The 72089-nt window shown below is 36.1% G+C and overlaps 1 protein-coding gene and 1 long non-coding RNA gene across 66 annotated transcripts in view; both read right to left on the reverse strand.

The window, feature by feature from the left end:
• Positions 1-20306: 20306 nt before the first annotated feature.
• On the reverse strand, positions 20307-32567 carry LOC128125941 (uncharacterized). 50 transcript variants are annotated; one of them, XR_008223308.1, is made up of 25 exons: positions 32392-32564; positions 32145-32329; positions 31996-32045; positions 31633-31675; positions 31451-31544; positions 31178-31382; positions 30976-31099; positions 30754-30821; positions 30535-30588; positions 30268-30374; positions 30127-30198; positions 29931-30048; positions 29461-29522; positions 28961-29034; positions 28315-28560; positions 28148-28224; positions 25285-25438; positions 25060-25205; positions 24579-24634; positions 24122-24256; positions 23938-24020; positions 23784-23863; positions 22158-23708; positions 21083-21174; positions 20786-21003 (listed from the first exon to the last, which is right to left on the reverse strand). It is a non-coding gene; the product is annotated as an uncharacterized LOC128125941 (long non-coding RNA). The 50 variants fall into 50 exon arrangements; XR_008223313.1 differs by having other exon boundaries at positions 22158-22813; positions 23529-23584; positions 23652-23708; positions 31178-31675; positions 32392-32562; XR_008223306.1 differs by having other exon boundaries at positions 22158-22834; positions 23529-23584; positions 23652-23708; positions 31178-31675; positions 32392-32562.
• A 20194-nt stretch (positions 32568-52761) lies between these two features.
• Positions 52762-72089, reverse strand: part of LOC111904950 (protein FAR-RED ELONGATED HYPOCOTYL 3-like) — a 21694-nt gene continuing 2366 nt past the window's right edge. The window contains exons 5-19 of one of the 16 annotated variants that reach the window (XR_008223276.1): positions 70910-71535; positions 70722-70814; positions 70586-70644; positions 70050-70167; positions 69880-69958; positions 69319-69366; positions 65523-65594; positions 64605-64755; positions 64386-64524; positions 63377-63459; positions 60052-63296; positions 55163-59218; positions 54841-55099; positions 53562-54764; positions 52762-53492 (exon numbers count right to left, since the gene is read on the reverse strand). Coding sequence is in view for 1 of the 16 variants with exons in the window: in XM_052763563.1 (XP_052619523.1) it covers positions 54117-54764; positions 54841-55099; positions 55163-55224 (969 nt within the window). In the remaining 15 variants the exon portion in view is untranslated. Of the gene's footprint in view, positions 54765-54840; positions 55100-55162; positions 59219-60051; positions 63297-63376; positions 63460-64385; positions 64525-64604; positions 67038-67531; positions 69394-69879; positions 69959-70049; positions 70168-70585; positions 70645-70721; positions 70815-70909; positions 71536-72089 lie in introns of those variants that run through there. The other 15 variants (XR_008223274.1, XR_008223279.1, XR_008223278.1 and 12 more) reach the window with 15 other exon arrangements.

Here is a 72089-nt window from a genome sequence, read left to right on the forward strand (position 1 = left end):
TAGCGTATGTGGTGGATACGCGGGTCAGGGATCAGGTTTCAGTATCATAGGTTCTAGTGGTCAGGGAGTTTACTGACGTGTTCCCGGAGGAGTTACCCGGAATGCCTCCAGAGAGACAGTTCGAGTTTAGGATCGACCTAGTGTCAGTTGTGGCCCCTATCGCCAAGGCGTCGTACCGGTTGGCACCACCAGAGATACATGAGTTGTCATCACAGCTGCAGGGTGTCACACCCCCGAACCGAAGAAACGGCGGAAACGTCCGGGGGTTGGGTGACTTCATCTTGTAATACAATATAACAACCATCATTGATTACATCAAGTATTGTATCATAATTTTACATGCCAAAATATTCAATGTATGATGATAACAAAATACGAAAAAAGTCCGTGTGTTCTCGATGACCAAATCTGATTAACAATTCTCTGAGAATACAAGTTAATTTGAAGACGTCAACATATATAATGTTGGTGAGTTCATAAGCATGTTGTAGGAAAAGTCTTGTATCACTTTGTAAACACCAGAAAATCCGATATCTTTTGTAAAATGGTTTGAAAGTTTTGTATCAAATCTTGTGTTAAAGCATGTGTGTTTTTGTTTTGCAATGTATAAAAAGAGTATTCCAGAAAATCCTATTTTTTCTGTTGTAAGCAGAAGGTACTGTATAATTGTATGTTTTCCCAGAAATCCGATATTTTCTGTTTATAAAAGTGTTGTGGTCTTAAAACCCTAAGACCGGATACCAGTGTATGTATGTATGTTTTTGTATCATCAAAACTGTATATGTATTCCTTAAATTTTACAATGGAGTTAATTTCTATGTGAGTCGTTATAACCATACTTGATAATGACTGATCCGCCTGTCATGACGTTTTTTAGGCGCCGACTTGTTTAAGATAAAGTTTGTCACTCTAGACTAGCCTAGTCTAACTTTAGCGAACAACTCGAGTGTGGGGTGTCAACCCTGTATAGATCAATACAGAAACTCCCGCTCTCCCTCCAGGAGACTCTGGTTATAACTACAAGCTTACGGCTGTACACTAGATAGGTACGAATAAATGAAATGTCTCACAAGAACCTTAACTGAATTTACGCGAATATTGTATTACATTATGTAACACAGTAAATAATGTTTTCGTGTATGTTTTCAGTTTACTAGGCCCAACAAGCATGTAAATGGACCACAAATGCCCAATAAACATGTAATGAATATTCGAGGCCCAATAAGCATGTAAATGGACCACTAAGGCCCAATAAACATGTAAGGTATGTTCCAGGCCCAATAAGCATGTAAATAGACCACTAAGGCCCAATAAGCATGTAAGGTATATTCTAGGCCCAATAAGCATGTAAATGGACCACTAAGGCCCAATAAACGTGAAAATGACGTGTTTAGTCTGTTTGTTATTACGTTGGTTGTTTAAGCTCAATTGTTTACCAAAATGACATAAAAGACCCACTTTTTGTAATGATGACATTTTTGGCCTATTAAACCGAAAATTTACACTTTAGGCACATTTTTGGTAAAAATGGCACTTTAGGTCCATTAAGACCATAAGTTTACATTTAAGGGATTAGTTTAAATAAAATAACATTTTTAGCCCACTTTTGTTAGAATTAACATTTTCGGCCCAATTTTGATGAAAATTGACATTTGCGGCCCAAATGTATAGAAATTTAACCTTTTCTAAGTTTAAAAAAATTTAAATTTTCAACCCATTTAACCGAAAATTTACATTTTTGGCTTAAATTTGTTTAAAATGAAAATTTAACCCACAAAGGTCAAAAGTTTACAAATTTAGCCCATGAAACCTTAAAGGCCCAACTTTAAGCCCATTTTGTGAAAATTAACACTTTTGGACCTTTTAAAACCATACATATCTTTAAGACCCATTATTATATAAAAATGACTCTTTTGGTCCTTGAAAAACCGTGATTGTCCTAAAGGCTTTACCTTTTTGTTTATTTGTCAAAAATGGCCCCTTAAACGGTTTTGGATTGTTTTCTAGTGTATCATAACATGTTTTAAACTTTCAATTTTCATAGTAAGTTGCATGTAATGATTTAGTTTGCAAATATCACCAAGTTTTGTTAGCAATTTCGAGTTTCAAGAGGTTTTAGCACATAATCACAACATATAACATGGAAAAACATACATATACATACATAAACACATAGATCTAACACAAAGCAACTTGTATCCTCCCCCAAAAACAATATAAAACTGAAAACAAGGGGTATGAACTCACTTGGGGGTGATGGATCAGTATTTAAAGAAGTAAAGAAGGTGTTTTCGGTCTAACAGGCTCCTTGAAGATGTGGGTAGTTCAAGAATGAATGTGCTTTGATGAAGAGTTCTAGATGCACACAAATAAACCCATGAAAATTTGGAAGGATGAAAAGAGGTTTCTTAAGTTAAAGATGGAGAATGTTTGAAGAAATTTGAGTGAAGAGAGGTGGCTTCGGCCGATAATTAAGAAGGAAGAAGGGATGGAATGGGAAATGATGTTGTATGGAAGTATGAGATGGTCTAGATACATGATGTGCTAAAATGCAGATGAGTACCCAACTCGTCATGAAACTTCTTCCAAAACCTGGAAGTGAACCGAACATCCCTGTCAGAAATCACGGAGACTGGCACTCCGTGCCGAGCCACCACCTCTCGAATATTGATATCAGTCAGATTCTCGGCCTATATGCTCTCCTGGATCGGAATAAAATAGGCACTCTTGGTCAACCGATCCACGATGACCCATATGGAGTCCACTCCCAGCGCGGTCCTGGGAAGCTTGGTGATGAAATCCATAGTAATATCTTCCCACTTCCACAGGGGAATATCCAATGGCTGCATCTTGCCATGTGGCCTCTGGTGCTCGGCCTTGACCTTCCTGCAGGTCAGGCACCGCTCCACATACCATGCAACATCCCGCTTCATGCAAGACCACCAATAATCAAGAGGAAGATCCCTAAACATCTTCGTCGCCCTGGGATGAATGGAGAATTGGGATTTGTGCGCCTTCTTCATCAGAACCTGGGGCACGCCTCCGTGGTATGGAACCCACACCCTGCAGTGTAGCGTCAATAATCCCCTACTGTCATAGTCGAAGGAGGAAACCTGACCCACTATACGCTCACTCTTCTGATGTCCCTCCTTCATAGCCTCCTGGCGGGCCTTTCGGATCTGCTCCAATAATGGGGTCACTACTGTCATCCGCATGCAGATATTTCTGATCGGTGTTGCCTAGCGGCTAAGTACATCGGCCACCACGTTGGCTTTCCCCGAGTGGTAAAGGATCTTGCAATCATAATCCTACACCACGTCCAACCATCGACGCTGCCTCATGTTCAAATTCGGTTGATCCATGAGATACCTCAGGCTCTTGTGGTCTGTGTAAATGGTACAACGAACCCCGTAGAGGTAATGACGCCAAATCTTGAGGGCAAAAACAACAACCACCAGCTCCAAATCATGTGTCGGATAATTCGCCTCGTGAGGCTTCAGCTGCCTCGAAGCATATGCAATAATGTGACCTCTCTACATAAAAATCGCGTCACAGTACACCACAAAATCCTCTACGCCCTCAGGCAGGGCTAGGATCGGCGCCTGGCACAATCTCTGCCTTAGAGTCTCGAATGCGGCCTGCTGCTTGGGCCCCCAACGGAAAACTACAGCCTTCTTCGTAAGCCGAGTCAAAGGCACGACTATCTTGTAGAAATCCTGGATGAATCTCCGATAGTAGTCGGCTAATCCTAGGAAACTCCGAATATCAGATAGAGACTTCGGAACCTCCCATCTCATCATGGCCTCTACTTTGGCCGGGTCGACCAGAATCCCGTTCTGATTGACAAGGTGCCCAAGAAACTGCACCTCGCGCAACCAGAACTCACACTTGGAGAACTTGGCGTACAAGCTCTCACTCCTCAGAGTATCCAAAACCTCTCGCAGGTGCTCTGCATGTTGCTCCTGCGTCTTGGAGTAAACCAAGATATCATCAAAAAATACTATCACGGACCGATCCAACATCGGTCTACATACGCGGTTCATGAGATCCATGAACGCGGCAGGAGCATTGGTGAGCCCGAAGGGCATCAACATGAACTCATAATGGCCATAGCAAGTCTGAAACGCAGTCTTCTGCACATCCTCCTATCTGACCCTCATCTAATGGTATCCTGAACGCAGATCAATCTTGGAGAACCAAGACGCTCCCTGTAGCTGGTCAAAAAGGTCATCAATCCTCGAAAGTGGGTAACGGTTCTTCACCGTTACCTTGTTCAGCTCCCGATAATCTATGCACATGCGATGCGACCCGTCCTTCTTCTTAACAAACAGGATCGGGGCTCTCCAAGGCGAACTACTCGGCCTGATAAATCCTTTGTCTAGTAGCTCCTGCAGCTGCGTAGACAATTCCTGCATCTCGGGAGTAGCCAACCGATACGATGCCTAGGCTATCGGAGTCACACTAGGGACTAGGTTGATCCCGAACTCCACTTGTCACTCCAGAGGTATCCCAGGAAGCTCCTTTGGGAACACATCTATGTAGTCCTCCACCACCAGAACGTCGCTCACCATCGCCTTACCCGCCTCCCGAGTATCCACAACATATGCGACATACCCAGTGCAGCCCTGCTACAGGTAGCGCCTTGCCCTTGTTGCTGAGCACATTGTGGGTCCACGTTGTGGCCTCTCACCATGGATCACCAACTCTCCCCCACCTGGGGTCCTGACTTGCACTAACTGTTGTGCGCAATCTATCACCGCCCCATCGGGGATCAACCAATCCATGCCTATAATCACCTTGTTCCTTCACAATGGAATAGGAACAAGGTCTACCAGGTAGCAGTGCTCGAATAATCTCAGCACACAATCTCGGAATACTACTGATGCTCGCACCGATCGATCATCAACAATCTCTACCTCTAAAGGGCAATCCAACATGCCCGAAGACTCAGAAAACCTCTTGTTGAGTGCAAGAGAAACAAAAGATCGAGTGCGGCGCGTGCCTCCTCGGTAGTCAACTGGAAGGCCCAGCTCCTCACCACTGGGGCCTCCGCCTTGCCCTACCGGCCATTAGTAATCTGCAGGGCCACTGGAGCTGGCGCCTTCACTAGCGTTGCTGCTGCCATCAAATAGGGGCAATTGGCCTTCTTGTGGCCCCTCTGGTTGCAGTGGAAACACATCAACTTCGACGTCTGAACAGTAGGTGCAGGGGCGGTACAATCCCTCCTGAAATGCCTCGTCTTGCCGCACTTGTAGCAGCCAGATGCTCCCAACCTACAAACTCCTTCATGAGACTTGCAGCATTTCCTGTAGTGGTTACGACTCTATTGTCCTTTCGGCCCAGCATATGATCCCTTGGGCTTCTTCCCTGAAGCCCCAGTCACCTGCCCCTCCTCGTCCTTCCTCTTCCGGATGTGCTCCAGATCGATCTCCCTCTCCCTTGCCATGGCAATCATGGAATCCAGGGTAGGGCAAGCTGAAAAACTGACATATTCCTGAATGTCAGCTCGTAGCATGTCATGGTAGCAGGTCCTCCTCATGTCCTCATCTCCTGCATACTGGGGAACCAATAACGACCTCTCCCGGAACTTGGCAGTGATCTCTGCCACTGTATTAGTCGACTGTCTCATATCCAGGAACTCCCGGGCCAACTGTTGGAGTTCTACCGCAGGCGCAAACTCAACTTTGAACCGGGTCACAAAATTCGGCCATCTCATAGCCTCAATAGCCGAGGCTCCCAGAGAGTCACCAACCGACTCCCACTAATCCCTGGCCCGGTCCCTCAAACATCCCGCTGCATATCGCACCTTCGACCCCTCGGGGCAGAAGCTGGTCAACTGTGCAGACTCAATGTATGCAATCCATCGTCTGGCAGCAATGAGGTCCTTTTCCCCATGGAAATCCGGCGCACCACTGCCCCTGAAGTCCTTAAAGAACAGTGTGTGTGATCCTGACTGGCTGGTCGCCATGTCATTCCTGAACGCCTTGAGGCGATCCTCCATCAACTCGACAATCCCTTCCTTGATCGACCCAAAGATGACCGGGATCGCATCAAGGATGCGTCTAGTGATCTCAGACGCAATAAACTCACGTAGCCTCTCATCTACTGGTTCAGAACCTGAACCCAAACCCGATCCCTCTCCTGAACTGCCAACTGCTGGCCTCGGACGTAGTAACACCATTCTGAAATACATAATGACAATTGTCAGTGATACTGATACATTTAGAGGGATCACATCTATCACAAGTTCCCTGGTCTTGCCTCGGCCTTCCTCGATTCAAGTACGGATCCTCTGCTTCCAGTAGTACGGGCCCATACTACCTTCCACATCTATCCGTACTTTCCTCAAGAACTGCCTCGACTCCACCAAGTCACTACTTCTGCTACTGATCTTTGCTACTCTCATCCAAGGCTTGCCCTAGGGAGAATCTCGAACTCCACCCAAACCGGCCCTCAGCTGATGAAGGCCTCCTTGTGATGCCAATTAGCCATTACCTGAATACCATCGCATGTAATGAGGCTCAGATAATCCTTCGAGTAAAAGACTCGTCACTACAACGATTAGACTCAAACAAGAGTTGCACAATAGGGCCAAGTCCAACACTCTGGGATTATCCAACCCATATCACATGAGACATGACATATTCACCTAATGGCTAACTCCCATCATTCAGAGTCCCACAAATCACAAAGAAAGCAACATTCAGACAAAAAGGGAGCGATCTCAAGCAATCCTATCCTCATAACAGGAAACTTTACTAGCATACAATGCTGATCTCATACTACCAGGCATAACCTAAACAGGCCATCCTATTACTGTCTACTCAACACTAGCATGCAATTCTCATAAGTTGAAACACATAAAGCAGGCACATAAAGCATCATTCCTAGATCCTTAGTCATATTCTAGCATGTTATTCTACTGAAACTGATAAACATAACATAACTTGTATGGGTACTTTGGGGAATACTTACTTAAGCTTGGCTGGTCGCACACATAACACACTTCGTTCTTTTTCCAATACTCCTTTTAACTTGTCTTTTAGAAAACCATTTCCTTGTAAAAATCTTTTAATCCCTCGATTTGAGTCCAGTCACCCCCGAGGGTGTGTCCGAATCCCTCAAACCAGGGCTCTGATACCAACTTATAACATCCTAAATTTTGAGTCCAAAAATTTCATTTTAATTAACCAATTATAAAAACATTCATAAGAAAACTACGTAAAAATATATCATTTTGTAAATCCAGATATCATGTCTGAAAGCCCAAAACATATAATAACAACATGTCAGAGTACAATCCCAGAATATCTCAAATGCAGAAAATCAATGTGTGTGTATGATGTGTTGCTACCACGCTATCTCCTTCCCCTTCGCTGAAGAGGTACCTGAAACCAAAACTGTAAATTGTAAGCATGAAGCTTAGTGAGTTCCCCCATCGTACTACATACCATACAATCACATAACAAACACATACTGTCAGGCATATATGGGTGCCCGACCTACCCTTTCGGTCCTGTCGACCGGATACTGCCCAACATATCTGGGTGTTGGCCTACCCCTTCGGTCATTTCGACCGGATACTGCCTGGCATATCTAGGTGCTGGCCTACCCCTTCGGTCTTGTCGACTGGATACTGCCTAGCATATATGGGTGTTGGCCTCCTTTTCGGTCATGTCGACCGGATACTGCCTAGCATATATGGGTGCTGGCCTACCCCTTCAGTCCTGTCGACCGGATAGTGCCTAGCATATCTGGGTGTTGGCCTACCCCTTCGGTCCTGTCGATTGGATATTGGGGACTATTTCACCCCTCTACTACTACCACATAGCATGCATCACATAGTCAAATTCTATCTAGTATGACTGGGTATGACAACCCCTCTTTGGCCCTATCGACCGGAAATCTTGAGGACTATCTCCCCTACCGCTACTGGCATACAATCTCATATCATACTAGCACATAACATATCAAATGGTAGAAAACCTAGATGAATATCACAAAGACAATCATCTAACATACAACTCCTACTGGTGGGCCGACATTGTGGTCGTAGACCCACCGCTACTGGAAGGTAACTCACCTCGTACGAGTAGCTGCTGATAATCTGTGCGGGAAATCTCGGTCCGCTGTTGCTCCAGAAATCCTCCGGCTATAAACCCCACAAAACACTTAGTCAGAATCTGATATATACTCTTAGGGTAAAATGACTAATTTACCCCTGACCAAGTCCAAGTCAAAGTCAACTTCCAGTTGACCCGACTCGTCGAGTTGGGCCGCCAACTCGTCGAGTCCCTAACTCTTTACCCGACCTTATCCACGACTCTACTCGTCGAGTTCAACAATGGCTCGACGAGTTCCCCCTCCCTTATGAACATCGAATGAATCTTCATCCGACTCGCCGAGTCGGATGAACAACTCGTCGAGTTCCTTCATCTGATAAACAAGTCATGTGCTTGACTCACCGAGTTGTATGAACAACTCATCGAGTTCATCTTCAACTGCAAGGAGATTGCCTTGGACTCGCCGAGTCCGTTCTTGCACTCGTCGAGTCCAATGAAGTCCAGATCTAAGACTAAGTCCAATACGTTGGGTCACTCCCTTGGGCCCTCTAAAAACCCTTCTTGTGCTCAACTGGTTTCCTTCAAACCTTAGCAGAAAAGGGGAGTTTCGCCTCAAACTTGTCAAGTCCCAAGAACGACTCGTCGAGTCGGGCACGTCCAAGTCTTATTTTTTGATTTCTAGCGTACAACTCTTGACCAAACGGTAGATCTAAGCTCCTTCAATCATTCTAGCACGTAAAGTTACAAACTTTACGTGCATGCATGGGACTTTGAGCTCAAAAGGACATAAAATAAGCTCTTAAGATGCATGGGACCTTAAATGGGTGCAAAAGCAACCCCTAACTGCCTTGTGACTCCCTTAATGACTTGATTCTGAAGCCTAAACCCCAACCATGCTTGCAATCATGGTTGGTCACCAAAAATGTCTTATAAAAGCCCTAAATCTCCCCAGAAAAGGGATCTATCAAATGAAGGAGCAAGGTTACAACTTTATACCTCCAATGAACCGTGGAAGATGCAAAAACTCGAGTTCCCTTGGTCTTCACTTGTTTCCTCAAGTCTTTCCCTCCCTCCTTATGGTCACAACTAGCAAGATCCACCAAAAATGCTTTAGATCTTCTCAAAAACAGCTAGGGTTTGCTATGGTGGGTTTCTGGGAGCAATAGGGACGAAGTGGTGGTTGAAAGAGATGATTAAATAGGGTGCAAACCCTCGGATTAGGGTTTTTGTCCAGTCAGAGCCTACTCGTCGAGTCTAGTCGTCGAATCGATGAGTCCGCCACTTAAGTCCTGTGTCCAAACCCGCTCCTACTCGACGAGTTGGTCCTTCAACTCACCGAGTCCCAGGCAAAAAATGCAAAACACTTAGATAAAAATACATACCAAGAACCAGGTGCTACAATGTTATAGTTTAATGAATGTGGGTCCATTTAGGGCCCAAATAAGTTTTCTTAACCCAAAATAATCCAATTGAGATTTTATTGGCCCATTAGGCCCAATAAGAGGGTCCTGGTCTAATAAGAGTTTGAACCGGGATATTAGGGTTACAACCCAAGGTTGAGTGTATGAAATGTATTGAAGTACGTTTAGGGCTTCACGAGTGAGTTTTGATTCGAATGGTTGTTTTTGAATGAGTAATATGTATAACCTTAAACTTGAAGCTACAAGATACATCATGAGTTGATTACATATAGACAAAATTTCCTAGCCCAATTATGCTAGTGGTGACACAGGGACTGCTGGGCAAGCAGTTCATTCGTCCGAGTAGTTCTCCATGGGGAGCGTCGATTCTCTTCGTTAGGAAGAAGGATGATTCACACCGGATGTGCATTGACTACCGGGAGTTTAGAAAGTTGAAGGTGAATAACCGGTATCCACTCCCGAGGATAGATAATCTTTTTGATCATTTGCAAGGAGGATCTTGGTTCTCCAAGATAGATCTGAGGTCCGGGTACCATCAGGTCAAGGTTAGAGTGGAGGACGTGGAGAAGACCGCGTTCCGGACTCGTTATGGACATTACGAGTTCGTCGTGATACTGTTTGGGTTCACCAATGCTCCGACAATATTTATGGATCTGATGAATTGGGTCTGCAGACTGATGCTCGATCGCTTGGTCATCGTGTTCATAGACGACATCTTGGTGTACTCCAAGACCCGAGAGCAGCATGAGGAGCATCTACGAGAGCCATTAGGAGTTTTAAGATGTGAGCGGCTTTATGCCAAGTTCTCGAAGTGTGAGTTTTGGTTACGAGATGTTTAGTTGCTTGGACACCTCGTTAACCAGGAGGAGATTTTGGTCGATCCGGCCAAAATCGAGGCGGTTATGCAGTGGGAGGTTCCGAAATCTCCCTCGGATATCATGAGCTTCTTGGGATTGGCAGGGTACTACCAGATATTCATATAGGATTCTCCAAGATTGCAATACCCTTCATTCGTCTCACGAGGAAGAGGGTGGATTTCCGGTGGGGCCCAAAGCAGCAGAGGGCGTTTGAGACCCTCAAATAGCGACTATGTGAGGCTACAGTCTTGAATATCCTGGAAGAAGTTAAGGATTTTGTGGTATTTTGTGATGCATCAATCACAGGACTGTGAGCGATCCTCATGCAGGGAGGATGAGTGATAGCCTACGCATTGCGGCAGTTGAAGTTGCATGAGACGAGATACCATACTCATGATCTGGAGTTGGGAGAGGTGGTATTCGCTCTCAAGATTTGGAGACATTACCTATATGGGGTCTGTTGTACCATATACACGGACCACAAGAGCCTAAGACACATCATGGATCGGCCGAACCTAAACATGAGACATCGCAGGTGGCTGGATGTAGTCAAGGACTACGACTATGAGATCCTTTACCACCCAGGTAAAGTAAACATGGTTGCGGACGCTCTGAGCTGCAAGTCAGCTGGATCTTCTACCCCAGTAACATGTATGAGGATATCAGTGGATTCTCCACTTGTGAGCTTGATCCGGGAAGCTCAGGTAGAGGGTAAGAAATGTCTATTTGATTTATGTGGCGACATCTTTATCTACAAGTTTTTTAAAGATGAAAATTATGGTAAGAAGTTATTAGTGATTATAAATCAGGAGACTTTGAACTAATACACACCGGTTCAATATGTATTATGTAAAGAGTTCGAAATAGAGTCTACCACAAGTAATAACTTGTAAAATATCATCAACAATTTTGATAGATATTTTCTAAAGAAAAGATAATGCATGTCAATTTCATGGGTATATTAGTTGTATAAAGTTCGTAAAATTTGACCCTGAAGTAGGTCTACAACATACCAACTTAACGAGAAAACTTTGACAGCATACCGACCATTCGAAAATGAAATTTCGAGGTCTAACCATAGACATGAAAAATAACACTAGAGTCTATAATTAGGCTTAATGTATATCGAAAAGGGTGAGTAGGGTGTGCCCTACTCGCGAGAAGCATCGTTTTGTTTTATATTGGCTTCAGCCCTGGATGTGGCCAAATGGTGTTCTGTTTCCAACACACACCTTTCTAATGCGGCTTGGCGTTGCCGAAGTTCTCTAATCTCAGCTCGGTTGGTAGTTAGTTCTCTTTGCAGGCATCAGTGTGATTTCTGGTTAACTCTTGATATTCACTCAAGTGGTGGAGGCGAACCGTGTTGGCTACCGTAGTAGCACCAACCTCTACGACTCAGTGGACGGCTGATCTTGCTTGCTCGTCGTTACGAGCAACTTGACGTACAAACACAGGGATGGCTCTGTCTGTTAAGGCTCCCTCATCAAGGTTGTAGAAGCTTCGGTCCCATTATAGGGAATTTGTTAACCCTGTTCACGACTCCACCGCTCTAAGTTTACTACCCACTGTGGTGTTGGACCTTGGAAGTTATGTCGGGGATTGGGATTTTGGGCAACTTAAGGTGGATCATAGACTTCTGGTTCCGAGTTAGAGTCTTCCTGAATGTCCTCTTCCTCTAAGTCTACTTCTAGTTCCTATTCAAGCCATCCTACGTTCCCTTGGTTGGGAAAGTACGGATCCCCCATCAGATGAAATCCAACCATGTTATCTATGAGAGAATAGGGGTGAAAAAGTTATTAATAAATCTAGAGATGGTGTTATCATGTTATAAATACTCCCATAGTATTTAAATTTATGTTTGGTTCTCGAGTTCTTCTGGTTCATAGGTTAGGCAAGTTTTAGACTTGTTGCAACACCACGATTACTCCCAAACACATGTTATTCATATATTAAATAAATATAGTTGATCAGGCTATATTTATCCTATATACGATTACATAATTGTCCAGGTTTAACTACAGTGTCCAACATCTAAATACTTTTATGTAGTTCTCACTGCAATATTGTTACTTGTATGTATGCATGTTAGTATACTTCTTATAAAATACTTAGATTTTAAAAGTGTACTTTTAGTCAGAGCACTTCAGCCTCATTGTATTTATACTTGTATATCTTTTATGGTTTGATATACTTAGTTCGCTATAAACAATGCTCTGATACCAATCTGTCACACCCTAAACCGGAACGGCGGAAACGTTCAGGGGCGGATGACATCATGTATAATATCACAAAATTTGCATAATAGTAATCAAAGTACAACAGCCATGTATTGAAAAAGTATAAGTTTTACATATGTGTTCAAGTCATTGTATACATGATACCAAAAAGTTAAAAGACATGAGTCAATGAAGCCTCGTCTTCTCAAAAATTTATGAAAGTTATTGTACTCTGATATAGTATGTTGTAGTTTTAACCAATTTGAAACCACGAAAAGTGTGTTTCTTTGTACTGACTTGGTAATCTACATTTGTACTTGTAAAAATATTGTATTATAGTTTTATTATTTAATAAGACTATATGAAGATGTTTACTTATTCATACACTAATCGTATAGTTCAATACCAAATTGTGAGTTACTATAACCATGCTTGATGACCTAAGATGGCCTGAATACGACGTTCTTCAGGCGTCGCTATCGGTACGACATTTGTCACCACAGGCCTGCGGGCCTAGCTGTTGCAAGCAGCTCTGGTGCGGGATTGTCAGTCACGTATAGATCTATACACAAATGTCACGCTCTCCCTCCAGGAGACTCTGGTTATAAATTTCAGGACTTGGTTGGTACTTAGATAAGTACTTGAAGTGTGTCTCACAAATGCTATATTGACGTTTACGTATAGAATAATGAAAAGTTACTTTGTAATAGACAAACTGTAAACTTTTCTCATAAACTATATTGAATATATTTTATAGGTTTGTTATCCGTAAGTTATCCTGAATATATAAAGTAGTATACATGATCCACAAACTGTATCTTGTATGTTTATTATCCTTATTGAAATCTGATCTTTGAAAAGTAATATGTAAGTCCCATAAACTATACTCATTATAGTTTATATGTTTGTGTTTTTCTGAAATGAAAACTTTTGTATTGTAAATAATTCGGTAAGTTTAAATTGAAAATTTGTGATACGGTTATCCCGTGTAATTCAGTATTTATATCCAAATGGTATTAAAATAGTTTGCAAAAATTATATTTTTGTTTAGCAGGTTAAAAATGAATTTATACTTATACAAATATAATATTTATATAATTTTGATTACACCGATAGTCGAATAAATAATTCTACCCCAACCCACAACCAAACAAGGAACAGGAAATGGAGTCAAATTATCAATTCTAAGCCTGTTGAACCCTAAATATATAATTCATATAAGTATATAATTTTATTAAAGAAAACAATTAATAAATATTGAAAACATTTATATATCAACACAATTTCTTGTGTTACACTTGTATTCATCCTCTCCCCTAAAACAGTGAAAAATCATGAAAACGTAGGGGTATGAACTCACATTGTGTGTGAGTTTCTGGTTAGTTTCGATGGGGTTGCGATGATTCCCAATATAGAATATGTGTGATTAACCGTATCCTAATTATATTTTACACATAATTACATGCATAAATTAGATAACTAATGATTTAACAAGATAAATAATATTAGTTCATATGGATTTCTTACTAATAGTGAAGAAAATTCTAGGTATCGATTTGAATGTTTGAAGGCTAACTGGGTAACTGCTTGCAGATACGAAGAACTTTGATATGAGTTTTGAGAGCATATGAGTGAATTACGTTTACTGTAAGCGTATAATGAATTCATTTGTTCCTTAAATATGAAGGAAACTCATAAGGCGGTGAATGTAAGTTTTACGGTGTAATCACATAGGGAAGCTGATTTTAGATAAGATTATGAAGATATTTGATGAGAGTTTACGGTTATACACTTCCAAGATGAAGTGTTTACGGTCTAGAAACTCAAATGGTAAAGGGTTTACGGTTTGATTTCATTCTAATTAGGTGTTCACGGTTTGAATTCTATTTCATAATGTGTTCACGGTTGAGCTTTTGTTCTTAATGGAGTTCACGGTTTTGCTTTTGTTTTTAAATGATGTTCATGGTTTTGATTTCATTCTAAATGTTGTTCAAGGTTTGTATTATATATATATATATATATATATATATATATATATATAATATATATATATATATATATATATATATATGTATATATATATATATATATATATATATATATATATATATATATATATTGTATATTTTCCTATTTTAGTTGAAGTATAAGCCCCTTTATTTAAACTTGAACTTAAATCAATATATGTTTCATTATATATATATATATATATATATATATAATTCATAGGAGTATGGTTTTCAAATATATGTTTATACAATAATTTATATAAACATGTCCTATAGCATTCAAAGTTCTTAATGTATAGATATTATGATGTTAAATTACCTGCATACTATTGTAGTTTAGACTTATATTGATTTGAAATAATGGGTTGTTACATAGAGGTTCCCACGTGGAAGTGGGAACAGATCACGATGGATTTTATTACTAAGCTGCCGAGGACGGCGAAGGGCTTCGACGCTATTTGGGTCATCGTGGATCGATTGACCAAGAGCGTCCACCTTTTAGTAATACGGGAGAGTTCATCGGCCGAGAAGCTACCCGAAATGTATATCCGCGAGATCGTTGCTCGCCATGGGGTGTCGGTCTCTATTTGTCTCAAACCATGATGTTCAATTCATCTGCCGTTTCTGAAAAAAGTTCCATGAGGAACTGGGCACGCAGCTTCAATTCAGTACGGCCTATCATCCGCAGATAGATGACCAGAGTGAGCAGACCATACAGACTCTCGAGGATATGCTAAGAGCTTGCGTTATTGACTTCGGTGGGAGCTGGGACTCGTACCTACCCCTTGCAGAGTTATCCGACAACAACATCTTTCAATCCAGTATTGGTGCTCCACCATATGAGTTGTTGTATGGGCGGAGATGTAGCACCCCAGTCTGTTGGGGCGAGGTTGGTCACAGGATGATGGGTCAGACCGAGATAGTTTCGCAGACTACCGAGATGATTCAGCAGATCAGACAGCGGTTGTAGACCGCACAGAGTCGGCAGAACAGTTACACCGACTGGCGTCGATCTGAGTTGGAGTTTTAGGTCGATGACATGGTACTCCTGAAGGTCTCACCCTGGAAGGTGTGATTCACATCAGGAAGAGGGGGAAGTTGGGTCCCCGATACATCGGGCCATTCAGGATCGCTGCCAGGGTTTGCATGGTGACGTATAGACTAGATCTTCCTAAGGAGCTTAGTCAGGTCTACAACACTTTCCATGTTTCACAGTTGCGGAAGTGCATTCTAGATGAGCAGGCGGTAGTGTCGTTATATGATATTCAGGTTGATAGGTGTCTGAATTACATGGAGAGGCCATTGGCCGTTCTTGAGAGGAAGGTAAAGGTTCTATGGAACAAGAAAGTACCTTTGGTAAAGGTACAGTGGAAGCACAGGAGGGGATCAGAGTGGATGTGGGAGCCGGAGGCAGAGATGTGGGAGCACTATCCAGAATTGTTCATCGCAGCAGACTTCGAGGATGAAGTCTAATTCAAGTGGGGGAGAATTGTAACACCCTGATGCCCAGGTATAAGTTTTAAAACCTTATATACATGTTTATGGACCTACACGACGAGTTGGTTGCTCTAACTCGTTGTGTAGAGTCAGGTTAGCCCACATGGATTATTGGACCTACTCGACGAGTCGGAGGACCCTAACTCGACGAGTAGGAGCTGGAAAATGAAACCCTAATTTTTAGGGTTTGCACCCTATTTAAGGGACCTTAAGTCTTTTCCTCCAGCCCCTTACCACCTCCTAACGACCAGAAGAAACCCTAATCAGTGTAGACTTGTTCTTGAGTGTTTGTGAGATTTAAAGAGTGATTTTGGTGCATTTTGTGAAGAAGGTTTGAAGTTTAAGGATCTTGGAGCAAAGGAAAAGTTGTGGATCTGAATCTACTTCACATGTGCATCATTTTGAAGGTAACAAGCTGTTACCTTGACTTCCCTCTACCTAGATCTCTCTATACTTAAGTTTAGGGCCATTTTAGCATATATGTGAACCATTTCGGGTATTGTTCATGATCTGAAGTTGTAACTTCAGATTTGGACTTCTCTTAGTCCCTATAGCCATAAAGTTATCTGATTTATCAAGCTTGGGCCTTTCTCTTTGGGTTAAACCTTTCCCTTAGTTGGTTTTGGCATTTAGGACCATGCATGTATGTAAAGTTTGCAACTTTACGTGGAAACCATGCCCTAGGAAGTTAGATCTGCAACATGGAGCTTTAGAGCGACTTAAAAACGTTTGGATTAGAAATGAACTGAATGAACTCGAAGAGTCACATAGCCGACTCGGCGAGTCGGATGAAGATTGCCCGTATTTGATTATGCATGAACTCAGCGAGTCGATAAGAGGACTCAACGAGTCAGTAAGGGTTTTTCCCGACATCTGGACATGCATGGACTCGACGAGTTGGTTGAAAACCCGTTGAGTCAATTAGGGTTTTGGTGAATTCTGAGTTCTTAAGGAACTTGACAAGTTGCTAGCTGCACTCGACGAGTTGGGTCAACATGGACTGTTGACTTTGACTGTTGACTTTGACTTTGACCAATGGTTGACCAGTGTGACTTATGGGGGTATTTTGGTAATTTGGGAATCTATGGAAGTGGATCATTGGTGGATGTAGGTGTTGGACTTGGAGCTGTATTTGGTGGAGATTGACTTTATCACTTCGAGCTACTTGTGAAGTGAGTTCTCGTGATTATATCAACAGGGTCTAAGGCACTAATGTCGACCCTTTTCGGATTTGTATCTGGGATATTGCATGATAAGCTTATTGATTGACATCCTGGTAATTAGGATGATGATATGCTTAGGGACATGGTTAGGACGTTAGGTCAGTATCTTGGTATATAGGATGATGCTATGTTAGTGACCGATTAGGTCTATATCTTGGTTATAGGATGTTGTTATGATAAGTGATTTGTTAGATCGATTTGAATGTTATATATGCTAACGTATGATATTTATGTGCACATGATTGTTTTATTGGGGGTTGGGTTGAGGCGGTCATGCTTTGTGCTGAAGGCCAACATACCTAGGGTGGTCCGGATAGACTGAAGTCCCTGCGAGGCGGTCAAGTCAGGCCGAAGGCCCGACGAGCGGTCCGGATAGGCTGTAGGCCTTGCGAGGCGGTCCTAGACGTGCTGAAGGCTCGGAGAGCGGTCCAGATAAGCTGAAGGCCTGCGAGGCGGCCCCGTCAGGCTGAAGGCTCATAATGCATGCTGTTTGTTTATATGATATGATTATATATGTATGGCGTTGGTATTTTGGGGGTAACTCGCTAAGCCTTCGAGCTTATATTTATCGATTATTGTTTCAGGAAATTCTGATGATCGCGAGAAGGCGAAGGCGTGATCGTGCACCTCCTTATATTTTTATAATCTGATTCTTGGATACTTTAACACTAAACCATTTTTGAAAACAAGTTTTGTAATAATTATTGGTTTTAAAATGTTTTAAAAAGTTTACATTTGACATGATTTTTATGGATGTTACACATTTCCACTAGTGATCACATCATCATGACATGTTATATAAATTGAAACTCTCATGACCTTTCAAATTTCCAATAAACTCTCATAAGCTTTTAAATCTGTAATAACATATAAAATGTTTAATTAACGTGAGATAAATAGAAAAAAAAAACTTTATACCTATGTTTTAATCTTTTACAAAAATTTGATAATAATAAGCGACTTTAAAATTAATTAATAATAACATACTGCAATAACAAAAATTAATTACATTACATTACGTTATAAACATTATATTTCAAATGATAAAAAGAAAATTTAAAAATAGTCAAATACGTAATTTTTAAATCACTTAACCATAACAAGAGTTAAAACTAACACTAAATTAATAGTTATATATATATATATATATATATATATATATATATATATATATATATAACGTTTCGTTATCATTGCGACATATTTTATGATAATGCTATTAACTTCAATCCTACTAGTAAAAGTTTCATCATAACCTGTTATTTAACTTATTTGAATAAACTATACATTTTGATTTATTCAATGAATACAAATTTTATTTACAATACACACAATACCCGAAAGTCTTGTCATATACCCTTTTCAATAAATAAAATATTGGCTAGCAATAAGGTTCACATACTTCACTGTCACTCGTAATAAAACGAAACCAAATGAGTTAAGTGATAATATTGAAAATATAATCCTACAAGTGGTAACCAAAATCAATCATGTTGAAATTTCTCGATAACAAAGGACTATGTGATAAGTGTTTAGATTTTCAAAGTATATGTTAGAAAATAGAAAGAACATTTTTTATGAATGTCTTAATAAGAAAAAAGTAGAAAGATGCAATATTATCATAGTGCACCGTCTTATTAAACAAAATTTAAATGTTAGATTTTGAAGATATAAATCTATAAAAGTTGACCAAAATAAAACAAGTTATTTTCAAAATACAAAGTCTTACAATGTCTTAATAGGTTAGATATTGAAATCTATAATGCAATACTAGAAATAATAAGGGCTAGTTCCATATAAGCCCTTAGGTTTTAAAAAAATATTGATTTTACCCTAGTGCGTCTTTTGGGGTTAATAAAGCCTGAGGTTTTGTTTAATGGGTTTATTTATTGTAATTACAAGGTTTTACCCATTGTTGGCGGTAACCCTCTCTTGAGTTGGCAAGTTGGATCCTATGTGGAATCCTACATGGTAGTCAACATGACATCCCCCTTTATATCAATTTCATCCTCGCAAGACTCGGTCGACATTTCTCTCCCACGTAATAATGTCAACATCCTTTCCAAAATCAAGCTCCATAGGGATTTCATGAAGTAAGAAGAAGGGCAGAGTGAAATTTTAGCAATGCCCTACTTATAAGGTAACAATGAATTTGATTTATTTCATGATCCTAAGTTGGTACAAGGAAGTTGTGGGTTTTTCAAATGAGTTGACGATCAACAAGATAAGGAAGACTTAAATAGGTTTACAGAACATAGACAGATGATGGCATTTATGCAGATGGTTGTTTTTTTGTTGGGAGCTATATTGTTCATGCTTGTTTTAGTAGTGTACAAGATATAGTTGAATTTGATTGTTTTGACATTGGTTGTTATGATAATGGTTGTTTTTAAAAGTACATTGCATAAAATGGTGTTTGGATGATACTAAACGATACATATTATAAGTACATTGCATAAAATGGTGTTTGGATAGTATTTGGATGATTTTAAAAGTACATTGCAGAAAATGGTGTTTTAATTATTCTAAACGGTACACCTTAAAAGTAGATTGCACAAAATAGTACACCCATATTGTACTCTTTGAAATATACATTGCAGAAAATGGTATTTGTAATTAAAAGTACATAATAAGAAGGGGTGTAACCATTAAATATAGTTAAATTCCATAATACCAATATGTCCTTTATATATATATATATATATATATATATATATATATATATATATATATATATATATATATATATATATATATATATATTCCTTTATGTACTTAAATGATCAACTATGACGAAACCCCACCTAAAAATTAAAGATCCATGCAAAGAAGCTAAATGTGGAAATACTAATCTTGATTGATAGTAATCAAAAGTTACTTGAGGCCCAAGTTGTGAATTAATTAAAGAGTAGTCCCCTTCCCTTCCCTTCCCTTGTCCCATTTTGTACAAAAATGACTTCTTCCACCAAGCTTCGTTTATTTGAATTTGTTTCGTCTTCCCTCCCCTTTGATAATATGTCTTCCCACAACCACAATTTATACATTAACCGGTTTTTGATTATTTGTTTATGCTTCTTTTAATTAAATCCTAACAGCTTAAACCTTCATATTTTACCGGAATTGGACGGTTAAATCCCGCTTGTGACAACAGATTCCCAACCGCTGCAAGGTCTCTACAGAACACCCATCCATTTGTACTAAAATGCCTAAACAATTCACAAAAAAGGCATCCTAAATGGTAACAAAAGAGCAAGTGGAAGTATGCTGCAATCAACGGGTGTAATAATTATTAATTAATGTACATATAAAAAAACACCAAAACATGTTTACAAAAGTGGCAACCTATATAATCCCCACTACACCCCCTTTCTATCTAACCAACTACTCCAAAGTGACTAGATTTGTAGACGAAGAAGAACCACCATCCTCATTGCCAATGGGGGGCAAGGGCTTAATGTAATGAGTTTGGGGCCAAAGATTGTTTCCATTAACATGTATGTTTGAAGAGTAACATTCAAGATATTTATCTTTAGAAAAGTATTAATTAATATATCCATAAGGTGTTTGATGGATAAAATTAATTGCAATAATTTTCTGTACACATGGAATTCCAGACAAATCCCACAACTTACATGATCAGGCCGTAGCATCTAAGTCCACCATGTAATTTTCACATCCTCATCTAGCTTCAAACACATTTCCTTGACTATGAAAAATCTACAATAATTTATACAGCTAGTAACAATCTTTGTTACGATTAATATAATTTTTATAATGCATAAAATTAGTAATATACCTCATATTCTTTCCAAAGCGATTCATTTTCCTTGTCACTGTTGGACAAACATTAGAATTCCATCTTTGACTTTCCTTATTCATGTGGCAAACCTGTTCATAAAAGTATATCTTAGATTTTCCAAAAGGTTAGTCTTAACAAGAAAAAACTTGAAAGGTACAATGTTTTCAAAATGTATTATCCTAATAAGAAAAAAAAAGTTAAAAGATAACATTTAAATATGTTATATTTCAAAAATAAAATGTTGTCTTAATCAGGAAAAAGGTTGAATGATAAAAAAAAAAAATTCAAATCTAATAATATTCGATTTTCAAAGTGTATTGCTTTAATAAGAAAAAGGTTGAATGGTAGAAGTTTTTAAACTTAGTAGTCTTAATAGGTGAGATTTTTAAAGTGCAATGTCTTCATCAGGAAGGTATTAAATGAGTGTCTTAATATGTTAGATATTAGCAGTATAACACTATAATTTAAATAGTAATATTTAAGATAAAGCACATTGTCTTAATATGAAAAAAGATATACAGAAATAGGAAAGAAAATTGAAAGTATAATGTTAGTGATGGTAACATAAATCATAGATGCTTAGATTTTCAAAGTACAATGGCTTAATAGTAAAAGATTGTAAGAAAAAAAATCTCTATAGCTATATTTTACAATTGTCTAGACATTCAAAGTCTAGATTTTTCAAGTATAAAATGCTATATATGTTTACCAAAATCAAGCAAGTTTAGATTTTCAAAATAAAGTCTTGATAATAAAAAAAAATTAAAGCTATAATATGCTATAACTGGTAACCAAAAACAAAAATGTTTAGTTTGTGGATGTAGAGTGACTTGATAGCAAGAATAATAAAATTACAGTGTCTTAATAGCTTTGATTATGAAAATATAATGTTTTTTTTATAAAATTATATTGTTTTAATAGAAGGTTATATACCTTTGCATCTAAATAGCATTCAGTTGCAACATACAAACTTATGAGGCCAATATGGAAAGGATTTTTTTTATTATTGTTACCTTATTAGACATTTTACATGTATATTAAGTAATCAGCAAAGTCCAGTTTGGTTTATTACCTTGTCCGTAACACCTCCCATAACCTTAATGTTTTATCGTATTCAAATACCCTGAAACCATGTGATACTTTTTAATTAGCAAGGGTAGAGGAGTAAATTTACTTGCCTTTTGAGTTGGATCAGAATCCAACAGAAACAGAAAGCAGTTGTTTTGTCTGAAGTAGTTGTGTAATGGGCTGTTGAATAGTTCCACCAGCTGCCCTATCAAAACAATAATAGACATGCTAAGAAACGGAATCGCGGATTCCGGCAGAGTTGGAATTCGAGATTCCATTTCTTGACGTGTTTGGTTGACAGTTTGGATGGAATACACTTCTGTTGGATTTCTTGAAATTCCATGTTTGATAATCACAGCTAGGAACTGGAATTGTGGATACCGGTGGGATTGGAATTCGAGATTCCATTGAATGGTGCCTTTGGTTGAAAATTCGGACGGAATGCAACTTTGTCAAATTCCTTGGTATTTCATATATTGATGGACTTGAACCATTTATTTATAGGGGCAGGCGGAAGGAATGCCAGTTTTGATTCATTCCTCCCTCTTTATTAAAAGACCAAAATACCCTTGTTATATATTGAGATAGAGGGAGGACATTTGATAGCGCAAAGAAATAGTTGAGAGTGCATGGCTTTTTGATCACGGTTGAAATTTGGACCTAATCATTCCAATAAAACACCTGAAAGCTTATGAATTATTTTTCAAGATGAATAATAATGGAGAGAGAGAGAGAGAGAGAGAGAGAGATCACTCATGCTCTGTGAGATAAAAATTCTTTATTTCAATTATTAGCAAAATATTGTGTGTATAATAAATAAATAAAAAACACAAAGTAAAATGACTAATTAGATAAAGTAAAATGACTTTTTTTTGCCCTTATCTTCATCTTCTAAATCTCCTTCATCTTAAATCATAAAAATCAAACCAAATTCAATCAACACCCAAAAATTAAAGAAAAATCAAGATCCAAAAGTATAAAATAAAAATAATTCTAACCTAACAATCTTTTTAGTTTACTGTTCATGGTTTTTTTTAATAAATTTGTTGGTACCTTGGATCTTAATTTTGTTTTAGTTTTAGCTTAATTTTTGGGTATTGGTTTGATTAGAGTTTAAGATTAAAGTTGAGGAATTTTAGGTTTACAGGATGAAGGATAAAAGAAGAGAGGGACAAAATAGTCATATTTCACTTGGATTTCACGAACATTTTGCAATACCAACAGTTCCACCATAGAGAGAAAACTTTCAACAAAACTATACTTTATTGACCCCTTGTGCAGCAAATGAAATATCTTAGATGAAAACCATAAGTTTTGAAATATCACGAGGACGAAATTGTAATTTACTCTATAAATAATAATAGTGGCATGTTACCTGGCAATAACCAAGATCAAAGTTGTAGAATGAGTAAGTCAACAATATATCATTACCTTAAAAACAAAAATAAAATACTTAAATAAAAAAAACCACATTTGAAATGTATGGTTATTTTCATACCACATCTTTCTCAATCAAACCCTTCCTTTCTCTAATTTCTGTAAACCTTTTTATACCCTGCAACATGAAATTGCAATAAATATAAAAACCTCTTTTGGGTGATAGAACTTGGAGGGCAAAATAGTCATTTACCTGCAATTGGTTTTTGATAGTCATGTATTCTAATGTTTTAGCTGAGACAACATACTGCCTCTGTGTAAGAATGCATAAACCTGGAATTGAACAGATTTTAGTTAAAATTAGCCAAAAGGGTCAATGCGTAAATTTCAACAAAATATAAAAAAACCTTTTTTTGCCCCTATAGAATATTCTCTGTTTTAAAGCATCTGGATCCATGACTAAGCCTTCATAATCCAAAAAGCTTGACCACTGTATAGCATAAATAGCATTTTTTTTAAATTTATTTTTCTCTTAATTTTTATACGAGTATAAGCAATGTTCATTAGTTTTTACACATAGAAGGCATGTACTTTATTCTTTATCCATAATAGGAGCATATTTTCAGAGAATCTTTTCGGGGATTAGGGTATAGTTATGCTCCTTAAATGTATGACAGATAAGCCAGACTCCTCCACTATACAAGTAAAGAGAAGGGAATGATAGACCTGAAATCAGTAGAACACATTTAAAAAAAAAAAAAAAAATGATAAACATATTTTCAGAGAATGCTATAATCGGGTAGACATCATCTAAAAGTATAATGTTGTAATAAGAAAATAGCTAAAAGTAGCATGCTAAAATTGGGAAAAAATTTCAAAGTACAAACAAAAAGTCGAAAGTCCATTACTGTAATAGAAAGAAAGGATGGACAAATAAATGAAAGTAAGTTGTTATCTATTATTGCATTTAGGCCTAAAAAATAACCTAGAAAAATATTCTTTAAAGTATGGAAAACTAAAAGGCACCCTTGTTTTGTATATTTGTTACCTTTAACTTTGCATCATTAAACAGTGTTTCTCTCAGACTTCACTGCATTCTTACACCTTGCAAAAACCACAGACCTAATTGAGAATCAATAAGCCTTGTTGATTGAAAAATACATAAATTTATCTTTCCTATATGGATGGGCCCCATCTCTTCTGCATCTATAGGGAGGGAGACTTATTTCATTACAAGCAATTTCAATGTATTCAAAGTTGTTGTTAAATTGGACTATTCTGCTAAACTTCATTCTCTACTTATCTCACAAAAATCCTTAGATATGATAATTCTGCAATTAGTTTTTCTAAGTACAGTGACTTTATAGGAAAAATAATAAATGTAATATTACCCTAAAAAGATTGATTATATATTATTGTTACAGAACCACTGATATTCGATAATGAAAATTGTTACTAATTGGAAAACAAAATTATCTTCTATTAAAGTATTAAGATATATGATGATAAGGTAACAAAAATTGCAATACCTGATCCCCTCCGTTTCTTGTACAGATCACCACCAGAAAGAATGAGATGAAATCCATACTTTCTTAACATAATTCGTTTGGCTAAAAAAACAAAAGGTAACAACAATAAGATGCTTGTTCAAGCACAACAGCTGAATGAAGAGGTCCTGCAAAAAATTGAAGTTTTTAAACAAACAAAGTTCTCATATATAATATTTTTATTCACAAACAAGAATTAATTATTACCTCATCAGAGATAAGAAAGTACACACAAACACCCTCTCTTTATATTGACCACTTGATTTTAACATTTCCTTCCCTAATGTCCCAATTCACTGAATAAAAGCACATCTTTTTTTGATTGATTCAACAACATCAAGTATGTTAATCCCATCATTTCCTGAAGATGATATAAATAAGCACAAGTTTTAGGAACAGAGGGGTATTTCTGGAATTACACAAACAGGGTCATAGGCTCATATAATCTTTTGTAACCAGTGGATAGAAGAAGGCTGGAATCAACAACCAACTCCCTTATAATATTTAAGATTCAATGGAACTAAAAGTGTAAATTTGTAGTAGCCTTGGAACACAAATTGAAAGTGTGATGCTATCTATAAATGGGCAGATTTTTCAAAGTATGTTATGTTGCAATAAGAAATAAATGGAAGTACAGTGCTATATATAATTGGGTAGAATTTTCAAAGCAGAATGTCCTAATAAGAAAATAGCTAAAAGTAGTATATAACTGGGTAAAAATTTCAAAGCACAATGTCTTAATAAGAAAAAGTTGAAAGTCCATTACTGACAAATAAATGAAAGCAAGTTAAAAAATAACCACATACCTAATTGAGCATCAATAAGCCTTACTGACAAAAAGATTAAAACTCAAATAAATAAACTCATGATGTTATTGGAGATAGATGTTTATGTCTGTGATTATGATAACAAGACAGAATTAGTGAAAAGTTAGCAAAGTCAAACACATTATTACATTGTGATTGAGCAAAAGGATTGGAACTTGTTACACTAAATCACAACACCTCTTGGTTTGATTAAGATTCAAGACACACTTGTATTTCTAATTGAGTAAAATTACAAATAAACAAATTATCTTTCCCTAATTGAATCTTTAATGGCTCAAAAAGTTTTAATTTGGTTTGGTTTGGTTTGTGATTATTTACTTTTGTCTACATAATTCAATCCAACAACATTTTCACCCGCAAAACAACTCTTTAACTTAATTAAGAAATTTCATCAGACACCTAAAGTGCAGAGTAGGTGATCTAATTCAAAAACCCAACAAAACAAAAGATAAATGGAGGAGAAAAAGAGAAAGAAACCCAGTGAGGGTAGTAGATCCTTGGGTGTTTGATCTGTTTAAATAAAATGACAGATTAGTTTTAAGTAAAATGACTTTTTACCCTTATGTTCATCTTATCAATCTCCTTCCATCTTAAATCATAAAAACCTAACTAAATTCAATCGAAAAAACCCAAAAAATTAAAACACAATCAACATCCATAGTTTTTTTTTTTTTTTTCCATTTTGTTGGTACCCTGGATCTTAATTTTGTTTTAGTTTTAGTTTTAATATTTGGGTTTTGGTTTGATTGGATTTTCAGATGGAGATTGAGGAATTTTTAGGTTTAGAGGATGAAGGAGAAAAAGATGGGGACAAAATAGTAATTTCAATTGAACTTCACAGACATTTTGTAACAGCATCAGTTCCAGGGAAAAACCTTGCAACAAAACTACACTTTATCAACCACTTGTGCAACAAAAGAAATATCTAGATGAAAACCATAAGTTTTGAAATATCACAAGGACGAAACTGTAATTTACTCTATAAATAATAATAATAGTAGCAATAACCAAGATGAAAGTTGTAGAACAATTAAGTCAACAATAATATATCATGCAAAAGATAGATAATTTTTTAAGAGAAGTGGTGAATATCTAACATCTGTGTTGTTAAAGTTATCATGCTCCTTAAACATAAAGACAGCTAATTTTTGAAGACAAGTAGTGAATTTTAACATGGAAATGGAAGAGATGAAAAAGACATTGGCAAAATGGTCTTTTTCATAAATTTAACATATAGGCTGTTTGAAGTTGAGACCAAACACATTACACACCATGAAATGAGTAGCGTATTTTCAAAAAGATTATTATTATGTTTTTTAGGGAGTTAGGGTTTAATTTGTGGCTCCTTCAACATATATGATGATTATTTCTTCTTTGCTAAAAGAAAGCATTTTTTTATCAAGTCAATCATAGATATAGACACAAATCCAGTAAATATAAGATGCCATTATCCAGGTAGCACTTTATCAGTGCAGCACTTATTAAAAAAAAAAAAGGAGGGTTATTTGCCTTATATCAGGAACAATACACAATCTGATATAAGCTTTTTTCCAAAATCAGTTGGATATGCTAAAATATCAAACCCATTAGATGATGTAATATATCAGGAAAAATTAAAACCCAAAATTTACAAAACATGCAAGAATCTGAGCAGAACCTTTGAAACATGGAGAAACGTAACAGAAATGAGTTACTACTTATAATCTCCATTTTTGTATCCATAATTTCTTAATAGGTTGAATGTTGAAAGTATAATATTAAAACAATGCCTCGTTAAGTTCGATTTGGAAAAAGAAAACTAGGAAAAGAATTAATAGTATAATGCTATGATTTGAATTTACCTGAGCAATAAGTTTTAAAAATTATACAGCCTTTAACCCCACCCAGTTGCTGATGGAAGAGTGGCATTACCTATATTTCTAGTCAATATGAGTTCTTGAAGATTGTAGCATCATTTCAATAAACTATCTTATCAGAAGGAATCTCTGAGCAACTGCAACTAATCAGAATTTTAACCATTTAAAAGAATTAACTATGGCACACAAAATATGAGTTCTTCAATTTATCTGCCACTAAAACAGCGTAACTATGGTGATGAAATGTGGAGCAAAAGAAGAGAAATTACATTTAGAATGTGTATATGAATATGAAATCTAGAGTTGATAAAAAAACAATCATGGAAAAACTAAAATGTTCGATAAAAAGAATTGACTAAATAACAAATATAATTTGTATAGAATTACCAGGTGTACCAAATAAGTTCTGAAGGCGTTTTCATGCGATATTCAACATTTTTTTTGATAAAAAAGCACATCAATTCCTGAAGATAAAAAATAAGCACAAGTTTTAGGAACAGAGGGGTATTTCAGGAAATACACAAACAGGGTCATAGAGCTACCTGTTCACTTACATATTGTTTCCATGCTTTGTCAGGTTGTAATCAGTGGCAATTTGATAAAGCAAGTTCATAATTTCATAACATGAAGGCATAATCACCCAATACCCTTTTCTGAGATTCAATAATGTACCTTTAAACATTAACAGAAAAGCTAAATAAGAAAGGGTCCACTAAATAACTGCTGAAGGTGTTTTCCATGCAATATTCAACATCTTTATTTGATTGAATCAACATGAAGTAAGTTAATCCCATCATTTCCTGAAGATAACAAATAAACATAAGTTTTAGGAACAGATGGGTATTTCTGGAAATACACAAACAGGGTCATAGACTCATATGATCTTTTTGTAATCAGTGGTAATCACCCAGCACCCTTATTTGAGATTCAATGCAATAACCACACACCTTATTGAGCATCAATAATAAGCCTTACTGATTATATAATACATAAATTTATCATACTCATCAATAAGCCTTACTGATTATAAAATACAATGTAAATTTAGGCTGCTCATTAAGTCTAAAACAAACAACAATTTTGACATGATGTGATTAAGTCCAACTGAGCCACCATAATACCATCTTTTTCCAAAAAAAAAAATCTTTCTAAATTGTCAAATTAGTAGTGTAGTTTGTGAGGGTAGAAGAGTAAACTTACTTGCCTTTTTGAATTATATCAGAATCCAGTAGAAACAGAAGCAGTCGTTTTGTTTGAAGTAGTTGTGAAATGAGCTGCCATATCAAAACAGTAATAATATACATGTTAGAAACTGCAGCTAAGAAATGGAATCGCGGGTTCCGACAGAATTGGAATTCGAGATTCCATTTCATGACGTGTTTGGTTGACAATTGGGACGGAATTCAGTTCTGTTGGATTTTCTTGAAATACTATTTTTAGTAATCGATTTGCAGCCAAGAATTGGAATTGTGGATTCCAAGGAAATTGGAATTCAAGATTCCATTCAATGGTGCATTTGGTTGAAAATTCAGACAAATTCCTTCAAATTTCAAATTTGATGGACTTCAACCATTTATGAGGGCAGGTTGGTTTCAATTTCATTACTCTTTTTTTTTATTAAATGACCAAAAAGCCCTTGATCACGGTTGAAATTTGGACCTAATCTTTCCATAAAAAAAAAAAGAAGAAAAACAAAACACCAGAAAGCTTGTGATTCATCTTTCATGATGAGTAAGGATAGTGGAGAGAAATCACTCAAGCCCTGTGAGAAAGAAAAAAATTATTTCTTACAAACATTAGCAGAATATTGTGTATAATAAAAAATTTAAAAAAAAACACTAATAATTAACAATCAAATTTAGTTTTGCTGCAAGGTTCGTCTCTGGCGGCATTAAAAAAAGGTTTTAAAGTAAAATGACTCTTTTGCCCTAATCTTCATCTTCTCAATCTCCTTCATCTTAAATCATAAAGACCTAACTAAATTCAATCAACACCCAAAAATTAAAACAAAATCAAGATTAAAAAAAAATAAAAAATAAAAAAATAATAATAAAAAAAAAAAACAACAACTAACCTAACAACCTTTACTTTTCTAAATGAAAACCATAACTTTTGACATATCATAAGGACGAAATTGTAATTTACTCTATAAATAATATTGTCATGTTACCTGGCAATAACCAAGATCAAAGTTGTAGCACGAGTAAGTCAACAATATATCATGCAAAATGCATACATTTGGATTACCATCACCCTCATAGAACAACAATGAGCTGTCAAGTCCTTACCTTAAAAACAAAAATAAAATACTTAAAATAAAAAAAACCACATTTTAAATAATTTGAAATGCATGGTTATTTTCATACCACATCATTCTCGATCAAACCCTCCCTTTCTCTAATTTTGGTAAACCTTTTAGCCTGTTCCGGAGAAATACTCTGCAACATGAAATTGCAATAGATATAATACGTGGGTGACAGAAGTTGGAGGGCAAAATAGTCATTTACCTTCCATTGGTTTTTGAAAGACATGTATTCGGATGTTTTAACTGAGACAACATACTGCCTCTTTGCATATGTTGAATTGTATAAGATCCTACTAAAATTGCCCAAACCTGGAATTACATGTCGATAGCAGATTTAGTTAAAATTAGCCAAAAGGGTAAATGTGTAAATTGGATAAAATTTTCAAAGTGCAATGTCTTAATCAGAAAGAGTTGAAAGTACAATAATGTAATAGAAAGAAAATGAAACTAGGATGCTAAAAACACTTACATAAAATGCCCATGGATTTGATTCATGATCAGGTGCAAGTGTGTTTCTCTTGCTCTGTATCACATGCAATTATGAACTTCATATATATATATATATATATATATATATATATATATATATATATATATATATATATATATATATATATATATATATATATATGTGTGTGTATATATATATGTGTATATATATATCTATATATATATAAGGAGTGAAAACCTCTTTGTGGACTAAAAAAAATTCTTTTGGAACCTTTGGATTTATTGCACCATTACTCATAGAATGACCTGTCAAAAACCACATTTTAAATAATTTGAAATGTATGGTTATTTTCATATATTCGATAATGAAAATTATCTATTAAGTACTAATTGGAAAACAAAATTATCTTCTATTAAAGTATTAAGATATATGATGATAAGGTAACAAAAATTGCAATACCTGATCCCATTTCTTGTACAGATCACCACCAGAAAGAATGAGATGAAATCCATACTTTCTTAACATAATTCGTTTGGCTAAAATAAAAGGTAACAACAATAATCACAGCTGAATGAAGAGGTTCCTACAAAAAAAACTGAAGTTTTTTAACAAAAATCCCATATATAATACTTTTTATTCACAAAAGGGAATTGATTATTACCTCATCAGAGATACGAAAGTATACATCAGCACCTCTTTATATTAATTGACCACTTGATTTTAACATTTCAATCCACCATGAGGCATTTCCTTCCCTGATGTAAAGATCTACCAGGCATACTAAATAAGTACTGAAGGTGTTTCTGTGCAATATTCAGCATCTTTTTTGATTGATTCAACATGAAGTAAGTTAATCCCATCATTTCCTGCAGATAAGCACAAGTTTTTAGGAACAGAGGGGTATTTCTGGAAATAAACAAACAGAGTTACAGACTCATATCTTTTGTAATTCAGTGGATAGAAGACAGAAATCACCCAACACCCTTATTTGAGATTCAATGGAACTAAAAGCGTATCTTTGTAGTGGCCTTGAAACAAAAAGCTCAGCATATAAATTGTTAAAAAAATCACAACACCTCTTGGAAGTATCCTCATTTGATTAAGATTCAAGCTTACTTTCCTTATGCCCCCAAAAATCAATTTTCAATCTCTAAAAATCCTGCAGTAAGAAAATTACAAACATAAGTCCATATATTTTTGTAGCAATGACAATCAAAATCTGTTTCAAATATGGAAATTTAACACTTCAGCCTAACGTATATTAATTATAGGCAACTCTTAGTTAGAACCAAATACACTTCTATTTCTAATTGAGTTAAAACTACAAACAATAAATTTTCTTTCCCTGATTGAATCTCTAATAGCTCAATAATTTAATCCAATAACATTAAGACATTTCATCAAACACCTAAAGTGCACAGAAGAAGAATCTACAACTAAACAGTACTTTTTTGGGTTTCAAGACTATTTAAACTTAACTATTGTTTGACCAATCATCTTCATTTGATGGGTGCTTTCTATTAGGTGGCCTGCTTCAAAAAACCAACAAAACAAAAAATAAATGGACGAGAAATAGAAAGAAAAAAGAAAACCAGAAATCGGAGGAGAAAAGAGACAATTAAACTCACAGCCTAGAAATCAGAGGAGAAAGACATGTGCTCGTTTTCTTGATCGATGATGATGGTGAACCAAACTGACATCGGAACCAGACGTCATACTACAACTACAAAGAATAAAGGTACAACCCAATAGCCCGATGAATCCATCACAGTGATGAAGGGAGGCCTGAAGATGTTAGCCTAATTTAAAATGCCTAACAAAAACAAAAACGAAATCAATAAAATACACACACAAAAAAAAAATCAAGAACGTTACCTAACAGAGGAAGAGGGAAACGCAGAGGATTGTTGAACGCCGGGGAATGAAAGAAAGAGGAAACGTGGTGTCGATAGAAGAAAAAGAACCTCCAAATAAAACCCTATTCTTCAAAGAAACATGTATGTATGTTGTTTTGAGAGAAGCCAGAGGGATGAGTGAAGAAGGTTATTTTAAGCGCGAATACACCGACCCAACCTTTCGACTTCCGATTTCTAACGGTTCTTTTTATAAAACATTCCTAAATTACTAAATTACCGTACTAACGAAATAACATTTTCATTTATCTTAAGCCCCTTAACTTTTGTTTTTTACTTTAACCTGCCTTTTTTCTTTTTAATTTTTATCACAAATTTGGTCTACACTTATTTTTTTTTACAACTTTCTTTTTATATAATTTCTAAAATTTAGGCTTTTAAAAAAAATTATTTTGTTACAATTTTATAAAATTTGATTTTTTACAAATATTCTTTTAATTTTGTTTTATATTTGCTTTTCTTAGATTTTTCTGATTTTATAAATTATATTTTTTTTAATTTGTTTTCTATATTCTACAAAAATTATTTTTTACATCTTTGTTTTTTTTTTTCAAATTGTTTTTAAAAAAACTAGTATTCTTTAGAAAATTATTTTTTACAAAGATTTATATCTTTGTTCTAATGCATGTATTTTAAAAAAATTCCCGTATTTAAATAAATATTATTTTTTAAAATTTATTTACTATTTTTTATATTCATTTTCATGCGTCTATAGTTATAAAAACAAGTAGGAGTTATGATTTTTTTTTCTTTTACATCGTCGGTTTCAAAAAGAATCTTTTTAAGAGTGCACTTTTATGTTACAGTTAAATGTCTCATCCAAATTCCTTTGTTTTACAATTTTGGAATGGTGAAAACATTTAAATATCTCAAAGGGAGGATCATCCTTAACTCAAGTAATAAAACATTTAAAAGTTAAAACTTCTATTGTTTTCATAATCTTTAAAATATCTATCAATATATAACTAAAGAAAAAGAAAATATTGAAATATTTAAAATATCGAAAAATTCAATCACTATCTAGACTTCACCCATCATCTAAAAGAACGAAAAATTATGAATCTTTCACAACTCAAAACTCAAAACCCTCACTCCTAACCTATCATGAACTTTTTGTTTTCTTTTATGTCACAATCATTTCTTCTATGGTCCCATTGTTTCGTTGAGTTTATATCCCCCTCATCGAGCCACTACTCACATTAACACTCTTCATCTGGACCGATGTGTGTCGCTCCATAATCATGGCCTGCCGATTGCCCGTCGCTCTTGCGAATTGTTTCTCATACTCGCTATTTTTTGGTTCTCATCGCTTCTCTTTTTTTTGTCAAACTTGTTGATATTTATCTGTATTTTTTAGAAAAACATAGGTTGAAATCCACTCTAATCGTGTAACGGAGCAAAGACAAAGAAAAGTTTATTAGCCTATTGAGTATAACTAAGAGATGAGTGACTTACACGACAATTTGGGAGTTATTGATGGTTATTTTGTAACATCAAGCAAATAATAGTTAGATATTTAATTTATATAATATATATATATATATATATATATATATATATATATATACATACTAAATTTTAAATAAAAAATTTAATAGAAAAGAAATTTGTCAATTGGATTATATATGTCTTCATTTGAATCCAACTAGGGATGACATCGTCCAAACCTAGACTGAATTGTATCGAGAACCGAAGAACCAAGAACCAAGAACCAATTTAGTGGAAAATGGAGAATTGAAAACATGACTAGATACCTCATTTTCGATTCTGGTTCGGGTCTACAAGTAAGTGTGTTCTTTAAGGATGTGTAGTTTCGGACCCGACCCAAACAGGACTGAGAACCAACGAGATTTAAAACAGAGAGAACATCACACATATACAAAAAAAAATAAAAATAAAATAAAAAAATAAAAAAGGAAGAGGGGCGATGAGATAAAAAGGCCCACAAAAAAATCATAACACCTCTTGGAAGTATCCTCATTTGATTAAGATTCAAGTTTACCTTCCTTATGCTCCCAAAATCAAATTTCAACCTCTAAAATCATGGTAAGAAAATTAAAAACATAAGTCCAAATTTTATTTGTAGCAATGACAATAAAAAAAAGTTTTCAATATGCAAATTATACAGTTTATCCTAGTGTATATTAATTGGAAAGGAAACCTAACTTAATTAAACAGAAACACACACCTTCATATGCAAATTTTTGTTAGAACCAAAATACGCTTCTATTTCTAATTGAGTTAAAAACAATAATGATAGGTGTTCTAGCATTCTATACATACTAGTTAAGGCAATAGAAGCAATATAAAATCCTATGTGTACATGCACCCTAAAGGATCTAGGTTTATTCTATTATAGCAACCTATTTATGAAAAATAATAGAAGAATTACTAACCTCTTGATGTTCTTGATCTTTTGGAATACTCCTTAACTGAGATCTGATCACAACCATCTTTTCTTTGGACGAAGAGGACCAGTAGTAGGAATCCCTGTTTGTTTCACACCCAAGACTCCAAGAGAGTACCAAAAAATAAACTAGGATGAGGGTCAATTTCACAAACCCTAAAAGGGTAAGAAATCGTCCACTAAGAAAGGGGAGGAAGAAGGACGACGAAAAATCAAGTCAAGGTTCAAGGAGAATGAAAATCCCAAGTGCCTTATATATAACATGGATCCTTGCATTAGTTTCACCCCCATCCCATGTTGGATGGAGTGAATTGTGAGTTTCATCTCCCATCCCATGTGGGATAGAGTGATTTTCGAATTTCCCCTTATCCTTAAGTGCTTAGGAATATTCCAGTCAGTTAACATTTAACCAATTAATATTCAACCATTTAATTAATTAAAACTATTTAATTAATTTCCAAAATAATTTCTAACCAACTAGTTTAGATCAGTTGGCCACCAGGGTTGCTTGGGTGGTTTTCCTTTGGGAGGTCTCGGGTTCGAGTCTTCTTGGAGGCTTTTCCATAAGTGAAGCGGGTAAAGGGGGTATATGGTAACTCCCATGGGTGAAGGTTCGGGAAACGCATACTGCCCGCTTGGATGTTGTGACATCCCCATTTTCATGGCCAGAAAAGACCGATTTGTTTATGCTTTATTTTAAAAATCATAGTATGTTTTAAAGAAATATGTTACGGAATTTGTTCCCAGAAAAAAACATGATAAATATATTATCAAAGCATTTCCGAAGAAATGTATTTTATTCTTTTTTAAAACCTTGGGATGTCATCGTCAATAAGAAACATAAGCATAAACAGACCTTACATTCATTTACACTAGTGATCTACATCTCCTTAGTCTCTCAGTGTAATGTTGCTTCATATCGACACCTGTGATACAAATAAGCTTGAGTGGGTCAGGTTGGGAAACCTGGTGAGTACATAGGGTTTTCAACCCATAATAATATAATCATTATGTTTAATCATCAAACAATTAACACAATTATCCATCCCCAATATCTTCTTTATTTTTAAGGGTCTACCCTAAGAATCATTTATCCTACATTCATTCAATCCGAAGTCCATTGCTTCCAGGGTTTATACGACAGGCACTAAGTCCATAGTTGCCAATGCTCATTCGTAAAGCACTAATTTCATAGCTGCTAAAGTTCATTTATTGGGTACTAAATTCATAGCTACTAGTGTTTATCTAATAAGTACTAAGTCCATAGCTATCAACGTTTATCTAACAGGTACTAAGTCCATAGCTACCAATGTTTATTTAACATGTACTAAGTCCATAGCTACCAACGTTTATCTAACAGGTACTAAGTCCATAGCTACCAGCGTTTATCCAATAGGCACTAAGTCCATAGCTACCAATGGTGGAGATTAATGATTGGATCGTATTCTGATGACCAGAGAGCTGCAATTACTTAGGAGCAGTTCAGGGATATGTTCCGCGCCCGCTACATTCCATGGGTCGAGCGGGAACGGTTGGCTCAGGAGTTCTTGGAGTATAGACAGGATGGTGAGACGGTGACAGAGATCACCCGTATGTTCACGGAGAGGGTGATGTTCTGCCCGGAGTTTGCTTTTGAGCAGGTTCGGATGACACGTTATCTAAGCATGCTCAAGACTGACATTCGACAGTTTGTAGCGACCCTGCATTGTGATACGCTTCTGGATTTACAGGAGGCCACTAGGCGGTGTGAGTTAGAGATTGAGTTGCAGTTGAGGGAGCAGCGACAGGCCACAAAACAATCACAGTCGGCACCAAAGTGGTCTAAGACCGCTGATTCTAGGTCAGAGGGACAGTAGGGCCGCACTTGTGGCAAGTACGGGAAGGGTCACTCGGGGGTTTGCGGATTAGCAGCATGTGCCGCAAATGCGGCAGGGAGGGGCACTATGAGAAGGATTGTCGCCAGAAAGCCCCGGTTCAGGATATGAGGATCTTCTACCACTTCCATTAGGTTGGTCACGTGAATACCAACTGTCCACAAATCACTGCCAGGCCAGCATAGGCTCCAATGCTGGATACAATGGGGATTACTGATGGGAGTCAGGGTTGAGCAGTGCCCCGAGGGCCCAGGGATGCGCCTTCCAGCTTACAGGTTAGGATCAGGGTTTTGTGTAGTTGAACATTCAGCGCCCCCTGCAACTGAATGTACTGCTGATCCTTGGCAGCTGAATGTACTACCGAGCACTCTGGGTAACTCCTCCGGGAACACGTCACCCAACCCCGGACGTTTCCGCCATTTCTTCGGTTCGGGTTGCCAGTGGGAGAGCTAGAGTGTCCGTTGCAAGTCTCTATCGCTAACGAACACGGGATTTCCACTTCTTCGGTCTATTAGAGTTGCGTATTGGAGATCTTCGGGGTATTTTTCCCGATAGACCTAATTATGATTCCTATGGGGGATGTATGTGTGATTGTAGGTACGGACTGACTTAGTCGCTTCGGTGCCATGATCCACTGCGAGGGTCAACGAGTGGTGGTTCAAACCCCAAGTGGGGGAGAACTGATTGAGTATGGAGAGGGCATCATATTGGGATCAGGGTTTTGTTCAGCTGCCAGGGCTTGACAGTACATTCAGCACGGGTGTGCGAGTTATCTAGCGTATGTGGTGGATACGCGGGTCAGGGATCAGGTTTCAGTATCATAGGTTCCAGTGGTCAGGAAGTTTACTGACGTGTTCCCAGAGGAGTTACCTGGAATGCCTCCAGATAGACAGTTCGTGTTTAGGATCGACATAGTGTCAGGTGCGGCCCTTATCGCCAAGGCGTCGTACTGGTTGGCACCACCAGAGATACAAGAGCTGTTATCACAGATGCAGAGTGTCACACCCCCGAACCGAAGAAATGGAGGAAACGTCCGGGGGTTCGGTGACTTCATCTTGTAGTATCATCACAGTGTATATAATTGAAACAAGGCAAGCATCATCATCACACATACAATATAACAACCATCATTGATTACATCAAGTATTGTATCATTAATTTACATGCCAAAATATTCAATGCATGATGATAACAAAATACGACAAAAGTCCGCGTGTTCTCGATGACCAAATCTGCTTAACGATTCCCTGAGAATACAAGTTAATTTGAAAACGTCAACATATATAATGTTGGTGAGTTCATAGGCATGTTGTAAGAAAAGTCTTGTATCACTTTGTAAACACCAGAAAATCCGATATATTTTGTAAAATGGTTTGAAAGTTTTGTATCAAATCTTGTGTTAAAGCATGTGTGTTTCTGTTTTGAGATGTATAAAAAGAGTATACCAGACAATCCTATATTTTCAGTTGTAAGTAGAAGGTACTGTATAAATTTTTGTTTTCCCAGAAAATCCGATATTTTCTGTTTATAAAAGTGTTGTGGTCTTAAAACCCTAAGACCGGATACCAGTGTATGTATGTATGTTTTTGTATCATCAAAATTGTATATGTATTCCTTAAATTTTATAGTGGAGTTAATTTCTATGTGAGTCATTATAACCATACTTGATAATGACTGATCCGCCTGTCATGACGTTTTATAGGCGCCGACTTGTTTAAGGTAAGGTTTGTCACCCTAGACTAGCCTAGTCTAACTATAGCGAACAACTCAGGTGTGGGGTGTCAACCCTGTATAGATCTATACACAAACTCTCGTTCTCCCTTCAGGAGACTCTGGTTATAACTACAGGCTTATGGTTGTACACTAGATAGGTACGAATAAATGAAATGTCTCACAAGAGCCTTAACTGAATTTACGCGAATATTGTATTACATTATGTAACGTAGTAAATAATGTTTTCGTGTATGTTTTAAGTTTACAAGGTCCAACAAGCATGTAAATGGACCGCAAATGCCCAATAAACATGTAATGAATATTCTAGGCCCAATAAGCATTTAAATGGACCACTAAGGCCCCAATAAACATGTAAGGTATGTTTCAAGCCCAATAAGCATGTAAATAAACCACTAAGGCCCAATAAACATTTAAGGTATATTTCAGGCCTAATAAGCATGTAAATGGACCACTAAGGCCCAATAAACATGAAAATAACGTATTTAGTCCGTTTGTTATTACGTTGGTTGTTTAAGCTCAATTGTTTACCAAAATGACATAAAAGACCCACTTTTTGTAATGATGACATTTTTGGCCCATTAAGTCTAAAATTTATAATTTAGGCACATTTTTGGTAAAAATGGTACTTTAGGTCCATTAAGACCATAAGTTTACATTTAAGGGCTTATTTTAAATAAAATAACATTTTTAGTCCACTTTTGTTAGAATTAACATTTTCGGCTCAATTTTGATGAAAATTGACATTTGCGGCCCAAATGTATAGAAATTTAACCTTTTCGTCCCAAGTTTAAAAAAATTTAACTTTTTAACCCATTTAACCGAAAATTTACATTTTCGTGCTAGAGTGGGCTAGGTATTCCTATTAGGACTAGAGTGCCCTGATTTGTGATGCCTTAGCCTAGGGGGAGGTGAGCTGCTATGAGATGCTTGAGAGTGAGTAGGTAGCAGTGAAGAGCTTATGAGAGATCTGTTAGAGAGTGGATTATGCATAATAGAGTACTTGGGACTTGGGATCATAGGAGGAGGACTTGGGGTGTATACTGACGCGGGGTGGACGGTAGTATTGGGCCCGTACTACTAAAAACACCGGGACGGCGTACAGTTCAAGTAAGAATCTTCGGGATGCCAGGGATCAAGGAGGGATGAGTTATCGAGTGCGAGTATGCTCGAGTGAGTTTCTAATGTATCGTATGTTGTATTTCAGAGGTAGATCATGGTGAGGACACGTCATGCGCCAGAGAGCAGCGAGACTAGTGATGAGGAGATCCGCCAGATCATCCATGAGGAGGTGGCTGCGGCCATCAGGGCAGAGATACCAGAGATGTTCAGGTCTATTAAGACCACACTGATTAAGACTTTTGACGAGCGTTATGCCGCTCTTTCTGAGGCTGCTGTTGCAGCGGCCACCGCAGCTGTCACTGCTGTTAGGTCGCAGGGGGGTGATTCGTTGTTGTTCACGGAGTTCAGCAACACGAAGCCACCAGAGTTTGATGGGACGCAGGATCCGATTGCAGTGATGAGATGGGTATCTGACATTGAGGGGTGTTTCTATACATGCTCGTGCCCGGAGCACTTGAGGGTTCGGTTTAGCTTCGCCTGGGGGTGAAGGACTGGTGGAAGTTCACGACAACACACTATTCTTCAGCTGAGCTTGCTACGGTGACCTGGGAGAGGTTCACCGCCATGTTTCGTGATGAGTACGTTCCCTCGGTGGAACGGGATCGGTTGGCACAGGAGTTTTTGACCCTCAAGCAGGGTACGGAGTCTGTTACGGTTATTACCATGATGTTTCATGAGAGGGCGATGTTCTGCCCTTAACACGTGTCTACTGAGCAGGCACGTATGAGCCGTTATTTGAGTATTTTGAGGAGAGATATTCGGGAGTTTGTGGCGAACTCCTCGTACCAGACATTTGTCGAGCTTCAGGCAAATACCCGGAAGAAGGAGATCGAGCTAGAGACTCAGGCTAGGGAGGAGGCGGAGTCTCAGGGGAGGAATCGGCGACCGGCACAGTCCCAGCCGGAGGCCAAGCAGGCCAAGCCCGCTGATTCCAGAGCAGGGAGCCAGAAGGTCCGCACTTGTGGAAACTACGGCAAGGGTCATGATGGAGTTTGTAGAGCTGGATCTTGCTACAAGTGTGGCAAGGAGGGGCATATGGCTAAGGACTGCCCCAAGGGGTTTGTAGTGTGTTTTCACTGCAACCAGACCGGACACCGGAAGGCCGAGTGTTCGCTACTGCGAGGGTCAGCACAGGGAGCTTCTCAGGGGTCTACCCCTGCTGCTGTTAGAGCTTCTGATAGTCGGCCAGTGAAGACCGAGACACCGAAGGCTCGAGGGAGAGCCTTCCAGTTGACTGCGGAAGAGGTCTGCGCAACGCCCGATGTCGTGGCTGGTATGTATTCTTTCATGTATTTATTTTAATGTTTGAGATTTTGTGCTTATATTATGATGTGTGTAGGTACTTTTCTTCTGAGTTTTGTACCTGCTTTGGTTTTATTTGACTCGGGTGCGAGTCGACCTTTTATATCGTTGACTTTTAGTCAGCACATCAGTATTAGTCGAGAGGCGTTGAGTTGACCTCTGAGAGTCTCCATCGCTGACGAGAGAGCAGTGTATGCCACGGAGGTGATTCGAGGATGTGTACTCGAGATTTTCGGTGTAGAGTTTCCTATTGATTTGGTCCCGATTGCGATGGGGGACGTCTGTGTCATCGTAGGCATGGATTGGTTGAGTAGATTTGGAGCAGTTATCGATTACGAGTGGCAGCTGGTGACTATACGAGACCCAAGTGGGGGAGTTCTTACGGTGTACGGCAAGGGTACCCATCCCGATTCAGCGTTTTGTTCGGCTGCTAGAGAGAGGCAGAGTCTACAACAAGGTTGTAGTGGTTTTGTAGCGTATATGATGGATACGAGAGTTGGTGCAGAGAGACCGAGTACGGTTGAGGAGGTTTCGATAGTGCGTGAATTCCCGGATGTCTTTCCCGAGGAGTTACCGGGTGTGCCTCCCGAGAGGCAGGTTGAGTTTTGCATTGATTTGATTCTAGGGGAGCACCTATTGCCAAGGCGCCCTATCGCCTTGCACCTCCAGAGATGCAGGAGTTATCCTCATAGCTTCAGGAGCTGCTGGGGAAGGGGTTTATACGGCCGAGCAGCTCGCCGTGGGGAGCACTGATCCTTTTTGTGAAGAAAAAGGATGGTTTGCACCGAATGTGCATAAATTATCGAGATCTGAACAAGTTAACGGTCAAGAACCGTTATCCTTTGTCGAGGATCGACGATTTGTTCGATCAATTGCAGCGAGCGTCTTAGTTTTTCCAAGATTGATCTGAGATCTGGATATCATCAGATGAGGGTGCGCGAGGAGGATATCCAGAAGACCGCATTCAGGACTCATTATGGGCATTACGAGTTCGTGGTGATGCCATTCGGGCTCACCAATGCGCCTGCAGCGTTCATGGATCTCATGAACAGGGTATGCAGACCGATGTTGGATCGATCAATGATTGTGTTCATTGACGACATTTTGGTGTATTTGAGATCCAGGGAGCAACATGAGGAGCATTTGTGAGAAATCCTCAGTATGTTGAGATCGGAGAGGCTTTACGCCAAATTCTCCAAGTGCGATTTTTGGTTACGAGAGGTGCAGTTCCTTGGTCACCTCGTTAACCAAAAGGGGATTTTGGTCGATCCGGCCAAGATCGAGGCGGTGATGAGTTGGGAGGTGCCGAAATCTCCTTCTGAGATCAGAAGTTTTCTAAGGTTGGATGGCTATTATCGGAGGTTCATCAAGGATTTCTCCAAGATTATTGTTCCTCTCACCAGGTTGACCCGGAAGGGTGTGGTGTTCAGCTGGGGCCCAGAGCAGCAGGCCTCATTTGAGACTCTTCGCCATAGATTGTGCGAAGCCCCGGTGTTGGCTCTTCCAGAGGGAATGGAGGAATTCGTGGTGTATTGTGACGCATCGATATCTGGGTTGGGCGTGGTGTTGATGCAGAGGGGGCATGTGATCGCGTACGCATCGAGGCAGCTGAAGCCCCATGAGGCAAGGTATCCCACCCACGATCTAGAGTTGAGGGCTGTGGTGTTCGCCCTCAAGATTTGGCGCCATTATTTGTATGGGGTTCGGTATACGATATACACGGACCACAAGAGTTTGAAGTATTTGATGGATCAGCCAAACCTGAACATGCGTCAGAGGAGATGGTTGGATGTAGTAAAAGATTACAACTGCGAGATCCTTTACCACCCGGGTAAGGCTAATGTTGTAGCCGATGCACTGAGTCGAAGGGCGAAGAGCGCCCTAATGCGGGATGTTTGTTTGAGACTGACCGTGATGGCTCCGGTTTTGGATACCATCCGTGGGGCCCAGGCTGAGGTCGTGAGATCAGAAAACAAGAAGAGAGAACTAGTTGTCGGGTTGGTATCGGAGTTCGTTACCGATATCCGGGGGCTTATGACATTCCAGGGTCGTATCTGGGTACCGTTTGTGGGCGGGACGCGTACCATTTTGATGGAAGAGGCTCATTGATCGAAGTTCTCGATCCATCCTGGGGCCACTAGGATGTATTTGGACCTAAAGAGAGAGTATTGGTGGCCCTGTATGAAGAGGGATGTCGCGTGGTTTATTGAGAGGTGCTTAACCTGTCGTAAGGTTAAGGCCGAGCACCAGAGACCGCATGGTATGTTGTAGCCGTTGGAGGTTCCCAAGTGGAAGTGGGAACAGATTACCATGGATTTTATCACCAAATTGTCGAGGACTACTGGGGGAGTCGATGCAATTTGGGTGATTGTGGACAGGTTGACGAAGAGCGCCCACTTCCTTGCTATCAGTGAGAGCTCTTCCGCTGAGAGGTTGGCAGAGTTGTACGTGAGAGAGGTGGTATCGCGGCATGGAGTACCAATCTCGATCGTCTCAGATCGAGATGTGCCTTTTACTTCCAGTTTCTGGAAGAAATTTCATGAGGAATTGGGTACGAGGCTGCATTTTAGTACCGCATACCACCCACAGACTGACGGGGAGAGCGAGCGGACGATTCAGACGCTCGAGGACATGCTTCGAGCATGTGTATTGGACTTCGGAGGTAGTTGCGACATGTACCTACCTTTGGCAGAATTTTCATATAGCAACAGCCATCATCCGAGCATCGGTATGCCGCCTTTTGAGTTGTTGTATGGGAGGAGGTGTCGGACTCCCATCTGCTGGGGAGAGGTAGGGCAACGTGTGATGGGTAGTACGGAGATAGTACTTCAGACGACGGAGCAGATTCAGCAGGTCAGACAGAGGTTGTTGACCGCTCAGAGTCGCCAGAAGAGTTATGCGGATAGGCGTCGGTCTGAGCTTGAGTTTCAGGTCGGAGATTTTGTGCTCCTGAAGGTATCTCCTTGGAAAGGAGTGATCCGGTTCAGGAATAGGGGCAAGCTAGGGCCCCGATATATTGGTCCGTTTAGAGTGACCGCGAGGGTGGGCAGGGTAGCATATCGTTTGGAGCTACCCGAGGAGTTGGGGCAGATTCATGACACTTTCCACGTGTCACAGTTGCGGAAATGTATAGTCGATGAGTCGGCAGTGGTGCCATTAGAGGATATTCAAGTGGATGCGAGCCTGAATTATGCTGAGAGACCGGTGGCGATCAGGGATCGGAAGATCAAGGTTTTGAGGAACAAGGAAGTGCCTCTGGTGTTGGTTCAGTGGCAACATCGGAAGGGGTCTGAGATGACTTGGGAGTCAGAGTCGGAGATGCGTGAGCAGCATCCGGAGTTGTTTCCAGAATGAGACTTCGAGGGAAAAATCTGATTCAAGTGGGGGAGAATTGTCACATCCAGATTTCCAGGTATATTATTTTATGTAATTATTTTGGAGTTTGTGGAGGAACTCGGCGAGTTGGAGCCAAGACTCGCCGAGTAGGGTCGCGGATGTTCATCCGGGTTCACGTCCGGACTCGACGAGTCCATTTATGGACTCGGTGAGTCCACGCTGTTTAATGAAACCCTAATCCCCCGGGTTTGGAGCCTATTTAAGGGCACTTATAGCCTCCCATTGCGGCTACCAGTCCCTTGAGAGAACCCTAAGTGAGCCAAATCGTTGTGAGGAAGAAGAAGTCACTTTTGATCCTTGTACCTTTGGTTTAGCAAGAAGGAGGTGACCAAGAGCAAAGAGGAGGTGCGATTCTAGCAGTTCCAAAGTTCAGAGACTTCATTTTGAGGTAATAGTTCGAACCTCCTTCAGTTTTGGTGTTGATCATTAGAGTTAGGGTTTCTAACCCCTTTGGAGAGTGATTATGTGGAGCAAATGGTCCTTTTTCGAGTTTGTGCCTTGGATCTGGACTCAAAGAGGTCCAGAGACCTTAACCCTCTGAGCTTTATGGATCAGTTTGGGGTTATTGGACTTAGGTTGCCATTTTTGGGACTAAATCTCCTTTCGATGCCTTGTTGTTGTTATACAAGCATCAAGTTCGTGACATTCATGCTTGGGAAGGCCAAATCTATGGTTTAGGGAAACAAATCTGACCTCAGGAGGCCAAGAGAGTTTGTGCATGGCATGAACTTGCCGAGTTGTTCTTGGGACTCGGCGAGTAGGGTTAGGGTTTCACGTAAATTGCTCAGTGAGTAGACTTGCCGAGTTGGGGGATGACTCAGTGAGTCAGAAGGGGGTTAGAGGACTGGAGTTCAAGGCGGTACTCGCCGAGTTGTTCTTGAGACTCGGCGAGTTGAGTCGGGGTGGCCCCGCAATTCATGCGTGGTATGACTCGTCGAGCATAAGGAGGGACTCGGCGTGCCAAGCGGGACAAAGTGTTAGAGAACATGTGTGAACTCGCCGAGTCACCATGGTGCACTCGGCGAGTAGGGTCAAAGTGTGACCGTTGACTTTTATTGACTTTTAGGGTTTGGTCAACAGTGGAGTACTTGTGTCGAGAGGGGGTAAAATAGTATTTTACCCTTCTGAGGGTGCCAATGGCAGGTTGAGTCTAGTCTCGAGAGTTATATTTATAAGAGTATTTACTTTATGTGAATAGGCGGAGACTAGGCAATATTTCTACCGAGTTAGAGATTTACCGAGACGCCTGAGGTGAGTCTTCTCACTATACTTTACCTTGAGTAGGTAATCGAAGTTATGTGATACATTGTTTGTATGCTATATTTGTGTTATGTGTTGCACTGCATTATTCTATGTGATTTATGATGTGCATGTTTACAGAGTTAGAACCTGAAGGTTCACAGAGATAGAACCTGAGGGTTCACAGAGTTTGGGTGCACAGACCCACAGAGTTATAGTCTCGAGTGGCTAATATGTGTTATATATAGTATTTTGGGGAACTCACTAAGCTTTGTGCTTACAGTGTTTCGTGTTATGTGTTTCAGGTACTAGTGAGGATCGCGGGAAGGCGCCGACTTGATCAGTACACACACGGGATTTTTATGTTATGAGATCTTGGGATTGATATATGTTATGAATTGAGTTTTAAACAATGATGTTTTTATAAATAATGAATGAATTATGTTTTTATAAAATGCGAAAAATTGTTTTGAAATTACGGTGTTACAGTCCGACATCTAAGTACTTTTCTGTAGTTCTCAGTGCGATATTGTTTCTTGTATGTATGCATGTTAGTATACTTCTTATAAAATACTTAAATTTTAAAAGTGTACTTTTAGTGTGAGCATTTTAACCCCATTGTATTTATACTTGTATATCTTTTATGGTTTGATATACTTAGTTCATTATAAACAATGCTTTGATACCAATCTGTCACACCCCCAAACCGGAACGGCAGAAACGTTCAGGGGCGGATGACGTCATGTACAGTATCACAACAATTGCATAATAATAATCAAAGTACAACAACCATGTATTGAAAAAGTATAAGTTTTACATATGTGTTCAATTCATTGTATACATGACACCAAAAAGTTAAAAGACATGAGTTAATGAAGCCCCGTCTTCTCAAATATTTGTGGAAGTACCTGTCTACTGATTTCCTGAGAATACAAGTAGTTTTGAAAAGGTGTCAACAATTAAGTTGGTGAGTTCATAAGCATGTTGGTAACTGAAATCTGTTTGTTTGTTCCTTGAAAATGTAAACATGTTTTTCCCAGAAAATCCTATATTTTCTGTTGTAATACAATGTACTCAAGATGTGTGAAAGTTATTGTACACTGATATAGTATGCTACATTTTAACCCATATGAAACCACGAAAAGTGTGTTTCTCTGTACTGACTTAGTATTCTACATTTGTACTTGTAAAAATATTGTATTATAATTTTATTATTCAATAAGACTATATGAAGATGTTTACTTATTCATACACTAATCGTATAGTTCAATACCAAATTGTGAGTTATTATAACCATGCTTGATGACCTAAGATGGCCTGAATACGACGTTCTTCAGGCGTCGCTATCGGTACAACATTTGTCACCACAGGCCTAGCTGTTGCAAGCAGCTCTGGTGCAGAATTGTCAGTCCCGTATAGATCTACAGACAAGTGTCACACTCTCCCTCCAGGAGACTTTGGTTATAAATTTCAGGACTTGGTTGGTACTTAGATAAGTACTTGAAGTGTGTCTCACAAATGCTATATTGACGTTTACGTGTAAAATAATGAAAAGTTACTTTATAATAGACAAACTGTAAGCTTTTCTCATAAACTATATTGAATATATTTTATAGGTTTGTTATCCGTAAGTTATCTTGAATATATAAAGTAGTATACATGATCCACAAACTGTATCTTGTATGTTTATTATACTTATTGAAATCTGATCTTTGAAAAGTAATATGTAAGTTCCATAAACTATACCCATTATAGTTTATATGTTTGTGTTTTTCTGAAATGAAAACTTTTGTATTGTAAATAATTCGGAAAGTTTAAATTGAAAATTTGTGATACGGTTATCTCGTGTAATTCAGTAATATTTATACCCAAATGGTATTAAAATAGTTTGCAAAAATTATATTTTTGTTTAGCAGGTTAAAAATGAATTTATACTTATATAAATATAATATTTATATAATTTTGATTACACCGACAGTCGAATAAATAATTCTACCCCAAGCCCACAATCAAACAAGGAACAAGAAATGGATTCAAATTATCAATTCTAAGCCTGTTGAACCCTAAATATATAATTTATATAAGTACATAATTTTATTAAAGAAAAAAATTAATAAATATTGAAAACATTTGTATATCAACCCAATTTCTTGTGTTACACTTGTATTCCCCCTATCCCCTAAAACAGTGAAAAATCATGAAAACGTAAGGGTATGAACTCACCTTGTGTATGAGTTTCTGGTTGGTTTCGATGTGGTTGCGATGATTCCCAGTATAGAATACGTGTGATTAACCGTATCCTAATTATATTTTACACATAATTACATGTATAAATTAGATAACTAATGATTTAACAAGATAAATAATATTAGTTCATATGGATTTCTTACTAATAGTGGAGAAAATTCTAGGTATTGATTTGAATGTTTGAAGGCTAACTGGGTAACTGCTTGCATATACAAAGAACTTTGATATGAGTTTTGAGAGTATATGAGTGAATTACGTTTACTGTAAGCGTATAATGAATTCATTTGTTCCTTAAATATGAAGGAAACTCATAAGGCGGTGAATGTAAGTTTTAGGGTGTAATCACATAAGGAAGCTGATTTTAGATAAGATTATGAAGATATTTGATGAGAGTTTACGGTTATACACTTCCAAGATGAAGTGTTTACGGTTTGAACCATTATTCTAAAGGAGGGTTCACGGTATGTATTATATATATATATATATATATATATATATATATATATATATATATATATATATATAGATGAGATTAAGATGTGAAAAAGTAAAGAACCAATAGGAAATAAGCATGTGTATAAGAGTTGGGTTTTTTTTTTATTTCACACGTAATATTTTGATTTTTATAATTTTTTAATTAAAAGATTATAAATGTAATTTATCTATGCAGTTATCTTTTATGAATTTAACCGTCATTGAAGAGTGAGTAGTCGGTTTTCAAATTGAGCTAACCGTGTATCCGTAATTGATTGAAGGTCTACGTTTTTGTTATTACAAATTTTATTCCGAGGGTTTATTTTAAGTTTTCTCTACTATTAGATTATGTATTTCAACATTATTCAACATAATGTTTGCGTTTAAAGCTTTGTTAAATGCGAAAGTTAACAGGAATAGGCAAAGTTCGCATCCAAAAGTCATGAAGAAATTTCCAATTTCATCACAGAGAATGGTTACCAGGAAGAAGGATTATTTAAATGAGAATGTGGACAAAGTTGATTGCATGGTTAATTCTCGTGATCATCCTATCGAAATAGATGTTGATGAAGTATCAGTAGGAAAAAAATTTCGATCTGATGAAGTTAAGAACGAGAGTAAGTTATGATGTTTTGTTGTTAATGTTTTTCAAATTGACTTATTTTATCATTTTTTTCGGGTTGATTTTGTTATGTCTGTATGTTTAGATAATGAGAGTCCAATTGAGATTTATTCCAGTAATTCTATGAAGAAGACAATTGACATTTCATCTAGTAATTATTGGAAGAAGAAAAAGCCAAGGAATAATGTTCATCAGTCTGTGTATAGTTCAATGAAAAAGAGAAAACATGGTTTGTTTGGTCGATTACACTCAAAATCATCTGATTCAGAAGGTTAGTTATTCTAATGTTGTTATTCTTTAAGTTTATTATTAATCTAGATTATAATTTTTTTTGTTGGACATAATTTAGATTATTTAAGTGATTCTGATTTTGAAGTTCGGAGCATTACAAGGAGCAGGAAGTTGGTTAACAGAAGTGATAGAAAATTTAGTAAAACAATTGTCTCCGAACATGGTAAACTTAAATATAATGTTATTTCTTTATTGTGTTCCGTATTTATTGATTTTGTTTTATTAATTTTTTTATATTATTTTACAACGTTTATATATTGATAATTTTGTTGTAGACTTTTCTAGTGATTCTGATTTTGAGGATGATACCAGTAGTAGTGTGAAGAGGGTGGATAAGATAGCTTATAAGAAAGTTAAAAAGAAAATGGAGTTGAATTGTGCTAAAATAAAATCATTGTATTCTTGTGTTTCTCTTCATTCTATATATGGCGTTGTGAATTCAATGAATCATAATCAAAAAGAATGTGTGAGGAGTTTGGGGTTTGGATCATTGATAGACATGAAGACTCAAAGTATTCTAGCTAAATTATGTTATTTTGTTGTTGATTCTTTTGATCCTTTAGAGATGGTTATTAAAACTGAGGTTTCTAATATTTTGGTTACAAGGGAAGATGTTAATAGGGTGTTAGGTTTGCCTATGGGGGTTGATCAGTTAAATAGTGTTGATTTAAGAGGTAACGAGGAATGGTATGAGATATGGAAAGATCAATTCAAGAAGCCGTTGTCTTTAATAACTCCAAATGATACCGTGTACAAGATAATAGAACGATGTGAAGCATATATGGTGTTTGTTGCAAATTTTATTATTCTTGTATGTACATGTTTTGGATCATGTAACAAACAAGGTGCATGCAATTTGAAGCTTCTACTGTATTTGTCTGAATCATATAAGTTAGATAAGTTTGATTGGTGTACATATGTATTAAATTGTGTAAAAGAGGAAAAGTTGATTTGGGGCAGAAGTGATATTAAGACTTTCTTCAATGGTCCTAGTGTGTTTCTAACGGTATGCCATTTAATGTTATTTGATTAAATATTTTTAAAATATTAATAATATTTATATTTTGTTATTAATTTTTGTTTTTTTTGTAGTTTCTATATGTTGATAGGATTCAATGTAGGCAAATGTTAATGGTTAGAAGATATCCAGTAATTAATAATTGGACTTTAGAGCCGTTGAAAGTGAGAGAAATAAATGAAATTTCTAATGGAGGTTTTGGAAGACCATCTGCTACAGTGAAAAGTGTTGATGAAGTTTCTAGAGGATCAATTTTAGTAAGTAATGTTAATTGTGTAATTTTGATCGTGAACATGATTTATTTGTTTAGTATTTTGATTTTATGTTTAAATTTTCAGTTTTAGATATTAATTATACTTTTTTATATTTTTTCTTGTTATCAAGAGTTTCATTCAGAAATGAAGTGGTGTTTAGTAGATATGTCTAAGAAAGTGGATAAAGCCTTTAAAAAGCATGGAAATTTGAAAATAATAGAGTTTTATGGATTGAAGGTGAAAGAGTTATGTTCTGCATATAAAGATTTTCGTCATAGTAATTATAAATGCGAATACTTTCGAGTCATGTGGAAAAAGCAGTAGTTGTGATGATAAGTTTGATGAATTTCGAGATTTTGGGCAGTCTATTAACAACATCGTTGGTGTTAATAAATATGGATTGGCAAATTCGTTTGGCAAATCTGGATGTATTGAAACTAAGTTGCCTGTGGATTGCGAGGGTGGTCATAAGGAAAAGTGTGTAGTTGAGGGTATTCCTTCTTTTAATTTAGGAATTGAGGATGACATGTATACTCCTCCAAAAGTGAATGCATGTGTTGATAGTTATGTTAGTAATAATTTTGTTTCTGTTGGAATAAGTTTTGCTTCAGTCAAAGGAAATGTACTTAAATCTCATGATGAAAGTGAAAAAGTTAAAATACTTGAGAATGATATGATTTCATCGAGACCAAAGAGAAGTCAAACGTTACCTCCAGTGCTTAGGTCTCCATTTGTTGTACGAGCTGTTGAGATTGATAGTAATTTGACAAAGGAGGAGAATATCAAGTCTAATTGGCTATTCAGTTTATGTGGGAATCGAACGTAATGTGTTTGTGTATATGTATATATATTTTTATATATAATGAATATTTAATTTAATGTATTTTATTTTTATTTTAATAGGGATGATCTTTTTCATAGCATAAATGGACAACGTGGGGAAAGATACATGTTTGAGAGCTTATGTCCGGGAGAATTTCTTTTTTCCGGGACTATTGATTGTTTTGTTGAAGTGTTGAACTATGATGAGAGAGCTAGGAATTTGGACACTCCTTCATGTTTCTTCTTCAAGACAGCAGTATTGGTACGTATAGTAATTGTTAGTTATTGTTTCTATATTATTATGATGTTAATTGAATTGTTGTTTTGTATTTAGGATCCTGCATACATGCATAGTGAAGCATGTAAATATGATGATGTGTACCAGAATTTTAAAGAAAATGTTTTTCATTGTTTGGGAGAGTCTAAAGAACGAAGAAATTTAAAAGGAATTGATTTGGTAAGTTTAGTTTTTCTTTGTAAAATTTATTCCTTTTGTGTTTGTATCTTATTGTGAAGTTGATTATTTTTATTTAGATGTTCTTTCCTGCATGTGCAAACAGTCACTATTTTGTGTTTGTTTTTGATTTTAAAAACCGCAAAGCTGTCATATTGGACAACATATTATATAAATCTTCTGAAAAACCATACCCACATCTAACTCAAAATCTGGTAAGTTTGTTTGTATTTTTTTGTTTAAATGTTTATTTATATTCATGAATTATATTTTTTTTATAATGGATATTGAATTTTTGTTTATATTTAAATGCATAAATATATGTTTGGTAGATATCTTCAAGACATAAAACATTTTATGGCTTTTTCAGTTATGTATGAAATGGAATTTGTTGATCAATATATGACGTGGAAAACAAGAGGTAACAGTAATGATTGTGGGATTTTTTTGATGCGTCATATGGAAACTTATAAAGGTGGTCCTTTAGCTCAATGGAAATGTGGGTTTAAAATGGAAAGTGTTGAGCAGATTTTGCAACTTAGAAATCTTCGAAGAAGATATTCTATGAAAATTCTATTGAGTGAAGTGAATCTAATGAAAAATGAAGTTCAACAACTTCTTGTTGAATCTCAAAAGCTTTCTGCAAATGACAGCCGTGTAATGTATCATGAAGGCATTATCAATATAGCAGCTAGGTTAGCTGCTTTTGGTCCTTGATATATGTTTGTTGAAGTAAACAACAAGTCGCTATGTTTATGTAGAAGTATTCATAGTAATGGTTATGAATGAGTAAGTAAAACAATTTGTTATGAAGTATTTTAAATGTGTGTTTGTTTTTGGTTGTTTTTGTTTAGGTTGAATTTAATGTACTTCTACAAACATAAGTTTATAATAATATATGAAAAGTGTGGCTACATTTTTATGTTTTTGATTTTGATTGTATATGTATAATCTTTTTTAAAGTTAACATATTTACAATCATATATAATATTAACATATTTAAAACCATCATATCTACAATTTTTAAAACCATCATATCTACAATTTTCAGAGTAACATATCAACAATCATATATAATATTAACAAACTAACAACCACCATCGATAATATTTATAAATATATTACAATCCCCATTACAGTCATCCCAAAAGAAGTTAGAGCACATAAACATATTATATAAATGACCAAATATTCATACTAACACCATTTCCTTAAATCTAAAAACCCAAAAACCCAAATTCCCACCTTTTCACCTTGCAACTTCATCTACTTACCCAGAAGATTCACTTGATACTTTGTGTAATCCAAAGCTTCAATGAGTTTGTCAACATTTATCCAAAAGTTGAATTCGTCAAAAAGCATGATCCTAGCCTCCCAAACAGTAATTTTTGGATTTGATGCAACCATTGAATAGAGTTTCGTGCACATATAACTGTTGGTTGCAAAGTTTAATGTTTTTGGGAAGAAGTTTGTAACAGTGGTTTGATTATGCTCCAAATAAACTTGTTGAACACAAAAAAAAACCCATCTATTTTAACTTTTTTGACAAAGTTCAAGAAATCATTCCAATAAGCAAGCTTGTTTAGACCAACGTCTAAAGGAGCAAACGAGACTAAAGAGTATGCATATGTTGTCGCAACATCATAACCAAAAGAACTTAAGATGGTATGAAATACCTCTGCAGAGAAAGTTTCAACCTCGATGAAGTCTATATAGTCAATGTTGCCTCCAATGTAATCTCGATTTGGGTAGTAGTGGAAACTACCTCCATGGTTTAGCATCATTGTGAAGTACTTTTTGTTTTCCCACCCTGAATGAAGATTGAAAAGAAGATTATATAAGTATTAATAGGATAAGATTTTAACAATAAAGAACATACCATATATGTCGTAAAGATCAAGATAATCCGAGGAGTTCCGAACTACCCAAAGCGATGATTCAGAAGCCATCAATGGATAGTTTTTTTTTCTTTAAGTTTATGGTGATGTTGAGGAGGAATATATAGCGGTAACAATTGGAGTTAGTAGAGTAGGTAATTAATTTTCTGCCATCATTTGCTTCAATAAATATTATAGTCTATTATGGCGGTTGTAGATTTAGGTAATCATGGTATCTATACATTGAAGATGATAATCCTTATCTTCTTATGAATTAATTTTATTTATTTATTTATTTTTTTTTGCATTTTATCAAACAAATCGGTATATATTACCTTCTTTTATTAATTTGATATAAATAAAATAAATATTTTTTTTGTATGTTATAATGAGATTATAATCTTGTTATTATTTATAGTTTTTACATTATATTTTTAGTAATTATTTTTTTTTTCATTTTTTTAAATATAAAATATAAAGTTACTATTAGATGAAAAGCTTTTTATATGAAAGGATTGTTTGTATTTATTGTAATTAAGTCGATTTGACTTCTGCATTTATGAATATTTATATTTTTTATAATTGTTAATTCTGAATAGATTTAAGTAATAAATGAAAGATTTTACTAGGTAATAAAATATTATATATTTCAGAAGATTAGTTGCATATATATACATGTGTAAGTTATAACTAATATTATATTTTTCAATCGCATTAGATTTAATATTTTTAAGTAAAATGATTCTGAATATGTAGTTGATGATTTGAAATAGTCTTAACATATATTTCGGAAGATTAGTGGCATATATATTTATGTGTAAGTTATAACTAATAATATATATTTCAATATAATGTATATTTTTCATCAAAATAAGATGTATAACACACAAATGAGGTTGTGTAAATTTTGCAATACGTTGGTTCAACATGATTCTAGAAATTGTCCATTTGTCAAAAGACATGCTCAAAAGAGTTGCAGAGAAGATGTTGAAGGAAAAAGACATTGGTATATCTCTGAAATATGAGGGAATCCATTTTTCTCTCTTGTTGAACATATCAGCCAACCATTTATTATCCTTCAAATGAAATTCATTCAACATCAAATCCCATTTGTTCTCAAATTCTGATGGTTCAATATTCATATTCCAAACTAGTTGATTTATGCGTTTCTTGAAATCTGAATTTGAAACTAAATCAGCGTCAATCTGTCAAGTTAAATTTGATTTTATTAATATATTTTCATAAGCTATTTTTAATTCAATAAATTAAATTTTTTGTTACCTTTGATGGCATTTTTGACATTATGTGCCACATACATAATCTGTGAGTACATCCTTGAAACACCTTTCCTATTGAAGAAGATAATGCTACATCTATGTCTGACAGAATCATTGTTGGTTTCTTCTTATGTGATGACAAAAAAGCTTCTAATAACCAAGAGTATGATTCAATTGTTTCATCTGATATTAGTCCTACTCCAACATTGATTGTCTTTTCATGATTGTTTATTGCAGTGAAAGGAACAAATATCATATTGTACCTGAAAATAATTGTAAAATGTATCCCTAATTCTATAATATAATTTAATAAATATAAATTTTACCTGTTTGTTCTATATGTAGCACCTGGTTCCTGGTACGTAAATCTTATTTGAGTAATTTCCATTTTTAGCCTTGGACTCGGCGAGTCATAGGTCCGACTCGCCGAGTAGAGACGGGACCCGGGACATGTTTAAGTTGGCGACTCGGCGAGTCCATATCCTGGACTCGGCGAGTCACCGCTGTTTGATGAAACCCTAAGTTTCAGGGGTTTGCACCCTATTTAAGCCCTCATTTCCGCCCTAAGCCAGCCCCCTTCACCCTCAGGAGCTCTCCATACGTTCTAACCCCTTGTTCTTGTGAGTTTGAGGCCTTTTGTGTGTTTTCTTGAAGATTTTGAGAAGGAGGAGGAGTAGATCAAGAGGAAGGGAAGGAAGTCAAGCATCTTTGTGTTCTCTCAGTAATTTCTTGGAGGCATAACTCGTTTTCCCTCTGTTTCTATGCTTGTTACTCCATTAAAGTCCTTCTTGAGCCCTTCCCCAAGCTTGCATGTGCAATATAATTTGTAATAAGCTGATTGGCCTCTAGATCTAGGCATGGTTGAGCTCCAAGAGCTCAGATCTACTGCCTTTACGGACCCATATTACATAAAGACCCTAGATCTACTCATTTGGTGCATTTTGAACCCTAAAACTTTACGTGTTATTCATGCTCTAGGAACCCAGTTCTGTGGATAGCATAAGCTGGATTCAAGCAGAATCCAGCATATAGTGATTGCATGGTAACAACTCGGCGAGTCGTTCATCTGACTCGGCGAGTCTGCTTGCGAGTCTCCGAGTTTGTCCCCTTTTCGTTGTTTGAGTGGGAGTAGTGAGTCACGGGGTGTGACTCAGTGAGTTGGAAGCCAAACTCATCCATGGAGGAACTCGACGAGTCAATGCCCTGACTCGGCGAGTTCAAGGCAATCTCCTTAGATCAAGAACAAACTCGGCGAGTTGTTCATACAACTCGGCGAGTCGCAGCATATGTGTTCTTCGGATGAAGATGAACTCGGCGAGTTGTTCATACAACTCGGCGAGTAAGATGAAGGACTTGAACCTCAATTTAGAAGGAGAACTCGTCGAGTCAACGTCTAACTCGACGAGTAGGGACGAGATCCAGGGCAATCGATTGGATAGGGACTCGGCGAGTTGGAGAGCCAACTCGGCGAGTCGGGTCAACTAAAAGTTGACTCTGACTTTGACTTATGACATGATCAGGGGTAAAATGGTCATTTTACCCAAAGGACAGTTAGCAGTGATTGATTGAGTATGTTGTGGGAGTTGCAGCCGGAGGATTTCCGGAGCAGCAGCAGCAGTAGGCAGTCAGTTCCCGACCAGACCAGCAGCTACTTCGGGGTGAGTTACCTTCCAGTAGCAGTGGGTCTACGGCCACAATGTCGGCCCACCAGTAGGAGTTGTATGTGGATGATTGTCTCCGTGATATTCATCTAGGGTTACTACTACCTGTTCCATGCTTATGTGCTAGTATGATGTGATGCTATGTGTTAGTGGTAGTAGGGGAGATAGTCCCAAGACATCCGGTCAATAGGGCCGAAGGGGTAGTTATACCCAGCCATGCTAGATAGATTCTGATACTGTGGTACATGTTATGTGGTAGTAGTAGAGGGGAGAAGTAGTCTCCAGTATCCGGTCGAGAGGACCGAAGGGGAGGCCAGCACCCAGGTATGCTAGGCAACATCCGGTCCAAAGGACCGAAGGGGTAGGTCGAGCACCCAGATATGCCTGACGATAAATGTATGTTATGTGATTATTATGGTATGTGGTACAGTGGGGGAACTCACTAAACTTTGTGCTTACGTTTTTTAGTTGTTGTTTCAGGTACCTCTTCAGCCAAGGGGAAGGAGCAGGCTCGGTAGCAGCATATCACACACTTTTGTTTCCGCAGTTATGAGTTTATTCTAGGATTGATACTCTGATATTTTGGTTGTTTAAATGTTGTGGATTTCAATTTGGTTTTCAATGTAAAATGGTTTAATTATACAATGTTTTAATTATTAATGATTTCCAAGTAATGATTTATAAACAAAATTTTTGGACGTGAAAATTGGGTCGTTACAAGTTGGTATCAGAGCCTTGGTTTGAGGGATTCGGACACACCTTCGGGGGGTGTCTGAACTCAAATCGAGGGATTGAAAGATTTTCTAAAGGAAAATGTTTTCAAAAAAAAATGAGAAAATAGTTTTGAGAAAGAACGAAGTGTGTGATGTGCGCGACCGGCCGAGCTCAAGTAAGTATTCCCCAAAGTACCCATACAAGTTTATGTTATATTTATCAGCTTTTGTAGAACAGAATGCTAGAATATGACTAAGGATCTAGGAACGATGCCTTATGTGCCTGCTTTATGTGTTTTAGCTGTATAAAAAAAAATTGCATGATAGAGTCGAGTAGACAGCAATAGGATAGCCTGTTAGGTTATGCCTGATACTATGAGTTTAGCTCTGTATGCTAGATTAGTTCTTCTCTATGAGAGCAGATTTGCTTGAAATTGTTCCCTTAGCTCGAATGATGGTTGCTTTGTGCTTTGTGGGACTCTGAGTGGTGGGAGTTAGCCATTAGGTGAATACGTCACGTCACATGTGATCAAGGTTGAATAATCTTAGAGTGTTGGATTTGGCCCTATTACACAGCTCTCGTTTGAGTCTAACCGTTGTAGGGATGAACCTGTTACTCGAAGGATTATCCGAGTCTCACCACATGTGATGGTATTCAGGTAATGGTCAATTGGCACTACTAAGAGGCCTTCAGCAGCTGAGGACCTGGTAGGGTGGAGCCTGAGATTTCTCTAGGGCAAGCCTAGGATGAGTATAGTAGTGATCAGCCGTAGTGGAAGGGATCTGGTGGAGTCGAGGCAGTTCTTCGAGAAGATACGGATAGATGTTGAAGGTAGTATGGGCCCGTACTACTGAAAGCAGAGGATCCGTACCCGAGCCAAGGGAGGCCAAGATGAGACCAGGGAACTTGTGGTAGATGTGATCCCTCAAGAAGTATTAGTATCACTAACAGTTATTATTCCTGTATTACAGAATGGTGGTACTACGTTCGAGGCCGATAGATGGCGGTTTAGGAGAGGGGTCAGGTTCGGGATCAGGTTCCGAGCCAGTCGATGAGGGACTACGCGAGTTCATCGCGTCAGAGAGATTACCAGAGGCATCCTTGAGTCGACCCCCATCATCTTTGGGTCGATCAAGGAGAGGATCATCGAGTTGATGGAGGATCACTTTAGGGCGTTCAGGAGCGACATGGCATCTGGCCAGTCGGGGCCTCGCACGCTGTCCTTTAAGGACTTCAGGGGCAGTGGTGCACCGGATTTCCACGGGGTGAAAGACCCCATTGCTGCTAGGCGATGGATTGCAGACATCGAGTCTGCACAGTTGACTAGCTTCTGCCCCTCGGGTCGAAGGTGTGGTATGCAACAGGATGTTTACGGGACCGAGCTTGAGATTGTTGGGAGGCAGTGGGTGACTCGTTGGGAGCCTCAGCTATCGAGACTATGACCTGGTCGGATTTTGTGACCAGGTTCAGGGCGGAGTTTGCGCCGACTGTCGAGCTTCAGCAGCTGGCCAGGGAGTTTTTGGACATGAGACAGACGACAGAGAATGTGGCGGAGATCACCGCCAAGTTCCGGGAGAGGGCACTGCTGGTGCCCCAGTATGCAGGCGATGAGGAGGACCCGCTATCACGACATGCTCCGGGCTGATATCCGGGAGCACGTTAGTTTTTCAGCTTGCCTCACCTTGGACTCTATGATTGCCAGGGCAAGGGAGAGGGAGATAGACTTGGAGCACATCCGGAAACGGAAGGCAGGAGAGGGTCAGTCAGGAAATGCGGCAACAGGAACGGGGACGCTGCAGGAAATGCGGCAAGACGCACGAGGGGGCATGCAGGTTGGGATCATTAGGCTGCTACAAGTGCGGCAAGCCTGGACACTATAGCAGGGATTGCACTGCTCCGGCAGCAGTTATCCAGACGTCTGAGTTGTTGTGTTTCCACTGCAACCAGAGGGGCCACAAGAAGGCCAATTGCCCCCAGTTGACAGTTTCAGCGCCAGCTCCAGCGACCCTGCGGATCACTGATTTTATAAGTACATTGCATAAAATGGTTTTAAAATCATTTTGCATAAAATGGTGTTTGGATAGTATTTGATTGATTTTAAAAGTACATTGCAGAAAATGGTGTTTTAATTATTCTAAACGGTACATCTTAAAAGCAGATTGCACAAAATAGTACACCTATATTGTACTCTTTGAAATATAATTGCAGAAAATGGTATTTGTAATTTTTTTAAAAGTACATAATAAGAAGGGGTGTAACCATTACATATAGTTAAATTCCATAATACCAATATGTAGCAGCCATCCATTTGTACTAAAATGCCTAAACAATTCACAAAAAAGGCATCCTAAAATGGTAACAAAAGAACAAGTGGAAGTATGCTGCAATCAACGGGTGTACTAATTAATGTACATGTAAAAAAAATGCCAAAACATGTTGACAAAAGTGGCAACCTATATCATCCCCACTACACCCCCTTTCTACCTAACCGACTACTCCAAAGTGACTAGGTTTGCAGACGAAGAAGAACCACCATCCTCATTGCCAATGGGGGGCAATGGCTTAATGTAATGAGTTTGGGGCCAAAGATTGTTTCGAGTATGTTTGAAGAGTAACATTCAAGATATTTATCTTTAGAAAAGTATTAATTAATATATACATAAGGTGTTTGATGGATGAAATTAATTCCAATAATTGTAATTTTCACATCCTCATCTAGCTTCAAACACATTTCCTTGGCAATGAAAAATCAACCAAAAATCTACAATAATTTAGACAGCTAGTAACAATCTTTGTTATGATTAATATAATTGTTAGAATGCATAAAATTAGTAATATACCTCATATTCTTTCCAAAGCGATTCATTTTCCTTATCACTGTTGGACAAACATTAGAACTCCATCTTTGACTTTCCTTATTCATGTGGCAAACCTGTTCATAAAAGTATATCTTAGATTTTCAAAGAGGTTAGTCTTAACAAGAAAAAACTTGAAAGGTACAATGTTTTCAAAATGTATTATCCTAATAAGAAAAAAAAAAGTTAAAAGATAACATTTAAATATGTTATATTTCAAAAATAAAATGTTGTCCTAATAATATTAGATTTTCAAAGTGTATTGCTTTAATAAGAAAAAGGTTGAATGGTAGAAGTTTTTAAAGTTACAAAGTCTTAATAGGTGAGATTTTTAAAGAAATATTAAATGAGTCTTAATATGTTAGATATTAGCAGTATAACACTATAATTTAAATAGTAATATTTAAGATAAAGCACATTGTCTTAATATGAAAAAAGATATACAGAAATATGAAAGAAAATTGAAAGTATAATGTTAGTGATGGGAACATAAATCATAGATGCTTAGATTTTCAAAGTACAATGGCTTAATAGTAAAAGATTATAAGAAAAAAAAATCTTTATAGCTATATTTTACAATTGTCTACACATTCAAAATACAATGTTATAATTGTCTAGATTTTTCAAGTATAGTGTCTAAGTAGGGAAAAAATAAAAGTAAAATGTCTAAATATGTTAGATTTTCAAAGTATAAAAGTCAGTGTAAAGTTTTAATGCGGTTAATGCAAATTCCAAATTTACCCTTCCGAGTATATTTTTAAATTATCTTAATACAACATTTATTTTTATTTCAAATATACATGCGTCTCATCCTTAATGGTTGTTTTCGTTTTCACAAATCATTTGTGTTTTCGTGTGTGTGTGTGTATATATATAGGTTAGATTTTAAAAAACATTTTCTTAATAGGAAAAAAAAATAGAAGAAAATATCTTAATAGGCCAGATTAAAAGTACTATGTTGTAGTTGTCTAGATTTCCAAAGTACATTATCTATGTAGGAAAAAAAGTATAATGTCTAATAATATTAGATTTTCCAAGTGTAAAGTTTTAATAAGAAAAAGTTCAAAGGTAAAAAATTTGCAAAGTTTGTTGTCTTAATAAGAAAAGGAAATACAAATTACAACATTTAATTATGTTAGATTTTGAATATAAAATGCTATATATGTTTACCAAAATCAAGCAAGTTCAGATTTTCAAAATAAAGTCTTGATAAAAAAAAAAAAAAATTAAAGCTATAATGCTATAACTAGTAACCAAAAACAAACATGTTTAGTTTGTGGAAGTAGAGTGACTAGGAAAAATAATAAAATTACAGTGTCTTAATAGATTTGATTATGAAAGTATAATGTTTTAATAGAAGGTTATATACCTTTGCATCTAAATAGCATTCAGTTGCAACATACAAACTTATGAGGCCAATATGGAAAGGATTTTTTTATTATTGTTACCTTATTAGACATTTTACATGTATATTTAGTAATCAGCAAAGTACAGTTTGGTTTATTACCTTGTCCGTAACACCTCCCATAACCTTAATGTTTTATCGTATTCAAATACCCTGAAACCATGTGATACTTTTTAATTAGCGAGGGTAGAAGAGTAAATTTACTTGCCTTTTGAGTTGGATCAGAATCCAACAGAAACAGAAAGCAGTTGTGTAATGGGCTGTTGAGTAGTTCCACCAGCTGCCCTATCAAAACAATAATAGACATGTTAGAAACCACAGCTAAGAAACGGAATTGCGGATTCTGGCAGAGTTGGAATTCGAGATTCCATTTCTTGACGTGTTTGGTTGACAATTTGGATGGAACACACTTATGTTGGATTTCTTGAAATTCCATGTTTGATAATCACAGCTAGGAACTGGAATTGTGGATACCGGTGGGATTGGAATTCGAGATTCCATTGAATGGTGCCTTTGGTTGAAAATTCGGACGGAATGCAACTTTGTGAAATTCCTTGGTATTTCATATTTGATGGGCTTGAACCATTTATTTATAGGGGCAGGCAGAAGGAATGCCAGTTTTGATTCATTCCTCCCTCTTTATTAAAAGACCAAAATACCCTTGTTATATATTGAGATAGAGGGAGGACATTTTATAGCGCAAAGAAAGAGTTGAGAGTGCATGCCTTTTTGATCACGGTTGAAATTTGGACCTAATCATTCCAATAAAACACCTGAAAGCTTATGAATCATTTTTCAAGATGAATAATAATGGAGAGAGAGAGAGAGAGAGAGAGAGAGATCACTCATGTTTTGTGAGATAAAAATTCTTTATTTCAATTATTAGCAAAATATTGTGTGTATAATAAATAAATAAATAAATAACACAAAGTAAAATGACTAATTAGATAAAGTAAAATGACTTTTTTTGCCCTTATCTTCATCTTCTAAATCTCCTTCATCTTAAATCATAAAAATCAAACCAAATTCAATCAACACCCAAAAATTAAAGAAGAATCAAGATCCAAAAGTATAAAATAAAAATAATTCTAACCTAACAATCTTTAATCTTTTTAGTTTACTGTTCATGGTTTTTTTAAATAAATTTGTTGGTACCTTGGATCTTAATTTTGTTTTAGTTTTAGCTTAATTGTTGGGTATTGGTTTGATTAGAGTTTAAGATTAAAGTTGAGGAATTTTAGGTTTACAGGATGAAGGATAAAAAAAGAGAGGGACAAAATAGTCATATTTCACTTGGATTTCACAAACATTTTGCAACACCAACAGTTCCACCATGGAGAAAACTTTCAACAAAACTATACTTTACTGACCAATTGTACAGCAAATGAAATATCTTAGATGAAAACCATAAGTTTTGAAATATCACAAGGACGAAATTGTAATTTACTCTATAAATAATAATAGTGGCATGTTACCTGTCAATAACCAAGATCAAAGTTGTAGAATGAGTAAGTCAACAATATATCATTACCTTAAAAACAAAAATAAAATACTTAAATAAAAAAAAAAAAAAAAAAAAAAAACCACATCTGAACTGTATGGTTATTTTCATACCACATCTTTCTCAATCAAACCCTTCCTTTCTCTAATTTCTGTAAACCTTTTTATAAATCGCAATAAATATAATATTTGGGTGATAGAACTTGGAGGGCACAATAGTCATTTACCTGCAATTGGTTTTTGATAGTCATGTACTCTAATGTTTTTAACTGAGACAACATACTGTTGAATGGTATGAATAAGATCCCACTAAGAATGCATAAACCTGGAATTACATGTCATGAACAGATTTAGTTAAAATTAGCCAAAAGGGTCGATGTGTAAATTTCAACAAAATATAAAAACCTCTTTTTGCCCCTATAGAATATTCTCTGTTTTAAAGCGTCTGGATCCATGACTCAGCCTTCATAATCCAAAAAGCTTGACCACTGTATAACATAAATAACATTATTTAATTTATTTTTCTCTTAATTTTTACACATAACAACGTACTTCCATTTTTTTACCAATAGAAGCAATGTACTTTATTCTTTATCCATAATAGCAGCATACTTATACTTTTTATCAATAATAGGAATGTTCTTTTAATTTTTTTTTTAACCATAATAGCAATGAACTTATATTTTCTACCCATAACAGCAACATACTTAAATTTCTTTACTGATAAAAGCAATATACTTTGTTCTGTATCCATAATAGCAGCATATGTATACTTCAACCTGTAATGTAGTTTATTTAATTTTTAGAGAATCTTTTCGGGGGTTAGGGTATAGTTATGCTCCTTAAACATTTATGACAGATAATTTTTTAAGAGAATTGATTTCTTTGTTGAGGTTAAATTATGCTCCTTGAACACGGAAATGGAAGAGATGAAGAAGACATAGGCAAAATGGTCATTTTCATAAATTTAACATATGGGCTGTTTGAAGTTGAGACCCAAAGACCAAACAATACACATTATCACACAATGAAATGAGTACCACATTTTTAAAAAGATTCTATTTTTAGGGACTTAAGGTTTAGTTTTTTGTTGAAATTTCATGGAAATGAAAGAGATTAAGATGACAGGGACAAAATGGTTATTTTCATAAATTTAACATATAGGTGTTTATGAAACCATGAAATCCTTAGATATGATAATTCTGCAATTAGTTTTTCTAAGTACAGTGACTTTATAGGAAAAATAATAAATGTAATATTACTCTAAAAAGATTGATAAATCAATCATTCATATATTATTGTTACAGAACCACTGATATTCGATAATGAAAATTGTTACTAATTGGAAAACAAAATTATCTTCTATTAAAGTAATAAGATATATGATGATAAGGTAAAAAAAAAATTGCAATACCTGATCCCGTTTCTTGTACAGATCACCACCAGAAAGAATGAGATGAAATCCTTACTTTCTTAACATAATTCGTTTGGCTAAAAAAAAAGGTAACAGCAATAAGATGTCTGTTCAAGCACCACAGCTGAATGAAGAGGTCCTGCAAAAAAATTGAAGTTTTTAAACAAACAAAGTTCTCATATATAATATTTTTATTCACAAACAAGAATTGATTATTACCTCATCAGAGATAAGAAAGTACACACAAACACCCTCTCTTTATATTGACCACTTGTTTTTAACATTTCCTTCCCTAATGTCCCAATTCACTGAATAAAAGCACATCTTTTTTTGATTGATTCGACATCAAGTATGTTAATCCCATCATTTCCTGAAGATGATATAAATAAGCACAAGTTTTAGGAACAGAGGGGTATTTCTGGAATTACACAAACAGGGTCGTAGGCTCATATAATCTTTTGTAACCAGTGGATAGAAGAAGGCTGGAATCAATAACCAACTCCCTTATAATATTTGAGATTCAATGGAACTAAAAGTGTAAATTTGTAGTAGCCTTGGAACACAAATTGAAAGTGTGATGCTATCTATAAATGGGCAGATTTTTCAAAGTATGTTATGTTGCAATAAGAAATAAATGGAAGTACAGTGCTATATATAATTGGGTAGAATTTTCAAAGCAGAATGTCCTAATAAGAAAATGATTAACCATATGATTTCAATAAAGAATCTTCTTATCAGTGCAATTGATAAGAAAATGATTAACCATAATACCAGTATCAGAAGGAATCTCTGACAAAAAGCTCAATGTCAAAGTCATCAGCAACTTTAACCATTTATAAATATCAACTGGGGAAACTTATAATATGTAATGTCTGTGGCACACAAAATATGGCTTGTGCAGAAGAGTGATTCACTTGCTCTGTATCACATGCAATTATGAACTTCACACACACACACACACATATATAGTATACAATTGAACTTGTAAGACACACTATAAAATAAGATACAAAACCAAATTGTATCTTATGAGAAGCTGCAAGGGGAAATAAATGAATGGCTTTAAAATGATAAAAATTTTAACTCTTACAACTGTGTGCAACTTTCACTAGGTGTATAATTAGCTGAAAAACATACCGATGGGTATAGTTTCTATACGCAATGGCTCTATGCATCAGTAATAACCTGTTTTAACCACTCATTTGTCACCTACTTGAAAATAAATAAATAAAAACATTTCTCAGAAACATCTAAATCTTTTGATAAATACAACTCCTGCAACATGAATAACACAATGAGATTTAGAAACAGAGAACATTACAAATACAAAAAAAAAAAAAAAAAAAAAAAAAAAAAAAAAAAAAAACATTCTAACGTAACAAAGACTTTGTGTTCTTTATTCTTGGAATCTCAGAAATAAGAAGAGAGGCGATGACACAAACAGGCCCACAAAGAAATCACAACACCTCTTCGTTTGATTAAGATTCAAGACACACTTCTGTTTCTAATTGAGTAAAATTACAAATAACAAATTATCTTTCCCTAATTGAATCTTTAATGGCTCAAAAAGTTTTAATTTGGTTTGGTTTGGTTTGTGATTATTTACTTTTGTCTACATAATTCAATCCAACAACATTTTCACCTGCAAAACAACTCTTTAACTTAATTAAGAAATTTCATCAGACACCTAAAGTGCAGAGTAGGTGATCTAATTCAAAAACCCAACAAAACAAAAGATAAATGGAGGAGAAAAAGAGAAAGAAACCCAGTGAGGGTGTTTGATCTGTTTAAAATTGAATTTTGTACTGTTTAAAATTGTTAATTGCTACCAAAAGAATTTACCATTTTGATGTGCTTCTCCTTAATCTGTCTGCTTTGGCAACTGAAGAATCTCAGTATGTTTAACAAAGAAGAAAGATAAACTGATATGAACATGTATGTATGTATGTATGTATAAGGGAAAATTAGGTAACTTCAATCCACCTTCTGATACACAGATAGCAATAACTGCTTTATTCACCATTTTTTTTTAATAAAAATGGCTCATCATTTCCTGAAGTGAAGATAATAAATAAGCACATGTAATTTAGGCTGATAACTAGCTTGTGTATTACGTATAATATATATTGAGGATTCTTCTCATCCATCTTTTTCCCAAAAAACTCTCTAAATTGTCACATTAGTAGTGTAGTGTAGTTTGTGAGGGTAGAAGAGTAAATTTACTTAATTGTATCAGAATCCACTGGAAACAGAAGATCCATCGTTTTGTTTGAAGTCGTAGTGCAATGAGCAGCCATATCAAAACAATAATAGACATGTTCGAAACCACAGCTAAGAAATGGAATCGCGGATTCCGACAGAGTTGGAATTCGAGATTCCATTTCATGACATGTTTGGTTGATGATTGGGACGGAATTTAGTTCTGGTCGATTTTCTTGAAATTCCATTTTTAGTAATCGCTTCACAGCCAAGAATTGGTTGAAAATTAACCCTGTCAAATTCCTTTTCAACCATTCATGAGGGCAGGTGGTTTCAATTTCATTACTCTTTTTTTTATTAAATGACCAAAATACCCTCCATCACGGTTGAAATTTGGACCTAATCTTTCCTTAAAAAAAAAAAAAAAAAAAAAAAAAAACACTAGAAAACTTGTGATTCCTCTTTCATGATGAATAATGATATTGAAGAGAGATCACTCAAACCCTGTGAAAAAAAAATTGTTTCTTACAAATATTAGCAAAATATTGAGTATAACAAAAAAAAACACAAATAATTAGCAATCAAAATGAGTTTTTTTGCAATGATCGACCCTGGCACTAATGGTGTAAAAAAAATGTTTAAATAAAATGACAGATTAGTTTTAAGTAAAATGACTTTTTACCCTTATCTTCATCTTCTCAATCTCCTTCATCGTAAATCATAAAAACCTAACTAAATTCAATCAAAACCCAAAAAAATTAAAACAAAATCAAGATCCATGGTCTTTTTTTCCCAATTTGTTGGTACCCTGGATCTTAATTTTGTTTTAGTTTTAGTTTTAATATTTGGGTTTTGGTTTGATTGGATTTTCAGATGGAGATTGAGGAATTTTTAGGTTTAGAGGATGAAGGAGAAAAATATGGGGACAAAATAGTCATTTCAATTGAACTTCACAGACATTTTGTAACAGCATTAGTTCCAGGGAAAAACCTTGCAACAAAACTACACTTTATCAACCACTTGTGCAACAAAAGAAATATCTAGATGAAAACCATAAATTTTGAAATATCACAAGGACGAAACTGTAATTTACTCTATAAATAATAATAATAGTAGCAATAACCAAGATGAAAGTTGTAGAACAATTAAGTGAACAATAATATATCATGCAAAAGATAGATAATTTTTTAAGAGAAGTGGTGAATATCTAACATCTGTGTTGTTAAAGTTATTATGCTCCTTAAACATAAAGACAGCTAATTTTTGAAGACAAGTGGTGAATTTTAACATGGAAATGGAAGAGATGAAAAAGACATTGGCAAAATGGTCTTTTTCATAAATTTAACATATAGGCTGTTTGAAGTTGAGACCAAACACATTACACACCATGAAATGAGTATAGTATTTTCAAAAAGATTATTATGTTTTTTAGGGAGTTAGGGTTTAATTTGGCTCCTTCAACATATATGATGATTATTTCTAAGGATCTAGGAGAGAAATTTTGATGAAAATGGAAATGAAAGGGATGAAGATGACAGGGACAAAATGGTCATTTTCATTATTAATTTAACATCTACCCAGGTACCGAAAACATTATGAAACCTTGAAATAAGGACCAAAGATTCCCTTTTGGACCTAAACCACCAACCTGTGACAATAAGAACATGCATGCTGTTTAACTGTAGCAAGACTACTATCTGTTAATACTTATAATCTCTATTATTGTATCCATATTATATAAATTTCATTGAGTAAAAAGAACAGCATGCAAATTTTAACAACCGGACCACAATAATTACATATGTACATAGGGGGAAGGGGGTTTCATGGAAGAGCAAGAGAAAGGCCACTGATATAGACAAGAAAGCATCACTTAATTATAAATTTGACATTAATAACTTTTTAATTAAGTGAACTTTTTAACATAAAAAATAGATTGAATTCTTTGCTAAAAGAAAGCATTTTTTTTATCAAGTCAATCATAGATATAGACACAAATCCAGTAAATATAAGACGCCGTTATCTAGGCAGCACTTATTAAAAAAAAAAAATAGGGTTATTTGCATGCTAAATATCAAACCCATCAGATGTAATATATCAAGAAAAAAAAAAGGAAAAATTAAAACCCAAAATTTACAAAACATGCAAGAATCTGAGCAAAAACTTTGAAACATGGAGAAACATAACAGAAATGAGTATACAACTTCTAAAAGAGGCATGCCAAAGGAGCATGCCAGGTGTCCCCAAATAGAAAAATTCTCCTCTTCATAGAAGTATGGCAGTTTTAGAAAATGTCATACAAATACAAAGCCATTTCACTGCTTAATTAGGTAAATCTTTTTGGAGTATAATGTCCTAAAAAGAAAAAAAAATTGAAAGTTCGATGCTATAAATTAATGGGTAGATTATTCAAACTATAATGTCACAATAAGAAAAAAAGTACAATTTTAATATTGTGTAAATTTTTTAAAGCATAATGCTCTAATAACAAAAAAAAAGATGAAAGTGCAATGCTATAACTGTTGAAACTGAGAAAAAGTTTATATTTACGGATGGTTATATAGAATTGTTATTTTTCCAGAAAACTGTACTTTATGAAAAACTCCATGTCATTCAAGTTTTACTTGATAAAAAAAAATTAAAAAACAGATTGTATCACAGGAAATGTACTTACATAAACAAAACCATGTAATTTTAATGTGAAAATGAGAAACAATGGACTTTAAAAACTTACATGTAACAGGATGATCAAAGGCTTCATGGTCCTTCTGAGAAGGATAAACTGTAGCAATAAGAACATGTTGTTTAACTGTATCAAGAATGAGAAATAAATTTCAGAAGTAAAGAGGAGGGAATAGAATTAGAAATAAATTTCCCCTTATGGCACATGAAAATTTCAGAGATGTTTAATATCAATTAAACAAGATCAAATTATAGCACAAAAGAATGTAATATCAGAAAATGGTACTGCTTTTATGGTATATTATCTTACTACTATAATAAACAATCTAAAACAACATACGCTAAAATAGTACTTTGGAGGAATAGGACATTTTCCATCAAAAATGAATTGTCAAATTATCCATGAGGCAAACTATTTGATGAGCCATGGAACATATTAAAAATAGGTACAACATAAAGATACAAGATGTGGGCTTCTAAATAAAGTCAATGTAAGAATATGTGTATATGAATATGAAATCTAGAGTTGATAAAAAAAAAAAAAAACAATCATGGAACAATTAAAATGCTGTTCAATAAAAAGAATTGACTAAATAACAAATATAATTTGTACCAGGTGTACCAAATAAGTTCTGATGGCGTTTTCATGCAATATTCAACATTTTTTTTTTGATAAAAAAGCACATCAATTCCTGAAGATAAAAAATAAAGCACAGGTTTTAGGAACAGAGGGGTATTTCAGGAAATACACAAACAGGGTCATAGAGCTACCTGTTCACTTACATATTGTTTCCATGCTTTGTCAGGTTGTAATCAGTGGCAATTTGATAAAGCAAGTTCATAATTTCATAACATGAAGGCATAATCACCCAACACCCTTTTTTGAGATTCAATAATGTACCTTTAAACATTAACACAGAAAAGCTAAATAAAAACATAAAAAGCATCAAGTGTTTTATAGTGTTAAGGTTAACTTTGATTCACAGAAGCATCTTCTTTTCCTTTTCTCCACCATAAAAATGTTATGTAGCTTTATTTGGTTTCTAAAACCTTTTCTTGTTGCAGAGTAATGAATGCATTTTGTCAAAGGAATTGGAACTAAGAATAGTAATTAATATAAGGGAACTTGTGGTTCACAGAATATTTTTGAAAAAATCAGCTACACAACACTCAGGGACCAAAAACGTAATATTACTCTAAGAAGATTGATAAATCATTCATCTATTGTTTCCAGAAACATTGATATTCGATAATGAATAGTAAAACAAAATTATCTATTTAATTATTCAGATATGATCTGGTAACAAAAACTGCAATACCTTGATCGATACTTCCTTAACATAATGACCACAACAATAAGATGTGAATGAACAGGTTCCTGCAAAAAATTTAAGTTTTTTTAACAAAATTCTCATATATTAACATTTTTATTCACAAAAGGGAAACGATTATTACCCCATCAGAGATACAGCATCCTCTTGTTTTTAACATTTCAACCCACCAAAGAACACACCATGTGGCATTTCCCTTCCCTGATGTCCCAATTCACTAAATAAAACAACACTTTTCAAAATAAATAAAAGAAATGAATAAATTACAAATATATATATATTTTTTCAAAAAAAAAAAAAAAACAGGTCTACTAAATAACTGCTGAAGGTGTTTTCCATGCAATATTCAACATCTTTATTTGATTGGATCAACATGAAGTGTGTTAATCCCATCATTTCCTGAAGATAATAAATAAACATAAGTTTTAGGTTAGGAACAGATGGGTATTTCTGGAAATACACAAACAGGGTCATAGACTCATATGATCTTTTTGTAATCAGTGGTAATCACCCAGCACCCTTATTTGAGATTCAATGCAATAACCACACACCTTATTGAGCATCAATAATAAGCCTTACTGATTATAAAATACATAAATTTATCATACTCATCAATAAGCCTTACTGATTATAAAATACATAAATTTATCATACTCATCAATAAGCCTTACTGATTATAAAATACAAATGAAAATACAATGTCAAGTTTTGTCCCCCCATGAAGTCTAAAACAAACAACAATTTTGACATGATGTGATTAAGTCCAACTGAGCCACCATAATACCATCTTTTTCCAAAAAAAAAAAAACTTTCTAAATTGTCAAATTAGTAGTGTAGTTTGTGAGGGTAGAAGAGTAAACTTACTTGCCTTTTTGAATTATATCAGAATCCAGTAGAAACAGAAGCAGTTGTTTTGTTTGAAGTAGTTGTGAAATGAGCTGCCATATCAAAACAGTAATAATATACATGTTAGAAACTGCAGCTAAGAAATGGAATCGTGGGTTCCGACAGAATTGGAATTCGAGATTCCATTTCATGACGGGTTTGGTTGACAATTGGGACGGAATTCACTTCTGTTGGATTTTCTTGAAATACTATTTTTAGTAATCGATTTGCAGCCAAGAATTGGAATTGTGGATTCCAAGGAAATTGGAATTCAAGATTCATTCAATGGTGCCATTTGGTTGAAAATTCAGACAGAATTCAACTCTGTCAAATTCCTTAAAATTTCAAATTTGATGGACTTCAACCATTTATGAAGGCAGGTTGGTTTCAATTTCATTACTCTTTTTTTTTATTAAATGACCAAAAAGCCCTTGATCACGGTTGAAATTTGGACCTAATCTTTCCATTAAAAAAAAAGAAGAAAAACAAAACACCAGAAAGCTTGTGATTCATCTTTCATGATGAATAATGATAGTGGAGAGAGATCACTCAAGCCCTGTGAGAAAGAAAAAGATTATATTTTACTGCAAGGTTCGTCTCTGGCGGC

The sequence above is a fragment of the Lactuca sativa genome, chromosome 5 (assembly GCF_002870075.4).
Source record: "Lactuca sativa cultivar Salinas chromosome 5, Lsat_Salinas_v11, whole genome shotgun sequence".
In the NCBI taxonomy this organism is placed as follows: Eukaryota; Viridiplantae; Streptophyta; class Magnoliopsida; order Asterales; family Asteraceae; genus Lactuca; species Lactuca sativa.